Source organism: Camellia sinensis, chromosome 6 (assembly GCF_055761805.1).
Source record: "Camellia sinensis isolate YWXY chromosome 6, ASM5576180v1, whole genome shotgun sequence".
NCBI lineage: Eukaryota > Viridiplantae > Streptophyta > Magnoliopsida > Ericales > Theaceae > Camellia > Camellia sinensis.
The window spans coordinates 114,150,249-114,222,337 of NC_138966.1; the positions used below are offsets into that span (position 1 = coordinate 114,150,249).

The 72,089-nt window shown below is 35.5% G+C and overlaps 4 protein-coding genes and 1 long non-coding RNA gene across 7 annotated transcripts; 3 read left to right on the forward strand and 2 right to left on the reverse strand.

The window, feature by feature from the left end:
* The first annotated feature begins 7,568 nt into the window (after nt 1–7,568).
* Nucleotides 7,569–12,446, forward strand: MFL1 (Mitochondrial substrate carrier family protein). 3 transcript variants are annotated; one of them, XR_003627647.2, is made up of 3 exons: nt 7,569–8,939; nt 10,916–11,018; nt 12,180–12,446. XR_003627647.2 is itself a non-coding variant. In XM_028197302.2 (2 exons), exon 1 carries the CDS (start codon nt 7,687–7,689, stop codon nt 8,929–8,931), a length of 1,245 nt encoding a protein of 414 aa, XP_028053103.2. In that variant the 5' UTR covers nt 7,569–7,686; the 3' UTR covers nt 8,932–8,939; nt 12,180–12,446. The 3 variants fall into 3 exon arrangements, 2 of the variants coding, with proteins under 2 accessions (XP_028053103.2, XP_082733084.1); XM_028197302.2 differs by lacking the exon at nt 10,916–11,018; XM_082876958.1 differs by lacking the exon at nt 12,180–12,446 and having other exon boundaries at nt 10,916–11,207.
* Nucleotides 12,447–19,090: 6,644 nt separating this feature from the next.
* LOC145794029 (uncharacterized) lies at nt 19,091–20,031 on the reverse strand. The gene is made up of 3 exons (XR_014333984.1): nt 19,915–20,031; nt 19,763–19,837; nt 19,091–19,399 (listed from the first exon to the last, which is right to left on the reverse strand). It is a non-coding gene; the product is annotated as an uncharacterized LOC145794029 (long non-coding RNA).
* A 640-nt stretch (nt 20,032–20,671) lies between these two features.
* On the reverse strand, nt 20,672–22,791 carry LOC145794030 (beta-galactosidase 6-like). The gene is made up of 3 exons (XM_082876960.1): nt 22,520–22,791; nt 21,335–21,422; nt 20,672–21,165 (listed from the first exon to the last, which is right to left on the reverse strand). The coding sequence occupies exons 1-3, from the start codon at nt 22,694–22,696 to the stop codon at nt 20,918–20,920; spliced, it is 513 nt and encodes a 170-aa protein (XP_082733086.1). The 5' UTR covers nt 22,697–22,791; the 3' UTR covers nt 20,672–20,917.
* Nucleotides 22,792–28,860: 6,069 nt separating this feature from the next.
* Nucleotides 28,861–31,502, forward strand: LOC114257540 (Concanavalin A-like lectin protein kinase family protein). Its single transcript, XM_028197304.2, has one exon. The coding sequence runs from the start codon at nt 29,189–29,191 to the stop codon at nt 31,280–31,282; it is 2,094 nt and encodes a 697-aa protein (XP_028053105.2). The 5' UTR covers nt 28,861–29,188; the 3' UTR covers nt 31,283–31,502.
* A 5,825-nt stretch (nt 31,503–37,327) lies between these two features.
* LOC114257535 (PHD finger-containing protein 1) lies at nt 37,328–45,159 on the forward strand. Its single transcript, XM_028197301.2, has 7 exons — nt 37,328–37,750; nt 41,777–41,862; nt 42,283–43,563; nt 43,654–43,875; nt 43,970–44,082; nt 44,163–44,388; nt 44,503–45,159. The coding sequence occupies exons 1-7, from the start codon at nt 37,748–37,750 to the stop codon at nt 44,504–44,506; spliced, it is 1,935 nt and encodes a 644-aa protein (XP_028053102.2). The 5' UTR covers nt 37,328–37,747; the 3' UTR covers nt 44,507–45,159.
* Nucleotides 45,160–72,089: the final 26,930 nt, after the last annotated feature.

A 72,089-nucleotide genomic window follows, 5' to 3' on the forward strand; every position in this document is an offset into this window, starting at 1 on the left:
TGGCAAATAAAACTCGGATCGAGGCCGGGCATGTCATAAGGTGACCATGCGAAGACTTCGATATTGGCCATCAAAAATTCAACCATCTCGGTCCTTTCTTGTGCGGTAAGGCTTGAGCCGAGTAAGAAGAACCTGTCCGGACTCTCTGTATCAATTCGCACTTCGACCAATTCTTCGACGGCTTTGTCCTCGGCCCTAGTGCCCACATCGTTAAGGACTCCTCGGTCTTCCAGTCCCTCTATCATTTGGACGAAGCCTTTGGCAGCTCGGCTCCCGTTGACTACCACGAAGCATTGCTTCGACATGACTTGATCGCCTCAAATCTCCTTAATTGCTCCCGTAGCCGAGGGGAATCTCATCACCTGATAGAAGGTTGACCCTACGGCTTGTATAGCATGAAGCCATCCCCTTCCAAGGATCAGGTTATAAGTAGATGGCACCTGCAACACCCAGAACTCTACTTACTTGACCACGGATCCCGTTTTGACCGGCAGGATAATTTTTCCCAAAGGCCACTCCGATTGCAAGTTGAAACCAACCAGTGGCGAAGTTGACGGAGCCAAGTCTGTATCGCGGAGCTTTCCTGCTCGATCAAGATGTGCTTGACATCGAATTCCTTGACATGGAGAGTGACCACCAAGGCATCATTATGTAGTGTCTGAATGCGCTCTAAGTCCCTTGTAGAGAAACGGATCACGTCCTTCTCTTCGGGCTTCCCCCTCTTGATCGCGGGCTGGACCGACAAAACTTCCCTCATGTGTTCTGCCTTCTTGATCATACCTTGGAGCTCGCATACACGCGCCGGCTCCACTATACCGTGGATGACATTAATCACTCCTTGAGGGGCGCCTCCAAATCACCCGGTGCACGCGGATTAACCGGGACTTGATTTGCCTTCACGCCCCCGTCAATGTAAAGGTCCAGGTGTCCGGCTGCGACTAGCTCTTCCAAGTGTTGCCTCAAAGGCAAACAGTCCTCTGTCCGGTGGCCGTGCTCCCGGTGAAATGTGCAACAGTACCGCGGATTGAAACCCTTCTGTCTGTCGCCCAACTTAGCAGGAAACCGGACATAATCCTCGTCACGAATTTCCCTAAGTATGGGATAAATTGGAATCTTAAAAACTGTGGTAATGTCTGTCCTGCCCTTCAACCTTCTGTTTGCATCAGTGACGTCATCCCGGGGGTAGTCATCTCGGTCATGTCGATGACCCCTACCCCGATTTTTACGATTTGAGCCACGGTCTGATTCCTTTGCGTAATCATTTGAACGGTTTGCCTCATGTCCGACCGTGTGTACCTTGCCAGCCGACCTCTTGTCTGTTGCTACCGGTGTTGCCTTCGTGGTAGATGCTGCCGCATCATCTTCTACTCGGATGTGCTCATTGATGCGCTGCATTAGCTGGCCCATGGATGTCGACTGGTGCATCGTAAGCGAGTCCCACAGTCTATGTTCGACCGGGAGACCACACTTGTACTGCGTGATTGCAAGGTTGACCGGGCAATCCAAGATTTCGTTGAAGGTTTTCCAGTATCTGGAGTTGTATGCCTTGAGCGTGTCGCTCGGCTCCATCTTGACACTGAGAAGGTGGTCAACTTCCTTCGGCATCTTAGTGTTGGTTTTGAAGGCCGTCACAAAGGCTTCCGGCAACTGATGCCACCTTTCTATGCTCCCCTCCGGCAGCCTCTCAAACCATTTCAAGCCCAGCTCGCCCAAGCTTGACGGGAAGATAAGGCACATAAGGGCGTCATTTCGCCTATGTCCGGCCATGACCTATCGGAAGTGGCTTACATGCATATAAGGATCGATTTTTCTGTCGTAGAGCGTGAACTTTGACTGGTGGAACCCTGCCGGAAGCGGTGTTGTTTCTATCTCCAGGGAAAAAGGGGTGGCGCTCAGCCTTGCCAAGTCTGTGTCTAGAAGGAGTGGCGCAATTAGGCGGGGTGGAGGCATTCCGATTTCTTCATTGGCGTGAACCCCATAAGATAACCGCTGGAACGCCGGCACCCTATGAGCCTCTCCCCGACGAGCCCGTTTCTTCAAGACTACCCACAAATCCTCTGAACGAGCGGAATAAGAATACCTCGACGTCGTCGCCGGTCGTGAAGGTTGATAGGTGCTATCTTGGGCGCTGGGCCTTTGTACATGCGCGTCGGAATCTCCAACCTTATAACTTCTGGTGATTGAGATGGACGGAGTATGCCGCTGGCCCTGACTGCATGAACGGCGGGGTTGGGTGCGCTCACTGTGGTCTCCCACTCCAGCTACACCTGTCCCTTTAACATGCTACTTGAGATCCTCCATCTCTGCTACCATTCTCCGGATGATGGTGTCTTGGTCTCTTAGCTTGTGTTCCAGTCGTCTGGCGTGTGATTCCCTCCACCGCCGGTGACCGTCTGGACTCCGAGGATGACCAAAGCTTCTTCCGCGCTTATCTCGCACGTCTCTGGAGTGTCCTCTTAGGGATGTCTCCAGGTCCGCCATTGAAGGAATGACGGGATGTCCTTCTCTCCGTCTGCCTGACTCCGGGGTAACTCCGTCAATGGAAGACAACGGAATCTCGTCGTTGTTCGCCATGGACGGCGATCAGATGAGTCTGGAAGACAAGGTTTTGTCTGTCAAGGTTTCCACAGACGGTGCCAATTATACGGGGAGCAAATATTCCGGCAAGCTCGTACTCCTTTCTTCCAAGCTCCTGCCTGTCTGATCGATCTGCGAGCACAACGGCAGTGAGCTACCCGGCAGTGTGTGGCCGGAATACCCCTCCGACGATCAAGTTAGACACACACAGGGATAGAGAGAGAGAGAGGATTGAGTGTTTAGTGTAAATCTCACCAAATGTTCTTCTGCCTCAGCGTGGGAGGCGCGGACTCGCTTATATACCTTCTGCGCCCCAAATCTACTCTCATTAGTCTCTCGACACGTGGTGCTGCTATCCCATTTGTCAGCACAAATCTAGTTGAACATCACCTAACTGCCAGCCCACACCACTGGGAGCTCGGCAGCCGAGCTGCAGCATCTCGACTGTCAACGGCCGTGCTGCGCAGCTAGCCAGAGCGCTCCGCTCGCCAAGCTCAATGACGACCGAGCTCGGTTGCATTCCAACTTAGCCGGGCTCGGGATAAGTCATGCTGGTTAGCCGTCGGCCTTCTTGTCGAGCTAACGCATGAACCATGGAACCCAGTGAGGCAGCGGACATCTCGACCGAACCTCACTTGACCGCTATGTCACGACCCAAACCCGGCCCTATGGGTTTAGCACCGTAACCGGCCAGTAATCCGAGATTACCGAAGGCCTGCTTAACAGTAATACAGTAAAACAGAGTACAGGGCCTGGCGGAAGCCAATACAGTAATTAAACAATGTCCAATGAGCTGTGACAGTCTGTATGCCAAAAAGATTTCTCATGCACTCATACATACACAAACAGTACAGAACAGTATGTACAATATTTACATCCATTCAAACTAGGGACTCAACCCTACATAACAGCGTGGGCCCTTATTATAACATGTTAGAGCCTTAGTATGCTTGAATCAAACATTTTGCTCAGCTCATTTCTTGCTTTTGCCGACTAGAGGGAGAGAGTTAAGGGAGAGAGTTAGATTTCACCTCTTTTGGTTTGGTTTTGCTTGGAAATTGAAGGAATTGAAGTATAGATTGCATAATTGAGCTTCCTTGCCTATAATTCTAGACTTGGGTAAGAGATTTAACCTTCTAGTAATGTATTTGAACTTGTTCATGCTTAGTTCTTGAGCCTTTAGTGATTTGAGCCTTGAATTGGGGCCTAGTTCATGCATGCATGCCTTTATTTTGAAGTTTTGAAGTTGTCTTTCATAAAATGTTACATGCATGCTCATATTTTTACAAGAGACCATGAACTCATCATGTTTTGAAAGATTTGGCTCCTTAGAGCATCAAATTGAAGCTTTGAACTGACTTGAATTCATGCATGTTCGCATGTTCTTCATATTCTTGAAAATGGGTTTGAATGTGGTTTTAATTGACTCACCTTTGGGGCTTGAATTCATAAATTGAACTTTGAAACTTGCTATACATTGAACTTAGTTATGTTTTCCAGAATTTGGGCCCAAGAGGTCGAGTTTGGAGTGGTAGAATGCTTGGTTTGAGCTTGGGAGGCAGATCTGGAAATTCCAGATTTGGCTTCCTCGCTCGAGCGAAGGATTCCCCGCTCGAGCGAGCACCTTTGTCCAGGGCTCCGCTCGAGCGACCATCGCGCGCAAAATCACAGCATCCAGTATTTTTACCGTTTTGCAGACCGCTCGAGCAAAGGATTCCTCGCTCGAGCGAAGCCTTTGATTTTGGACTTACGCTCGAGCGGAGAAAGTCCCGCTCGAGCGAGGCTCCTAGTTTCAGCAAACTTTGCGAAATATTTTTTAAGTGTATTTTTGCATCCTCATCCCATCCTAGGCATTCTTAGGCCTAGTTTAAGACAGTTAGATGAGGATATCGTTGTAGAACACACCAAGGCAAATTAGGGATTAAGTTATGATATTTCCCAACTGTGTAGCTTAGTGTGTGTTCAACCTGTGAACTGTGTAGGGTTGGCAACTGGGGAGACACGCTCTAGCATACTGTAGCCCAGAACTCTGTGAGTAACAATTGTGTAAAGATATGTTCAACTGATATCTTTTGAATATTGAACTGAACTGTTTACTGAACTGGTATTACTGAATGAATGTATGTCCTTTATTTCTGAACTGTACTGTGGCATCCTTAGTACCTACTGTTTACTGTTACTGTTACTGTTACAGAGATCTCTGTCGGTTCCCTCATGGAACCACTACTGTTTACTGACTGATGGCCATCATTACTGTTCGGTCTTTTAAGACCTACTGTCACTGTTATGCTAATGGATGTACCACATATGACTGTTTACTGTACTGAACAACTGAAATACTGATTGAATTGAACTGTTTTCATTACTGTAAGGACATTCATTCTAATTCAGTCAGTCAGTTCAGTACTTTAATCAGTTCAATTATCAGTCATACTCAATTCAGTTTAACGGTAATCGATGGTTATCGGTAATCACTCAGTCATAAGTCGGTAAACAGTATGAGGGTTGTTACACGCCAGTACGACATCAATTATGCAACTATGCCATTACCGAGCAACTGTGCCATTACCGAGCGAAAATCCTTTCTGGATGGGCCCAAGCTGCCACGGCCCAAATGTGTTCGGCCCTTACCACGGCCCAATCCAAATCATAAATCTCCCCCTCAATGCCCAAACACTTTCTTCGGTTGAAATAACCAACTTGAGAGAAGCTAAACTTACTTTTTTTTAAAAGTTAAGTTTCTCTCATATTTGAATTTCAACATGATAGAATTTGAGGGGGCCTTAGGGCCTAATATGGGTCTCCTTTCGATGATCTAAACTGTTTATTTTGTAAAACTTGCAATGCATATTATTCAATAAAAAATTTAGAGCAATTTGATAATTGTAACCTTTTCATTTTATCGTATTATCTCTAGAAAAATGAATTGCCTATTTCAAATATGTATTTGTCGTTCATTTTTTTGGGGACAAATACAATAAAATAAAAAAGTTATTATTTTTAGATTGAACTAATTTTTTTATTGATATACATTATGGACTTTATAAAATGAACAGTTTAGATTATCAAAATGAGACACATTTTGAGCCCTACAGATCCCTGAAGTTCTGTCATACTGAAATCCTAACATGAGAGAGTGAGATACATATTCTATTATTGGTGGGAAACACTATATGATACACACAGATGTGTACCAAGTGCACTTTATAATTAAAGAAAAAATAACATAATTTCATATTTTATGAGTCATAACTAAAAAACATAACTAAACATAACATGAAATATAATTAAAAATCTCATGAGTTATAACTAAAATAATATCATAATTAATTAATAAAATTGCTCATATTTAAAGGAAAAAATAGCATAACTACACCATTCGAAAGGTGTGTATATTAGAATTTTTAAGGGGTGATCATGTATCCGTCCAACTCGCTCAACCCAATTGATCTTATCCAACCTGATTGATTTTGGACGGATGCATGTCTTTTGGCGGACAGATACAAATGAAATATTTCAAAATCTACTAATACGGTTCGAATAACGGATCAATTATCTCGCACTCGCATGAACTCGGTCCGCCCGTAGATAAAATTCAAAACAAAAATAAAAAAGGAATTGTTCACAAGTAACAATATAAAGTAGAAATAACAAAATATATATTTTTGTGAAAATGAAAAATAATATCTTAAAAATATGCATGCGTGATACCATAATCTATTATAGATAAATAATATGGTGAATTACACTAACGGTTCCTATAATTTGGGACTTGTGTTATTTTGGTCTCTGAGTTTTCAATTGTGACACATTTTACCATGAATTTTGAATCTTGTTTCAAATAAAGACAATTGAAGATACCATTGCTCAATTTCAAGGGCAAAATTGCCAATTTGATAAAATATAAACGAAATTGACAAAAATAAATGTCAAAAAAATATTTTTGAATTTTTAAAAATTATTTCTACCACCTAAAGATAAAATTATGTAAAATTGATAAATCTTTTAGACATTTATTTTTTTTTACCAAATTAATTTTTATTATGTGTTTGAATAATAATCATGTAATAGGTGATTGTTAGATTTTTAATGTGTAATCGATATATTTAATATATGAAATATTTTTAGTTTTAGATTTTTTTATTTATTTAATAGATTGGTTTAATAATGATATCCAAGTTGTCGCCATATTTAACTTTTAGAAAAACAGAAACTAATTTAATGAAAATAAAAACAACCACACATTACGTGATCATCATCTAAATACATAATAAAAAATAATTTGGTAAAATAAATAAATAAATGTGTAAAAGATTTATCAATTTTATATAATTTTATCTTTGATCAATAGAAATAATTTTTAAAAATTAAAAAATATTTTTTTGACATTTATTTTTGTTAAATTAATTTATATTTTATTAAATTGACGACTTTATTCTTGAAATTAATAAATGATATCTTTAATTGTCCTTATTTGAGAACATGATTCAAAATTTAGGGTCAAATGGGTTACAATTGAAAAATTAGAAACCAAAGTGACACAAGTCTCAAACTATAAAAACTGTTAGTGTAATTCGCTCTAAATGATACATATTTTTTTAAATTACTAGTTATTGGAGATTATAAAAATAATGAATTATAATTGAAAAAAAATGTCTGAAGTTTGTGAAGTTTAAACTACCAAATCAATTGCATCCATTCGTTAATTTACAAAATTCATTTAATCTGTATCTGTCAAATTAGTGAACGAATGTAAATTAATTTTTTTTAATCTAACTAATTTCAAATAAATAACGGATGTAATGTCACTCAACCCAATCCGACCAGTCATCACCTCTAGAATTTCCCATTATTGATTGAATTTAGATTTTGTTTGGAACAAATTATTTTAATATTTTTCTAATATTTTATGAAAAATTGTTTTAAAAAAAATAAAGTGAATGACGTAACAACAACTTATAATAAATTTTTTACTAAAATGAAGGCTGCCAAAGGAGGTGTTAATGACTCAAATCGTGTGCCCAGTATCCGAACACGTTTTTCTGTTTCTAGCTCCGGCATGACCTGAAACAAGAGCAGACCCAACACAGAGTGAGGAGAGCATTTGCAATGGACACTCGAATCTGCAGCTCTCTAGGCCTCCTCTCCTCTTCAAACGCCCTTCCCCTTCATCATCATCCTCATCCCATTGACGATTTCAATTCTCTCTTCAATCACCTCAACATCCTCATATCCACCCCAACAAGCCCTAACCAACCCAGTCGCAAAAAAACAGAGCAAATCAACACAACCCACAACAATCCATCCACTAATCTTCGATTCTCCTCCACCTCCGTCTCCCTCGAGACCCAAATCCAAAACCCACAAAAACCCACTTCTCAGAATTGGCTCAAACCCGCCGTCAGAGGTTCCCCCAAAGTCCATGCCCTGTTCAAGACCCTCTCTGTCTTCGAACGAGCCCTCATCGGGGCCGGCGCAGGAGGAATCGCCGGCGCATTCACGTACGTGTGTCTTCACCCACTCGACACCATCAAGACAAAGCTCCAAACCAAAGGGGCTTCTGAGATTTACGACGGTGCTTTCGATGCCATCGTCAAGACCTTCAAGAACAAGGGTGTTCTGGGTTTTTATAGTGGTGTTTCGGCCGTGATTGTTGGATCTACGGCTTCTTCCGCTGTGTATTTTGGGACTTGTGAGTTTGGGAAGTCGATTTTGTCGAAATGGCCTCAGTACCCATCTGTGCTTATCCCTCCTACTGCTGGTGCAATGGGGAATATCGTGTCGTCGGCGATAATGGTGCCGAAGGAATTGATCACTCAGAGAATGCAGGCTGGTGCAAAGGGAAGATCTTGGGAGGTTTTGCTAAGAATTCTTGAGAAAGATGGTGTTTTGGGGTTGTATGCTGGTTACTCTGCTACACTGTTGAGAAATTTGCCTGCTGGTGTATTGAGTTATTCCTCGTTTGAGTACTTGAAAGCCGCGGTATTGAGTAGAACCAAGCAAGCTAATTTGGAACCATTTCAGAGTGTTTGTTGTGGTGCATTGGCGGGTGCGATATCAGCGTCTCTGACTACCCCATTGGATGTGGTTAAAACTAGATTGATGACTCAGGTTCATGGGGATGCTGTAAATAAGGTTGCTGCTACTATGTATAGTGGGGTTAGAGCTACTGTGAAGCAGATTTTGAAGGAAGAAGGGTGGGTGGGATTGACTCACGGAATGGGGCCTCGGATTACTCACAGTGCGTGCTTTTCAGCATTGGGATACTTTGCATTTGAGACGGCGAGGCTTACAATTTTGGATCAGTATCTCAAACACAAGGAGTCTGCTGAGTTGTCTGCGGTTTCAAATTGATTCAATGGGTATACTATTTGTTGTTTTGATATCATTTACTCATTTCAATACTCAAGTCTTTTTGCTTTATTTTTTTCTACCTAGTAGGATTAGTAATCGAGAATAGGATAAGTGATAATGTGTTATGGCTATGAGAAAGTTTTTGTATTAAAACACTTAATTTGAGGCAATTCAATGGTGGTTGTTTCTTGTTACCTTTCTTACCTTCTTGTTTTTTCAGTTTGTTGTTTCATTGAGAATACACAAGTACGTTTTATCAATGCACTAGAAAGCTTATAGCATTGTTATGTTGGACAGTCACTACAGAGGCATAACAGCTCCAATGTGGGGCTAATTTGAGTTTGGTGCATTTCTTGATTTAGCTGATTTTACTGTCTATCCCATGATTTTAGTGCACGGAAAAGATGCATTTGTCTTTAAATAGATCAAATGAAGTGGAATGGCAAGTGAAGGTGCAAATTGTGGTTTGGGAAAATACTTTCTGCATATATGGTTATTTTAGACAATATTATGCATTGATTCTTTTGCTTACTGGTTGTTTATTTAATCTGAAACTACCATCTTAATTTAGTAAGTTTGAAATTGATTCTTTTTGTAAGATTACTGTATGAGAGTTTCTGGGAAATGCATTGCCTGGAAACCCATCATAAGTGGTGAATTTAGATTGACCTTGATTGTAGTTCAAATGTGTTGTTGAGCAGCGTATTAGGAATTGTGATCATCAAAACATTCAGTTGAATAAGCGAACTCAGGAATTCCTTTATCTGCACAATTTATTGTCTTCTTTCACTTATCGATGCTCACAGGTCTAGACATGGCGATTATATGTTTCCATCTTGATAATTTTGCTGTACTAAATTCATCAATTCAAATGTTCGAGGTAAAATCTAATTGTTATACCTGGAGGCATTATGGAGGTACCTGCATGAATAGTCTTACAGTTGTGATTCCAATTGGATTCAACTGCTGGTAGTTTTTTTTCTTTTTCATTTTGTACCCCCACCCTCATTACCCCTTGTGGTTAATCACACTTGATCCTTGTGATTTGGCCGATAAACACAGAATCCCCCAGTGGTTTAAAAAATGTACATTTGACCTCCTGTGGTTTGGACTTAAGTGCAAAATTGATGGAATTTGTTAAAGACAATATCATGTGTAACATGCCTTGATTAGGTGTGTTTTAACTTTGCTGGAATGAATTTTGAGGGACGAAAATTATTTTAATGAACTTTTTCTCGACACCACTACCACAAGGTTATGGTGGTGGTGGTGGTGGTGATGGTAGTTTTAGAACTGTATTACCAGAAAATGTTAATACTCTAGTGAATTACATATTGCTACACGCGTTCCGAAACACGGTACACGTTTGTTCAGAATGGTAAATTTAGTGATCCGAAAAATTTTCTTTCCAATATATTTCCTTAAATATTTCCTTAGGAGGAAAAAAATTAAATATAATGAACTAAAATATAAAGTGAGTTAACTTTTGACAAGATAAAAACTTCAACAATGAAAAATAAAAAAAATTAAAATACATTTTATTGGATAGCTAATACTTAAAAGAAAATTCCTATAGAAGTATCTTAAATTTTTACGTGTAATATATATAAGTTTATCCCTATCGTATCACATTTTACAGCATGTGGCGTACCACGTTCCCGTTTCCGTTCCTGTTCCCATTCCCGTTCCTGTTCCATGTACCAGAACAATCTACGTTCTAGGTAACATAGTTTTGGAAGGTGATGGATGGTAAATAGAGAAAATGAATTAAGAAATTAGAGAAGAGTATTTTGGACATTTTGTAAAAAAATTAACCTACGTTTTACACTCTACGGGTTAGGCCAAACCAGAATGGTGTTAAATGTGCATGCCTGCACAAGTATCTTTTTAAATAATGGTCTAGAGATCTGGTGTTGGGCTTTCACAGACAAACAAACACATTACTAGCTGTTAGCTTGATTTATTATCTACTTCTGATCCATAGGTTGGAGGTGTGGGCAACCATTCCTGGCTGTGAAGTGTGGATTGCACATGTGAGTATGACACCTACCAAGAAAAGTACTCCATACAAACTGAATGGCTGTGAGGTATGATACCCAACAACATTCTAAGTGAGTAAGGGTGCATATATATATATATATAGAATTGTTTAAAGTTCATTGAATTGATTGGACTATGTTATAGAAATGGGTAATGATGTACGAACAAAATTTATATATAAAAAATTTATACAGAATTATGTGTCTCATTTATATCCATTCATTGAGACTTGGAAATCAGAATGCCCATCATTATGGTTCATAATCATTCTCGTCTTAAATTCTGTATGAATATCATTTTTCTAAAGAAATATGTTAGATAATTAATGTCAATCCTCAAATGTTTTGTCAACAAAATCTATCTAAGGTCAAAGTAACTCGTTCCAGATTAATTGGAACTTGAATGAAACAAGTAATAGTAAGCTCATTTTGCAATATCTACTACTTTTTCAAGTAGTCAAGTGCTTCAAGTAGAGTTTCCGTGTACATACTTTTTTAAGTAGTAAATATGTCTGGAAATACTAACTTACAGTAGACATCTTTTTAGGAACGATATACTGATTACATAGGAGAACTTCTTTCAGTTAATTATGATTCTACAGGATGCCTAGATGATACTTTTTCAAGTTCCTGAGGCTAAAATCTTAGCATTTGATGGAATCGAATGTTTTAGTCCTCTCAAGATGAATTTTCGGCTTGTTTTCTTTGTGTTTGGTGATGCCATATGATGAGTTTATACTTGCTGAGTTGAAAGATTAACTGCTTATAGGAGTTATTGATACCTCTTTCTTAACAAGAAATGAATGCCTAATGATATTGTTTATGGGCTGCATGATACTAAACTTAACTAATGCTGTGAATACTTGTGTTTAGACTGTATATGTGTTTTATAAGGGATGTGCAAAAACAATTTACCATCCTATTCTATTTCTTTTCCATTTCTTGTGAACTGAACTGGACTAGTGTTTACTAATGATGCTGATGGACGTGTTCTCTTCTTTGGGAACTTCTGCTCCATGTTCTCAAGACTTTGTTTTCCCCCTATCCTTCTCATGACTTTTGCTTTTAATTGATTCTTCTTCTCTTATGGTTGTTTTTTAGCTGTTGCTCTTCGGTTAAGATAGGTGTAAGTCTTTTAGTTCTTGTTACTCCTTTTGTCATTCTTTTCCTGGCTAGAATGGGTGATTCATGCGCCTTCAATTTATGCAGTAGGATGGCTTTGAAGTACCTGCAACAGATTGGAAGGATGTAATTGGGCTGTGCTTAATTTTCATTCACTTCTCATGGTGTAGACTGGTTCGGCTAACGTTATGTTTGTTTCGACGAAAAATATTTTCTACCAACTTTTGTCCCCCATCAAATACTTTCTATAGAAAACATTTTTCTATGTTTGATTGTATTTTGAAACTTATGTACTAGTGGTTGCATCAGAAAATGTTTTTCAACTTTTAATAATGAAAAGCATTTTTCGTTCAATTAAGGCCTCGTTTGGCAAGTGACTTTTTTAGTCAAAAAGTTATAAAGTTACTTAAAAAATCAAAAAGCCAATAACCTATACCAAAAAGTCAAAGATTATCTTTTCTCTTTATTTTTTGTACATCTTTTTATAAAAAATCAAAAAGTTATCTCAAATATACTAATTTTTTTATATCATATTTTAGCCAAAAAATTAAAAAGTTACTAAAAAAATTTGTTCCCAAACGAGGCCTAAGTTTGTTTTCTGTTAATCACGAAATTCTTTGTTGATTTTCATATTTTTATTATACCAAAGACAAGAAAATACAAAATCCAAATAAACAGAGCGGAAGTACTACCTGCAACTTCTGCAGTGTTTTTGCCTTCGTCTGCTGAGCTATTGGAATCCTGGTTTGATTGCCACAATTAGTTGTTCATGAAAAATTAAGAGAAAATTAATCTAAGATTCCTCTCTTATTTTTAGTAATGGAAGAAATCTATAATATTATTTTTTGATGTCTAAGGCCCCTAAACCCCACATCCATTTATCACAGAGAAATTTGATATATCTCACGCTCTCTACCTCTCTCTCTCTTCCGCTGCTCTTCTCTCACTCTCTTTCGTCTATCTCAAAGACGAGATCACTCTGCTCTTGTCTCACTCTGGAATTGTAAATTCTAAGAATTTGAGTCCCCTAACATTGATTTTTGCTTTCAATTCATATATGTGAAATTTTGTGAAAAACCCCATTGTTTTGGTGATTTCTATATTGAGTATTTGAATCCCAATTCGGGGGATTTCTTGGATTCTATTTGGGTTTCTGAAATTTCGAAGAAGTTTCCTTGTGTTTGATTGATTATGTTGTTTTTGTTTATGATATTGTGATAATCCATGAAACCGATGTTGGAAAGTTGAAAATCCATGAAACCCATGTTATAATCTGATTTTTGTTGCATAGAAGGTCTGTGAAATTGCTTGGAAGCTTCCTTGTGTTTTTTTTAATCTTGCAAAACAATTAGATAATGGGATTCCTTTTTGATCATGCTCATGAAGCAGACTTCAAATCTAGAGGGAAAAACATTCTAAGTGTTGTTCTTCCATTGTTGAAACTCCTCTGTCTCACTATCATAGGCCTAGTGCTTGCCCACCCAAAAACCCAAATCATTTCTAAAGCCACTTCTCTCATCTCGTTCTTTGAAATTTGAATTTTCTCTCAATTTTCTTTGGTTGAGTTTTACCTGATCTAGAGAAATTCAAAATTTCTCTGCTTTGTTCTTACCTGATTCAGAAAAATTCGAAATTTCTCTGCTTTGTTCTTACCTAATCCAAAGAAAATTCAAAACAATTTAGAGAAATTCAAAATTTCTTTGTTTTGTTCTTACCTGATCCAGAAAAAATTCAAACCACTACAGAGAAATTTAATCTCTCTCACTGCTTTTCTCTCACTCTCTCTCACTCCTCCTGTTGCTTTTATGGCTTTCATGGTTCTGCTACAGTTGCTTATTTGATATAGAAAGAAGATGATGATGATGATGATGATGATGATGATGATGATGAAAGAATTTCTCTGGAGTGGTTTAAATTTTCTCTAGATCAGGTAAGAACAAAGTAGAAAATTTTTGAATTTCTCTGGAGTGGTTTGAATTTTCTCTAAATCAAGTAAAAACAAAGTAAAGAAATTTTGAATTTCTTTGGAGTACTTTGAATTTTCTCTGGATTAGATAAGAACAAAGTAGAGAATTTTTGAATTTTTCTGGAGTGCTTTGAATTTTCTCTGGATCAAGTAAGACTCAACCAAAGAAAATTGATCAAACTAGAGAAAATTGCAGTTCTCTTTTCTTTTCCAACTTCATTCCTCATTTTTAATGTGCTAGTAGCATAACTAACATTTTATCAGCTTACCAAAGAGCAGCAGCACACTGTAACAACAAACTAGACTTACAAATTCACGATGCTTTACAAGACCTAACATTATATTTTCACTCATTTTCATAACGTTACCCAACCAAAAAAATTTAAAAAGCTTTTTCCTTCCCCTGTTTCTTTTCTTTGACAAATCCAAAATCCAATCGTATGGATGGAATTAGGAATTGAAATTTCAAACATTCCTATTCTTTCTTTCTTTTGTGCCAGTAAAAGGACAAGGAAGAGAGAGTCCAAACTGTACAATTTTTGGTCTAACTGATCAGTTCAACAAGCCCATCCACCCAATCATTATGTATTAGATGACCGAATAAGACTATGTTATCCCGAGTTTGCACACTTTTGGCATGTTTGATTGGAAGGATTAGAGCATGGGATTGGGATTATTAATCCGCGGGCCCAATTATCCTATGTTTGTTTTGACATTTTGTTTTAGGATTATCAATCCAATGGATAATTAATCCAACAAATTTGTAGGATTATTAGTAATGGGGTAGGGGTGGGATTGTGAATACCACACTAATTTGATTGGATTATTAATACTTCACTATTAATCTTGTGGAATCAAACATGACCTTGGAGTGCTCCTGCCTATGATCAATTCTGTCTCAGTTATCTACAAAAAAGAAAAGAAAAAGATGATCCACTGAGATTATGTTATGTGCTAACTTCTTAGTGCAAAAAACAAAAGAAGCTTCTTGACTTTCAAGTGGCTGGTTGGAGAAACATGGCAAGGTCTATTGGTTGCCTTGCATCTTCAGCATATGATTGCTGTCAGTTCTTCACAGAAGTTGACTGCATGATCTGTCCAACCTGATAGAATTTCTCAGATATCAAAATTTCTCCGGAGAGAAACATAAAATTTCTCTGGGTTGCAAAGAATTTTTTTGAATAGAATTTCTCTGGAAAGTCTAGAGAAATTCTCTAGATCAATTTGAGGGACCTTAGACATTATGAAAATATTAGATGTCCTTTATGCTATAAAATCTTAATACCAGGGACCCTTAAAAAAAAACCTAAAAATTAACAGTTCTAATTAAAGCACAATAAGAGTATGTTACAGATAACTCTTTAAATTTTAATTTTTTTTAATTTATTTAAATTTTCAACTTTTGTTTCTTGTAAATATTTTGGTTCTTCAGTCTCTGGATGATGACACATGAGTGAACTCTCGATTTTAAGAATTGGCAGCTGAATTGTGTTGATATTCATGTTATGATACAGGAATAAGAACAATAAACGAAAAATAGTTGCACACACATGATACAAATAATTTACGTGGTTCATTCGAAAATTAAGACTATGTGCTGTTGCGATAATTGTCTCCCAATCGAATGGTTAGTATGTTATTGCAATAGTCGTCTGTCAGTCAAACGGTCAGTGATCAATATTTATCATGATCTACCCTACTCAATAGTCCTTTGCTGCTACTTTCATCTTACATCTCAGTCATTTTCTGTAAAGCGCTATTTATTTTGCTTTTGAGCTTTGTACATTAGGGTTCAAATGTGATGGAGTCTAGAATTTGCATGGAGAATAAGAGTAACACCATATCAAAAGTAATGGTATGATGATCATGTATCTATATTATATTAGTTTTATTATTTTATTTGTTATAAAGGTGTCGATGGAATAGGTTTGATCACTTATATTTGTTATCACTATAGTGATGACACATCACATAATAAATTAAATATGATATAATTCATTGTAATATTACTCTTATACCAATGAGAAAGTATTTTATGTAACTGATACATCACATAATCACTTATGATTGAATGTGTAATAAATAAAAAATTAATACATAATAGCCACATGGGTCAAATTGAGAGAATTTTTTCAAAGGTTTCAAAAAAAATATATATATTTTAATTGGATTTAATGATAGAATGTTAGGGTAAAACTTTCTTTTCATTGTGGATTAAAAATTAATTTATTAGCTAAAAATTTTATTAAAAAATTCACTTTAACCACCCCATTAAAAAGGTTTAAAAAAAATAGAAATGTACCAACAAATTAATTTTTTATAAACTTAACTTTAGACAATAAGCTTTCTTTTTTTAATTAATTCTCAAAAAAGGCCAAAGTTAAATTAAAATAAAATAAAATAATTCATGCAATTTTATAAGTTCAAATTCAATAATAATAATAATTAGAGATACGACCACTTCAACAACACACAACTTCATGAGATGATGTTATCTTGTTAACACAAAATATGGTAAAAAATAAATAATATAAAACTAATAAATAGTAAATATACCAAAGTGCCACTTTTAAGATTTTTTGGTTTTATTTATTTTTTATGAATAATATCATAAGCCTAATTTAGAATTCACGATCCACATATTATACAAGTAAAATGGAATTTTTAGCGAGAAAACCTTTAAATCATTCATATGTCTAATCTCAATTTTTTATTTTTTCAATTTAAAAAAATAATAAACTATTCATACGTCTCACATAATTTTTGAATTAAAAAATAAAAATCTTTAAACCCATCTCCTAAGATCATTACCTAAAAGATGATCATTTCTCAAAATCAAATATAGAAATACGGTTTGTTGACCTTCCAATTTATTTGTCTATCTTCTAAAATCTCTACATAATATCCTTCATTCCTTAAAATAAATTAAACAAAAATCAACTCAAATCTATTTAAATTGTTTTGGTTGATTGATTTTGTTTCCTTATAATTAATTTGAAAAATTGATTTAGTTGTTCCTATATAATTAAATCGTTTCCCTATAAATAAATTAAATAAACTAATTTGGCTGTTTCCCACACTAAATTTATAAATTTTTAAGTTTAAAAAATAATTTAAAAATTAAAAAAAAATCATGATTTATGATTTAGAAAAGGAAAGATGAAGAAGATCCTTTTTGTACACTCTTTTTCTAACCAATTCTTTATGCTACCTCAAAACCCTTAACCGTCATACATTATAATTTTTTCAAGTCATTCACATCCTCCTCATCTTATAAATATTACATTCATGCAATAATGCAGCTTATTATTTTTCTCTATCTTTATGAGACAATTGAAAGTTAGTTAATATTTAATTTCTTGCATTCTTTAAACTGACTTTTTATTTTATTTTATTTTTACTTCCACTACAAGAATTAACACTTTTGGCAACAAAAAAATTGGTCGCTAAAAGTCAATTTTTGGTCGGCAAAAGTTATCCACGACCAATTTTTTTGGTCGCCACTTTGGTCGCCAATTGAGGGTCGGCAAAAGTAATTCGCGACCAAAATTTTGGTTGGTCGGTAAAAGTTGGATTTGCCGACTAAACTTCTGGTCGCTAAATATATCATTATCGCGACTAATTCATTTAGTCGCTAAAACACTTTGGTCGCGAAAAGTGATATTTTTCCGACCAAATATGTTTGTCGCCAAAAGCAAAAAATCGGCGACCAACTGTTTTCGTCGCCAAAAGTTGAGGAATCGCCAACTAATAATTTAGTCACCAAAAGGTAAGAAATTGCCGACCAATGATTTTAGTCGCAAAAGTGTAGAATTTGGCGACCAATTATTTAGTCGCCAAAAGACATTAAACAATCAACAACTAATTAATTAGTCGCCAAATCTCTTTTTTTTTTTCTTTTTTTTTTTTGACAATCAATTTTTGTTTATAAACATTCAATCTAATATTGAACAAAATTCATTCAACCCAACCCAAATATAACATTAAAATTCATCATATTTTCCTGCTCAATCCCAAACTTTACAATCATTCCATTCAAAATATTAATTGAGACAAGTTTTAAACATCCATCCATTGAAAACCAATAAGTAATTGAACAAAAATTAAAAGGAAAATCAATGAAGGAATCCAAAAAAAAATCTAAAACATTTTGGAATATATATGGTTTGCCATGATCAAGTTCTCCTCGGACATAATAACTTCGAAGTGTACAGTGGTGTCATCGTTGTGCTCTCTGTAATCCTGCAACCATTAAAATCTATCGTGAGACTACAAACACCTCACATACTACAACTTAATAATATACTAAGAAATCAGTTCAAGAAATCAAACTTAATTATACCTTGATAAATGGGTCCTTGATTTTATCATTCAACGAGTCATAATTGATTCAAGAAATTCTTTATAATCTTGAGTCCATCGTCGTATAGGCAGCTCTGTAATCCTGAGTGTAGTTTCGTTGATTTCCTCCATAATTCCACACAGTGTAGCTAACCTCAGCTTCTTTGGTTGCTGTCTTCTCAATGGTTCCTCTGAACCCTTTGTACCATGGATCCATCGGCACCATTTGCTTACCATTCAACAAACGCCTCACGTTAGCAACAATATCCCTTGGATTATAATTTGGAATGTAGGAGCTCCATCATGTCCCAATTCCTTCACTTCCATTGACAAGAACCAATGGTATGACAGGCATGTACCTAAACGAAAAACAAAAAAAATTAGACATCTGCAAAACCTTCATCGTAATATGTTTATTTTCCACTGATAAAAAAACTTACCAGACAGGTTCAATGTTTTAAACCTGATCAGTCATGATCATCAAATGACCATATCAGGTTCTTGTAAAGGCTGTAAAGCTGGAAACCTAATGCAGGATAAGCTAACTTCCTAGAAACGAGTATAGAAGCTTGTTTTTTTTTTTTTTACTAAGCTTAAAATGGAAAAGTTTTTCTTTTTCTCTACCTACATCTCATTAAATGTACAAGGCATTGAAGTTCAATAGGATAGGTCCACCAATGAGTTCCTGGAAACTAGTATAGAAGCATTTTTTTTAAACTAATCTTAAAATAAAAAAGTTTTTCTTTTTGTCTGCCTACAGCTCATTAAATGTACAAGGTGTTGAAGTTCAATGGGATAGGTCCACCAATGAGTCCATATCCAGGAAAATCCATTGCCAACACTGTATACTCAATTCAAAAAATTTAAGGGGTATTCACAGCTAGCATCTTATTATGATTTTAATTGGGTATGTGATAGAGATACTCACAATATCTCCAAAGTCTGCAGTAGTCCTAGCGTTGAAGGAATCTTGCCACTGAGTTCATTGTTATTAAAAACTCTGCTCAAATTAATTCACAAGATGACATTGAAATTAGGGCTCAGATTGAGAGAAATGGGACTGCCCAAAAATTCAGTCCAACATTCCTCATCATATTATAAAATTAAAAAAGAAGAGAACACCCATTCTGTCAACAGTTAAAAGGCAAAATTGAGTGGGACTTGTCATTATATATGAATTCATTGAAACACATATTTAAAATATTATTCTCGTAACAAATGTTGTTCTCTTTGTCACCATGAAAGCTTGTTGCTTATACTTGCCATACGGGTAAGCAAACTGCATAAATGCATAACCTGTTGTTCTGTCATTCAAGTGCATACCAGAGACTCGTGAATAAATATCTGGTTCAAAGGAACTCACACATGTATCAGAGACATATTTGAATTGAAAAGCTGAGATGGGATTTCGCCAGAGAGCTGATTGCTTCCACATTGACTGTGAATAGTATACAGAATTTTAGTTAGCTTAAATACACACAGAGAGAGAGAGAGAGAGAGAGAGATTAGACATACAAGTGCTTTGCTTTAACCAGCTTATCCAGACCAGGTGTGCTCCCATTAGAGACAGGGATGGTTCCAGAAAGGTTATTGCTAGTCAGATCCAACCAATAAAGATTAAAGAGATTATCCATTGAAGGTGGAATTGGTCCACTGAATCTGTTGAAAGACAGAGACCTGTAGAATACGGAATGAAATAATTGAAATATAGGCCAAAGCATGCAAATGCACAATAAAAGGTAAGCCATACTAGAAGATTCATTACATGCACAGTTCAGCAGAAATTTTCTGGAATGGAAACATGATGATATGAATTAAAAGATTGAAGTTTCTGATGCAAGATTTAAAGGACCAAAAAATGGTTCCACGCTCAATTTTTTCTCATCTTTTGAAAGCATGAAGAGGGAGTAAGTACGTTCACCCGGAGAAATCAGAGGGTGTGGGAGCATTTGTGCTTGAAAGGTGCAAATATTAGGATTTTATAGGAAGCCCAAATAATACATATGGCCTAAATAATTTGAGGAAAGAAATATAACATTTTGCAGTACTATCAAATTATCAGAACATGCCTATCAAATTATCAGAACATTTTGCAGTAACTTCTAACTCTCCATAACAGAACATGAGAAGCTTATAGCAACCTGATGAAGTCAAAAAGATTGTGATATTCATTCCTTTGAATGTTCCGGAAAAGGTGTTCTTGCTCAGTCTAGACTATGGGAATTAAATTAGTCATTTGCAGTATACAACAAACACTAACAAGCGTGCTTGCTTTTAAATTACCCATACTAATGATAAGTTCAGATACTTATCATTTCATCTCAAGAGCTTTATACTTTTACACTACCAACAAACTGCATTGAAACAGTGTCACCTCAATGCCACGAGCATGGAAACACTTTCTTTTCAGATATCATTAGGTGAGAAACACAGTCAACAATGAAAATTCCAATCCTAGAACTTCAAAAATTGGGTCTTGCTTGATGCTGAACTCTACAGTATGCTAGTAGGAAAAACATCAGAGGCTACAACTTGACATCATAGAAATTGCAATATATCTTTTGATACTTCTAGCTAACGAAAATAACGAAGCTAAGATAACTTTGCCATTAATAGTTAAGTAGATCATGCAGTTAAAACAAACCTCCTGCTTTGGTCCCAATTTCATATACTGAGGTGAATCAACAGCAACAAGAGCAGGTTCACAAAGCTTTATAGCATCATGCATATCCTTTAAGTGCCCCAATTTTGGCTGTCTTAGTAATCCTGTATGAAAAATAAAGTGATAAAAAGTGAGATTGGTGAACAACCATTTCAATGAGAATGCTATTAGTGATATGAATAAGCAACTAAACCATATATTTGTATCCAAGTTATACATCAGTTGTTAACCCAAAAAAAAAAAATTATCTTATTTAAGTAAAGTTTAACTTACCATATTCATCAATTGGAGCATCATAATCGCAACTAGTAATATAGTTTGGGCCCCCTCCAGTACGGCCAAAATTTGTCCCACCGAAAAACTGCAAGCACAAATCAGGGAAACCATGCATTTGGTGGTCAATATGCAGCATATGCGTCATCACCCCTTCAAAAGATAGGTCTTTTTGGAGGTTGTGCTTGAATTGTGCCTTAGTGTCCTTAACTCTACTATTTCGACTTTCTGCCTTTCCATCATATTAATACTTAGTGGGAAAAACAGTGGCCATGTCCCACATTGTCGCTGATACAAGACTGCCATGAGTATATAAGATGCCATCATCCATTCAAAAGTTGTGCTCTTTCAAAGGTGGTGCTTGGATTTTTCCATAGTGCTCTTGGCTGCACTGTGTCCACTATCCTCATTCCCCCATGTATTAAAGCTTAGCAGGGGTGACGAGAAATACATATATACATAAAAATATGTATATCATACATTGGTAACCCATGATTACCAAAATAAAATATGGTGCTCTCATAAATTTAGAAGGTTCACTCGCCCTTTAGGGTGTTTTGTATCTTCTGAGCAAACCATGGAAATCATGCAAGTTTTGATGGTAACTAATATAAAATATTCTAGCAAAGGAAATTTGTTTTAACCCTAACGAATGTTGAATATCACTTAGCCAAAAGATTTTTTTTTTTTTTGAAAAAAAATTCACAGGTCAATGATCTGATTCTATTTTTAATTGTATTGCATCTTAGAATGCACGCTATTGAAGCACTTGTCTGTCTAGTTAATTTACCATATAATAATTCTGAAAGCTCCCTCCACGTACAATGGTATTTCATCAAGAAGAGACTCGGCATTCAATAGACCCTCATGTAATATAAACAACTAGCACTGAAAAAGAGCATTGATTGCCAATAACATCCTTTTGGTTGTGACATTCTTTGGTCAAGTATATACTTTACCACCATGGTCAGTGAGTATATTACTAATATCCTAATCCAACTACAAATAAACATAAAATTATAAAAATGAATAAAACCACCATGCCAAACTTTGAGCTCACACGTCCCGCATCAAGACAATTTAGTAGTGGTATAAATCTTGGAGCAAGGCTAGAGAAATGACCTTGTAGTGATTCTAGCAGCAACATGGTGCTTGGAAGAGAATAAAAAAATTGCAGCAAAATACCTTTGGATTTGCAGGATTGTCAAATTGTTGAAGCATGTAGGCATTTGGCGTGCTATTCAAAATTTCTTCAGCTTTCTGAACTGCTCCGTTCATCCCCTTAGCAGAATCAGTCAAAACAAGCTCAGCTCCAAAAGCTTTAAAAAGAACCCTTCTTTCTAGACTCATTGAGGCTGGCATTGTCAATATGAGCTTATATCCTTTTGAAGCAGCTATAAATGCAAGTCCAATGCCAGTGTTTCCATTAGTTGGCTCCACCAGAATGCTCTAGATAGAGGGGGGCGGAGGAGATGGGGAAAAAAGAAGAAAATTGTTGCATCAGAATGGTAACACAGGATATATTTTAATTTATTTATTTATTTATTTATTTTTTGATAGACGGGATAAATGTTAATCTAAACTAAAGTGAAAGTTATATATACTTTTGCAAAAATATTCATGTAGTTCAATCATATTCTCTCTTTTTTAGATTAACACACATTCATAGTGCAACGAAAATTTTGTTTTAGAGGGATGCAACGAAAAGTTAATCTAGATAGAGGGATGGAGAGTGAATTTGCAAAAATTTGACACAGAAGATATATACTTTTGTTTAAAAAGAAACATGCATGAAAAATATTCATGTAGTTCAATCATATTCTCTCTTTTTTGCTATAATAATGGTTACCTCATCCTCACATAAACACATGTGAAAGTTAAAGGGAACCTTGGAAGCTTGAAGAGTTGTTAAACAGATGGAGAAACCATAATTATTCATAAGAGTTCAAATCCAATGAAGGAAACACAAGGTAAAACCACCTAAAGTTTCATTAAAAAAGCAAATTGAATTATCTTCTATGTACTTCTCTTCCTAACATGTTTTGAGGTTGGTTGGAATCCTCCTCTTTCTAGTTCTTTGCTAACTTGTTCTTTTCAAGGCCCAATACATACACATATACAACTATAATTATAGAACTGGTTCAATTAGCAATTTAGATAAACTAAATACAAACAAATAATCTTCTTTATATGGACCAGTCAGCTGGAGTTGAGCTTGAACACAACTGGACAAACTTCAGAGTTCCAAAACAGGACCTAGAATAGGAATATCAATGTAAAATGTAAAGTTAACACACATTCATAGTGCAACGAACAATCACTAATTCATGTGAAAGGTTAACAATCACTAATTCATGTAAAGTTAACATACAATGAAAGGTTCGATCAATTCAATATGAAAACTAGAATGATTGAAGCAGAAATTGCATTCCTGATGCAAAATCCAAAAAATCAAAAGTAAAAAGACCAACATGTGGGAAACAGAGTATAAAAGCAAAGAAAGAATCGAGAATTGTAACCAATTTCCCCAAGAAATAAAATTGACAAGACCAAGCATCTTCTAGTTGATATGAAGTATACGGATCATTATACAGGCCGACAAGTTGAACATCTTAATAACAATACCATAGGGGTGTGACATAATCATATTAAACATCAAGAAAAATTCGTGTAATTCACCCTTTATTTTATCAGTCATAGTCTTGGTTCCTTAAAGATGAAATTTTAATATTCAAAGGTCATGTTTTCTAAGTTGTCCTCAATACCTATTCAAGACAATCAAAATATTTTCAATTTTGAAACCAGACCCTTTTCATCCCCTCTTCCAACCACACGACCAAATAAAATAAAACTTGTAATCCAGCCTCCAAGTAATGTGATGTAATAAGATTTAGTTGTCTATTAGAATGGCCAGCTGTGCATGAGCTAACCATAAGTGCTTAGTTGGGTATTTAGTCTACAAGTAGGCGGTTTAGGCTCATTATAATCAGTTTGTGACATTTTGAGATTGTATCTATTGAGCTAAGTGCTCTTTATCCCTAATTTCAGCATTTTGTCTCTTATGGAATCCAATTCCTAAATTGGTTTCATCATTATGTCTCTACCTATAAGGGGTCTGTTTAGTATAGCTAATCATCATAACGAAGAAACTTAAAGCATCATTCTCTCAACTTTTCAATAATCAACTTTTTCAGCTTATTTAATGTATTTTTTCCTTGTAAAATGTAAGTAGCTACACCGAATACTTTGGCACAAATTCTCATAATAAATAAAAATTATAAGTAGCCCCAATAAATGGCCTCAACTTTATATCCGTTCTTATAAAAAAAATTAAAAAGCCATTTATATTCTTTTCATCACATTACACCTCATTTCATTTACATCTGTTTCGCTTTTCTAATAGCTGCTCCCTCAAGTCTACATGTTCAAAGAAGTTACATGCAACTATGTGCTAATTGAGAAAATTAATTGTGGTAATTTTTTTTGAAATACCTCAAGACACAGTGATGCAGGTAATACTAACACATGAGTTGCCACACATATTTTTACTAAGCACACCACTCTTATCATAATTGCAACAAAAGTGTACCCAAACGACCTAATCTGCTGATGAATTTCGAGGAGTAGGTAAAGAAACCCAATTTCCAATCCAACCAATAAAATTCAGTCAAACCCCAAATCAACACTAGTCAAGGTAAAAAATAAAACGATAAATAAAAAGATAATTTTAATTAGATGCATAATTCCCTCTAAGTTCACCAGCTCAATTTAGTCTATTAATCGATATGCAAAATAGAAACCCAAGTCAACACTGATGATGTTCAAAATTCAACACTAGCTGTGAGTTCATTAACTCAATTTGGGTACCTAAAAAACTACATTACTGAAGAAACCCATGTAGCAAAATACAAACCCACATAAATATGTATGTAAAATAAGCATAATGAGGGATTAATTACCTCGGGACAATCGGAAGTGGAAGGAAGGAGGCTGAGAGATCGGGCAGAGCGAACTGAGCTGAGAAGCTTCTCTCCGACCTTGGAGAAATCCATGCCGCCCCCTTGGAAGAAGAGCAACGAAGCGAAGAACAAAACCCTAGTTCCCTCGAAACCCCCGTCGCTCAAAGCGAAGAACCTCCTTTGCTAATAGATTTTAGATGTGGCCTTGGTGGCAAATGAGGTAGTATATATATAGAGAGAGGGATGAGGGAGAAACAGGGGTAAAAGGGAAAAGAGGGCTGATGGTGGTTGTTCACGGTGGAGAAGGAATATACTCACGAAATGACTTCTGAGGAGTCCATTAGCAAAGGAGGTGAGAACAATAATTAATTCCATTAGCAAAGGAGGTTAGAATTGAAAACAAGATTGAAAGAAATCTAAATCGAAATCTAAATCTAATTTGAAATTAGCTACACATATTTGTATGTATAGAGATATAGAGATAGAGAGAGAGAGAGAGAGAGAGAGAGAGAGGTTACCATTGTTGCACTTTGATTTGTAATGATGCGCGACAGTGGAAGATCGAGGGTGAACGACGGTGGAAGACCGACGGTGACTGTGAACGGCGAATCAACGATGGTGAGTCAGAGAGAGACAGAGAGAGAGAGACAGAGAGAGCAAGAGACTGAACTTGTTTGGGTCTATCTACATATTGATAGAAAATAAATTGGGCGGTAATGTAAAAGTATATTCCCACCAAAAAATGAATCTGTGTTTTTGAAATTGTTTAATTTTATTGCCGACAAAATGTTTTTTGGTCACTAAAAATAAGTATTTTGCAGACCACATTTTTGGTCGGCAAAGATCAAAAGTAAAAAAAATTCATTAATATTTGGCGACGAAAATATTAGTCGCAGAAAAGGTATCTTCGACGACAAATCTTTTTAGTCACCAAATCTCAATCAACGGTGACTAAAATATTAGTCGCTAAATGTATTAATTTGGCGACTGAATTTTTTGGTTGCTGAAAATAAGTTTTTAGCAACCAAATTTTTGGTTGCCAAAGAAAAAAATAATTTTTTGCGACCAAAAGATCATATTAGTCGCAAAAAAAGTACCTTCGCCGACAAATATTTTTAGTCGCCAAATCTCAATCAACAGCGACCAAAATATTAGTCGCTAAAAGTACTAATTTGGTGACTAATTTTTTTTGATTGCTGAAAATAAGTTTTTGGCGACCAAATTTTTGGTCGCCAAAAAAAATGTGACCTTCCGTGACCAAATTTGTAGTTGGTCGGCAAAAGCATACCACTTTCTGCGACCAACTCATTTTTTGGTCGCCAAAATATAACTTTCAGCGACCAATAATATTTGGTCGCCAAAAATAAAGATCAATCGCGACTAATTAATATTTGGTCGCCAAATGTCATTTTTTTGCGACCAAAATTTTTTTGGTCGGCAAAAGTAGTTGCAAAATGTGTAAATTCTTGTAGTGATTCTGACCATCTTTTGTTTTTGCATTTTATATTTTATGTGTCATTTGTTCATCTATTATCTACTGACCATTATTTGTTTAACCATGTTTTTTGTTGAAAAATATTATTTCAATAGAATTTGTATGCAAAATTTTATTCTAAAATGATGTGATAGTGTCATTTGTATAATAAAAAGTATGTCAATGGACTCTTTTATTATAAAGTGATAGATCAAAATTCAACCAAATCATTATTAATAAATTTTTTTATATTGATTTTATGTTTGTATATCACTACTCTTTTTATTTATTTTTATTTTTTACTTTTAATATTTTGTAACATCATAATATGTGTTAAATGACAATTGGTGTAGAGCATTACTACAAAATTACCTAATAAATTTTTCTTTCATATTTTTATAACTTCATTTTAATATTTTTATCTACAGTTGATTTTATTTAAAAATATCAATTCAAAAAATATTTACATAAACAAATTGGTCAAGCGACTCTTCAATTTGTGTTGATTGACATAAATTTAATATGACTTAAAAATAAAGTTAAATTTTAAAAATACATTTACATTTTACGATCAACTTAAATTTATCATACTCTATTAATTGACAAACTAAATTTTACGAATACGAGAATATTTTTCCTAATGTACTTATTGAAATAAATATAAAAATTTAAATATTTCATTTCAATTTTTTTATGACATCGCCTTAAAAATAAAGAGAGATAGAAGATGAGAAGAAGAGAGATAGAGAGAGAGAGAAAAAAAAAAGAAGAAGATAAGTTCGTTATATCACTTGACAAAACTATGGAACGATAAATTATAATTACGAATTTTGTTGATAATGTAATTATACTTGACTGAAAGTATAATTTTTTTAATTTTAGAAAATCCATTTGTTTTAATTTTATCAATTGAATTATTATATATTTATTTGATATAATACTTAGGACAAAACATTAATAGCAACAAAATAAAATAAAATAAAACAAAAATTATGTAACTCATGCCATGTGTGGGATATTATCTTTTTGATTAAGAAGTCAACAACTAAAAAGTTTTAAAATGTATTTGGTATGTACCAACAAAAAAAAAAAGTTTGAAAAGATTAAACAATTATTGTGAGTGTGTGTAGGTATTTACACCTTTGAAGGGTAAAACCGAAAATTTAAGTAACAAACAAAAATATTTGCATCCCATACAATTAAAAAACTCATTCTTAAATACATTAACTATTTTTTTTATCTCTTAAAAATTTCATAAAATCACTTAAAAAGCTAATTTCAAACACCCTATTTGTTAAAAAAAAAATAAAAACTTACTTACTATTACTTATTTTTTATTTTTTTAAAATCGATTTTAATTAATTTAAAAATAAATTTATCAATTATTGTTTAATCTCGTGCATAACACGAGTGATATACTAGTAATAATATAATTGAATATGTAATAAATTAAAAGTTAACATAACTTGTCAAAGGGGAATTAGTGGATTTTTTTTTTTTGTTTTTGAAAAAGGATTCCCTCCGGTCCAAATCTAGGCTAGAGGGTGTTGTTTGGATTTGTGAAGCCCATTATAATTCTCATTTCGATAATTTAAATCGTTTATTTTGTCGACTTTTTTTTATATTTTATCTATACAAAAAATTAGGCCGACGTAACTTACTCAATTTATCACTTTTTAACCAAAAAATATATAGTTTATTTTTAAGAACACAATTTTTTTTTATTAAAAATATGATAAATTAAATAATTTATATTTATCAGATTAATTTAATTTTTTATGTAAATAAAATACACAAAGTCCTTGATAAATGAATGATTCAAATTATTAAAATGAAGAGCAATGCTGGGACCCCCAGTGGGGCGACCCCAGCACCCCAGTGATAGTTGGCACACTGTCACTGGCCCAAAAAAAAAAAAAAAAAAAAAAAAAAAAAAAAAACAATTTTTGAGCCAATCAGAGATGACCCCAGCACCCCCACTGGGCGTCCAACTCATTTTCCTAAAATGAAATTTATGATGGTTCCATGAGCTTAAACAGAGCCCTCTGTCGGAGAGGATCCTCCTTTTGTTCTTTTTTTTCAATCACACAACAGTGATGAACTGTCAAAATGTTAGTGGCGCGCGAACAGAAAATTTTAGTTCGGTTTACAGGTGATTCCTTCATCCCCTAAAGTGCCAATTGTGAGCCCAACGGCACTTCGCGCGCTAAGGCACTACCGTCCCCCTCTCTCTCTCTCTCCCTCTTTCTCTGCAGAAATTACTCTGTACATTCAAGGTTTCCACAAACAAGATCAAACCAAAACAATCTTTCACGCATTAGATCAAACACTTAAAACGCACCAAGAAACTCTCACTTTCTACAACTATGTCATCACTCTAAACCGCCAAATACATCCATTTTGAACCCACCCACAATCACCATGCTCTCATCTTCCATTTTCTCTTTCTGGGTTCTCTTCATCTTCTTCAATTCCCTCTCCCCATCTCTCTCTCTCCCTTTCTCTCCTTCAACCACCACCAACAACAACAATCTCACCCTCTTCGGCGATGCTCACTTCATCAACAACTCAATCAGCCTCACCCAAGAACTCAACTGTCTCTCTCCTCCATCTCCACCTTCTTCTTCTTCTTCTTCTTCTTCTTCTGGGGTTGGCAGAGCTTTCTATGTCTTCCCAATTCGCTTTCTTGATTCTTCAACCAACTCCACACTTTCTTTCTCTTCCCGCTTCTCTTTCCGCCTCGCCCCTTCTTCCTCTCTCTGCCCCTTCGGCGATGGTTTCGCTTTCCTAATCACTTCCAAATCATACTATGTCAGTCTCTCTGATGGGTATATGGGTCTCCCAAACCAATCTTTTCATGGCCAAGACTCGTTTGTTGCTGTTGAATTCGATACCAGTTTCGATTCTTCTCTTGGTGACATCAATGACAACCATGTTGGCATTGATGTCAACTCTGTTGTCTCTCTTGCTTCCATTGATGCTTTTTCCAAAGGGATTGATTTGAAGAGTGGGAGACAAATGACTGCTTGGGTTGAGTACAGAGATATGGAGAAGACGATCAGAGTGTTTGTTGGGTACTCACAGAACAAGCCTCTCATCCCTCTTCTTGTCGCCCAAATTGATCTTTCAATGCAATTCAAGGAGTTTATGCACGTTGGTTTCTCTGCTTCTAATCTTAGAGGCTCCGCAACGCATCTTGTCGACAGTTGGCGATTCAAAACTTATGGATCACCCTCTTCAATGACACCAATGGACATTGTTGAAGAAGGGGACTGTTTCTTGTGCTCCTTGGGCAATTCAGGGGATGAAAATGGTCATATGAACAAAAGGGTTGGTGAATTGGTTCTTGTCTTGGGGGGTTTAGTTGCATTTGTCATCTCTGTATCTACAGTTGTTGTCATAGTCATTGTGTGTTTGATTAGGAGGAGAAGAAGAGTTAATAGGAGAGGTTGCAATGAAGGTCGAATTTGTAGATTTCAAGGGAACAGAATACCCAAAAGACTCTCACTCTCCGCAATAAAATCAGCTACAAAGGGTTTTAACCAAAAGAGAATCATTGGTGAAGGAGGGTCTGCGATTGTCTATGAAGGGTATCTTCCCTCTTGTGGATTAGTAGCGGTCAAACGGTTCAGTCAGGTCAATCAAATTGGTTCTTTTCACAGTCACTTCACCACTGAGTTTGAGACAATGGTGGGTTGTTTACAACACGAACACTTGGTTCAGCTCCAAGGATGGTGCTGTGAAGGGAACGAGTTAGTACTAGTCTATGAGTACATGGCCAATGGAAGCCTTGACAAAATTCTCCACAAAAGCAACAATGCCCTAACGGCTTTCCTCACCTGGGATCGAAGACTCAACATAGTTCTAGGTGTTGCCTCGGCCCTCATATATCTACACGAAGAATGCGAGAGGCAGATAATTCATAGGGATGTGAAGACTTGCAATATAATGCTCAACGACGAATTCAATGCGAAATTGGGAGATTTTGGTTTGGCTGAAGTCTATGAACATAGTTCCATCACCCGAGAAGCTACCATACCAGCTGGAACAATGGGGTATCTAGCACCCGAGTATGTTTATTTGGGTGTTCCAACTGTGAAAACTGATGTTTACAGCTTTGGAGTTGTGGTTTTGGAAGTGGCGTCGGGGAAAAAACCCGTTGATGATTATGGGACTGTGCTCGTGTATTGGGTGTGGGATTTGTGGGAAAAGGGGATTTTAATTAAGGCTGCGGATTCGAAATTGAGAGGGAGGTTTAATAGGTTGGAGATGGAGAGGATGCTAATGGTTGGGCTTTCTTGTGTGCACCCGAACTATGAGAAGAGGCCTACGATGAAGGAAGCAGCAAGGATGATCAGAGGGGAAGCTCTGCTACCCATTTTGCCGGCGAGGAAGCCAATGGTGAGGATTCGACCAATACAGGCCGAGGGGTCTGAAGAAATCATGAATTTTGGTGGAGATGATAATGCTAATTTGGATGACACACCATGGTTGACCCCTAAGACACATTTTTAGATTGAATTTCATGAGAAAGATGGCCTGCTTGAAATGTGAGTGTGCACACTAACTGTGATTGATGTTCTGCATGCTTTGACATGGTTTTTAGACTCAGAAATCCTACAATTTATGCTTTTCAAATATTATTCTTGTGAAATAACTCTTGAGAATTGTCCTCTTTATGTTATGTTCGGTAGAAATGATATAATACCACTGTGTTTTTTGACCGCATGTGAAATTTATCTACTTTGGTTTGTTGTAAATATAACACAACAGTATGCTTGAACCCTAGCTTGGCTGCACTTTTATAGCTGATTATGGAAACTAGATGGACTGTTTGGTTGCATTTTTGTTTTCGTAGAAAATTTGTTTGGTGACCTATCAAATTCTTTTTCAATATAGTATGAGAAAATACTTGACAGAACTAGTCATCTAAACCTAGCAAGTAATGTGTAAGCAGTCTTTATGCTTGATGGTGGAAAAAAGGTTCTCTTAAGAAAGTTGAGTTGAGGAAATCATCATAGAAGTTGAACTGTTGGCTAAATCTTGTAGAGAGTCTATAATTTAAGGTTTGGGTGACCTTAAATTAAACCTTAAATTATGGAGACCACTCTTAATCCAAATGGTACTCTTTTGATTAAAGCATTTGCAATGCTCCCAATAAATTTTCCAGTGTGTAAATTGATCATCATCAAGGGGAGGAAAAAAAAAACATAGGAGAAAGAAATGGACTAATTGGCAGTCGGTCTCATTTGAGAATATACTATTTTAGTAACTTTTTAATTTTTTTTTGAAAATATGTGCAAAAAAATAGAGAGAGTAATGTGACAATTTGCAGTGACTTTTTAACGTTTTAGCTAAAATGTTTAGTACCCAAATGAACCAAATTTTCTTTTTTACTTTCCTCTCTATTTCTGCAAAATTCAGCAATCAAACTATCCTTAAAGGTTCATGATTTCATCGTAAAATTGAGCTCTATGGACATGCCATTAGATTGATTGTTCCCAATAAACATAACCTAATTAAGTCAAATTAATAAAATTTAATGTATTATTTAAATTTCAAGAGATATCGTATTTATAATTTACTCCTTTTAAAATGACGATTTTGCATATTGCCTTTACTCTCTCACTATGGCTTATTTTGAGAAGGTTGCATTTTAGTTAAAGAGTAATGATTCATCCCCCTTTTTCCCCCACCCCCTTTGACCCCCTCTCTTTCTCATTGGTTACCTTTTCTTTTTCTTTTTCTTTTTTTTTCCTGCTTCACCAATCACCCCCTGCCACGTGGCAAAGGGGGTGAGGGGGTGACCCCAAAAGGGGGTCTCAAGCATTATTCTTAGTTAAAAAGTTACTACAAAAAAGTCATTTTAAAAAAAAAAAACTTTTTTCATATCTTTTCTTAAAAAACTAAAAAATCACTAAAAAAAAAATCAATTATCAAAATAACCCTATATTTCATCCCTTTTTTCCCTTCACTCTCTGTTGGCTGGTAAATTCTTGAGGAAATTACAATTCAGCTTATTTAATTTAAAATACTTACAAATCATGGGGTACAATTTTTTTCTGTGAGAAAAAGCACACCAAGAGTTCCACTTTAAAAGATTCTCATCTTTTGGTACATGTTCCCCCAACCTTCCACGTAACAGTAATTTTTCTTAAATTCTTTACGGATTGTCCCCAATTCAAGAAAAATTATTTGGTAGTGTAGAGGCAAATTCACCTTATATCTCAATTACATTTTTATTGATTAGAACAATGAGACTTAATAATTATTATTTGATTTTTGAGAAACATTTGTCACGTGTTAAATAGTGTGGAACAAGTAACCACTTCCAATTCAAATGCAACTCTATCAGAAGTGAAGGAGTAATTTTACATAGGATAATGTTAAAGATGCTAAATTTTTTAGTAAATAAATAATTAAATATCTCATATTATGTGAGATATTTGATTATTTATTTGGTAGAAAATTTAGAATCTATACCATTTTTTATTCTACATATAAAGCTTGTTTTTGCTAGAAAAGCAAGTTTTTTTGTTTTTGTTTTTGTAAAAAAATAATTGTTCTCATATATTTCACCAAAAAACCACACAAAGCTTTTAACATAACCAAAAAAATTACTTTTTTTTTTTTTTACAATTAATAAACACAACAATTTTTTTCTTAAATTTTTAAAAATTATAATTTCACTGTTATCTCGTACACTGTAACCATTTTTTCTATTTCTTTCTTAAAGTATTAATTTTATCTATTTAATTCCTAATTTTTTTTTAAATTTATGTTCATTTACTTCAATTGGAGACGATTATACAAATTAATAATGATTAAACCTAATTTGTTGAAAAAAAATATTTCAAAATTTGAACAACTTATATAACAAGATACTCATTTTTCCTTACTATTTAAACAAATTACACCTCAAAACCAATTTAACAGGTGTTTGGCAACATGATTTAAGTTGTTTAAATTATAAAATTATATTTTCATGCATCAAACTAGGTTGCAATGGCTACTGATTTGTATATTCATTTCCAATTGAACCTGGTGAATAAAAATTAGAAACTTAGGTATGTTTGATTGGAAGGATTAGAGCATGGGATTGGGATTATTAATCCGTGGGCCCAATTATCCCATGTTTGTTTTGACAATTTGTTTTAGGATTATTAATCCAATGGATAATTAATCCAACAAATTTGTAGGATTATTAATAATGGGGTAGGGGTGGGATTGTGAATACCACACTAATTTGATAGGATTATTTATACCTCACTATTAGTCTTGTGGAATCAAACAAGCCCTTTAAGGATTAGTGAGTGTTTGGGATTGAACTTTTTTAGTAGTGTTTTTGTTGATTTTTTTTTTTCTCTAGTAAATTTTTTTCAAAAAAAGTTTAAACATTTAAATTCAAAAATAGAAAAGTAAATTTTTTTGTGGCTATTTTAGCTTTTTTTTTTTTTTTTTTTTTGTCTTTAATAAATTTTGTATAGATTTATTTATTTATTTTTATTATTTTTTTAAGATTACCGAATGAGTGAAAACGATTATAAATTTTAAAATATATATATATATATATATATATTTTGTCTGGATACCAAACAATATGTAAATAGACGGAATAAATAATGGAAGGATTTAATAAAAAATAAGAAAATAATATATATATGTATATATGTCTATTTTTTAGATTTATTGATGTGTAAATGATATAATTGGTTGATGATTGAGAAAAATATGAGAAAAGACATTGCTTTATATATCTTAATTGATTGCCACATTATTGGATTTGAAAAGTGAGTTTAATTTTTGAATTTAAATAATAATGCTCTAGAACATATATAGTAAAAAATTAGGAAAAATTGCAAATACATAGAATAGTCACAAAATAATTACAGTACAAATGATAATTTTTGTGGTGCAAGTTTGGCATCTTCCAAAAAATCCAAAAAGTCAAAAAGTCATTATCCTATTTAAGTCACATCATCTCATTTAAGTCACATTACCTCTCTAACACATCACTTCAAACCCAACCCAAATCCAACCCATATTTCATAAAAAGTCAAAAAGTACACTTATTTAGTCTTCCCAAACTTGCACCAAGAATAGGTATGAATTTGCACTATGTACACAAGAGAATTGTACCATCATGAAATATTTTTTTTGCCATTGCTCTACTGAAATGCAATTTTCTTAAAAAAAATAACTTTTATTTTTTTCTTAGGCTATGACTTCTCTAAACCATTCACATTTTAAGATTTGTCGAGTATATCATCCCTGTAAAAAATCAACTCGATCGTATAATGAAAATAATGTGTTTAGATTTGTTTTGTATGAAAAAAGTGAATGATGAGAAAATAAACCATCCATAAAAAATTGATCTGAACACGTGATTTTCATTATCCAATTGACTTAATTTTCTACAAAAATGATATTCTCGACGAATTTTAAAATATGAATGGTTCAAATTATCAATATAAGACTAAAAAATGAGCCTACTGAGCCGGATTGAATGATCCAATCTGATTACGGATAGCAGACAATATCTAATCCCTATTTCTTAATACACCTCTTGAAGTATGAGTTTAATACTTATCATTTCTTGACGTTTGAAAAATTACATTAACTCTTTGTTAATGTAATTATTTAGACATAATAAATACATTGAACTCATACACTCATTATTTTCTTACTTTATTTTACTTTCTTTGTTTTTTTTTTCCTTTCTTTTACTTTATTTTTTTTAAATGTAAATTTTTTTTTTTACCAGAAGTTTTTTTTTTTATAAATAAAAAGTTTGTGAAATAAAATTATTAATTACAGGTTGAAAATGTAATTTTCAAAACATCAACAACTAAAATGTAATTAGGAATGGCAACGGGCCGGGGCGGGGCTGGGGACCACACCCCTCGTCCCCGATCCCGATGGTAGAAATTTTCACATTTTAAGATTTGTCGAGTATATCATCCCTGTAAAAAATCAACTCGATCGTATAATGAAAATAATGTGTTTAGATTTGTTTTGTATGAAAAAAGTGAATGATGAGAAAATAAACCATCCATAAAAAATTGATCTGAACACGTGATTTTCATTATCCAATTGACTTAATTTTCTACAAAAATGATATTCTCGACGAATTTTAAAATATGAATGGTTCAAATTATCAATATAAGACTAAAAAATGAGCCTACTGAGCCGGATTGAATGATCCAATCTGATTACGGATAGCAGACAATATCTATTCCCTATTTCTTAATACATCTCTTGAAGTATGAGCTTAATACATATTATTTCTTGACGTTTGAAAAATTACATTAACTCTTTGTTAATGTAATTATTTAGACATAATAAATACATTGAACTCATACACTCATTGTTTTCTTACTTTCTTTGTTTTTTTTTCCTTTCTTTTACTTTATTTTTTTAAAATGTAATTTCTTTTTTTTTACAAGAAGTTGTTTTTTTTTTTATAAATAAAAAGTTTGTGAAATAAAATTATTAATTACAGGTTGAAAATGTAATTTTCAAAACATCAACAACTAAAATGTAATTAGGAATGGCAACGGGCCGGGACGGGGCTGGGAACCACACCCCTCGTCCCCGATCCCGATGGTAGAAATTTCCCCACTCCCATCCCCGATCCCCGACGGAGAGCCTATCATCGCCCCCATCCCCGGCCCCTAACAGGGATCGGGTTTCCCCAACCCCGAGAATTTCCCAACCAAAATATAAAAAAAATACACAGATCTGAGCTCAAATGTACATATATTCATCATTAATAACAACAATATGTATTCATCAACAACAATCATTTGTTCATCATCATCATCAACAACAATACACCCATTCATCAACAACAACAATAATTTGTTCATCATCATCAAAGATCTGAGTTCAAAATGTAAAAAATAAAAAATAAAAAGTCTAACACATTCAAAGAGGAAGACGATGACGGAGGGACAGAAATCTGACGATGATGAGAGGAGGGACAACAGTGATGGAGCAGTTGCGCAGATCGCCGTGATCGAGGGATGTCGGCGCTGGGGATGAGGGACAGCGGCGATGGAGGGACGACGGCGATCGACGGTGATGGGAGGAGGGAGATCGACGATGATGGGAGGTAGGAGATTGTGCTGTGCAGAGAGAGAGAGAGAGAGAGAGAGAGGGGCAGAGGCAGACTTGAGAGAAATAAATGTGAGTGTGTGAGTGTGAGAGAGGCAGACTGACTCAACTTAAACATATATTATATGAAGAATATTCAGGGAGTATTCGGGGACGGGGACAGGGATGGGGACGGGGTTGGGGGAATCAATCCCTGTCCCCGCCCTGAAAATTATCGGAGATTAATTTTTAATACCATCCCCGACCCTATGGAGATAATTTTAAAAAAAAATCCGTTCTAATCGGGGTCAGGAGATCGGGTTCCTGTTGGGTCAGGTTTAAATTGCCATCCTTAAATGTAATCAAAGTGCCGATGAACCATCCCCGACCCTATAAAAATAATTTTTGAAAAAAATATGTTCCAATCGAGATCGAGAGATCGAGTCTCCGTAAGGTCAAGTTTAAATTGCCATGCCTAAATGTAATCGAAGTGCTGATAAAATTTACCAAAAAAAAAAAAAAAAAAAAAAAAGAATAAAGTGAAACGTGAGATTACGGTGGGTTCGCGTGGCAGATTCTTACTGGGCACCTTTCAACTCAATCAAACAGAGCGTGCGCATTGCAACCTGGTCTAGGGTTTCTGAAAACGACATAGAGAGAGAGAGAGAGAGAGAGAGAGAGATCATCTGTGCTTTGCTATGGCAAATCTAACTTCGCTTCTTATCTCAATCGGTTCACATTAGCAGAATATTGCAATCATTCGTCGTATCATATGCTGAATCACCTCCAAAACCCTAGCAATATTTTCTTCGTCACCATCAAAATCTGTGTTTCTCACTCCTCTGATCGGTTTCTTTGAGGGCTTTTCAATTCCTCATAAAAAAAATGGTAATTTTTTTTCCCACTCCTCTACCTTCAGTTGGTTTCTTTGTGGAAATTTTGTGTATTATTGTGATTTTGATTTTGATTGTGATTTTGATTTTGGTGAATGTAGATGGATTGCATGATGGGTATGTGTTTATTTAAATTGTTTCTTTCTTGGGTATGTGTTTTTTTAGTTAGAATAGGAGCCAACAGTGTGTCAGATAGATGATCAAGGAATGCCAAAATAACCAAACAATGTTGTAATGGAAACTTATTATTTTGCTTTGTTGTATTAGTTTTATTTCTTAGGAGTTTCTAGAATGGTTGTTGGTTCAAGAGCTCTGCATCTAGTTGTTGGGACTGACTTGTGGGCACATGCATTTTGGTTTCCATTTTAAGGGATATGTAGTGATCTAGGGGACCAATCTAGAAAGGGAGATCCGAAGAGGTTGCCACATAAGAACTTTAAATGTATGTACCTACACTAGTCTTGTGTAGAAAGCAAAATGATCAGGACACTTAGCATAGGAGCCTCATCATTCGCGACCAATGGACCTTAGTAGTTAAATGCGTTCTATTTGCAAACAGGTCACTCTTATTCCTAGGAGAGTAAGTGTTGTCGCAAGTGTGAATAATTGGAGGGGACACTAAAAGAGGTAGACTGAGACCAGAATACGGGATCATCAGGAAAGAATTAAGACAGAATAAAATCAAATTTGGGAGACAACATTTAAGAGATGAAAAAATTGACGAAATGTGTTCAAGAAAGACAGGTCAAGAAATATACAGTCGTTTTGCAACAAGGTCATCACATCAATATTCCTTTTGACCCTTACCATAATCAAGAAATACACAGAGAGAGTAGATAACTTAGTGTGCTTAGTTTTAGGAAGAAGAAGAAGAATGCAGGTAAAATGAAAAACATGTAGTTCGAAATAATTCGGAGATGTAATACAAAGAGTAATCTTAGAAGGTAGCTTGTTAATAAGATAAACAACACTAAGAATAGCTTCACCCCAAAAAAGAACTAGGAATAGATGCAGAGAGCAACAAGGAATGAGCAGTCTCCACGATGTGTCTATTCTTGTGCTAACCCAATCCATTTTGTTTAGGAGGTGAAAACAAGAAAATTGTTGAATAGTTCCATCAGATTTTAATAATTGAAGAAAATCAGTATCCTTGTATTCGCAATCCATGTCAGAACGAAAGCATTTAACAATTGAACAATATTGGGTATGAATCATGGCATGAAATACAATAAACATCCATAATAATTCAGATTGCTGTTTCATAATATAAATTCAACAATATTGAGTATAATTATCAGCAACTGAAACATGGTACCATGATCCCACTTTATTAGGAATAGGAGAAGAAACAATGGAACTTTTATTAAAAAGCAAATTCATAAAATTGCCAGTTTGCATCCACTACAATATTATATATCGTAACAACTCAAATTTCCTAAAACACCAATAGAAACCAAATGCTACAAACGAGAACTAGAAATATGACCAAGACAAGAATGCCAAACCACTTTGGACTCAAACGAAAGGAATAGAAATCAACAGAAGAAGCAACCACAATAGGAACATGCACCTTTTCGACACATACAACCCACCCAACCTGTGGCTTATCCCAGTCATTGGCTTGGAGTGAAGATCCTGCACAATGCAATCAATAAAAGAGAAATGATCACGATAACCAGTAGAATAGAGTTGATTGACCAAAAATAAATTCAATGATAATTGAGGAAACAATAAACAAACATCATAAAGAGATAGAAACGCAGTCATAATGGAACTAACACTTGCCAAGAGCATAGAAGTGCCGTTAGTTGTCAAGAACAGTTGTAAAAGGAGGAGAAAAAGCAGAAAAGAGTATAGAGGAATCATTAGTCATGTTTTGTGTAGCACCATAGTCTACCCAAATAGAGCAGGATATGTTGGGAGTATAAACCGTTAGGCTGATTGGTAGAAAGAAGTTTTTGCAATTGCAAAACAATAATATTTAAGGTGGGAATTGGTTGGGATTGATCCTCCGTGGATGACACAATAGATGTAGTGTCTGTCCTAACACTTTTTCGAAGTCTGCTGCTGTCTAGTGTGTTTATCCCCACTCTTCTTCGAAGACTGGTTGTCCAGAGTTCTAACGATTCAAAAGTTGAGGACATCTGGCCTTGAAGTGACTTTGCTGACGACAAAAAATGCTTTCATCCATAGATGTGCAAGTAGGCTGTTTACTTTGTGTACTGAGTGTTTTGTTAGCAGGTGATGCCAAAATTGTCTTACTAGGTATTATAATTAACTCTTTTCTTGGTGAAGTTCTAAGATGAATTTGCTCTGCCAATAGCTCAAGCACAGCAGAGTTAACTGAAGGAAGTGGACTCGGTGAAGAATAGTGGCTCAAAGTCCTTCAAGATTATCTCTAAGTGCCATTAATAACCAAAAACTCTTGTATGATTTTGATTATTTTACATATTTTTTGAGTAGCTTGAATCTCATGCTCCCATCGGTATCGTTTGGAAAAATTCAATTTAGTACACAATTTGGAGAGAATTTCAAATTCTCTTCGCCGTGATAAACTTAACCAAGTGAATGCCATTATATTGATCGTCAAAACTATTTATCCAAGTGATAAATTTAACATTATTAACTTCCCATTGGCAAAATAACTCATCAAAAATTTCGGGCTTTATATCTGTGGGCATCTTAGCAACCCCATAAACATAATCCATCATCATGTTTTTTCCCAAAAGAAATTTTTTACATAACATATGACCAATAACCAACAAGTATAGTTGTCACTCACCAATTTCACACTAATTGCTTGAAAAGAATAAATTTTTTTACTAGCCATGGTCCCAAAACTGGTAACTAGTTCGCAAATCATTATCTCAATAACAATATTCAGATCAAGTCTTGTGTTCTAAAACCATTACATGATATTTGTAGGAAAACCAAATTAAAAGAAGAATCTAATAAGTAAGCAAAATCCTGATACAAGTATAATTCCTATATTATACAAAAAATTAATATATTCTTAAATTTAGGCTTGGTTTGGGGTACACTAAATAATACAAAAAGTCAAAAAGTCACTATCCTATTTAAGTCACATCATCTTATTTAAATCACATCACCTCTCTAACACATCACATTAAACCCAACCCAAACCCAACCCATATAAGCCAATAAGTCAAAATGTGCACTTTTTTAGAACATCCCAAACCAACCCTTAATATCATCCAATGCCTTCCTGATCACCATCACATCCCTTAATAATTTGAAGTTGGGTTGAATTCAGATGTATATAGGTGTTTTAATGTTTGATCAGACCTGAATATTTCCTATTTTAAAATTATTTATTTGTCTTTTTATATTATGTATTCAGATATATTTGCTTGTAAGGATTATTATAATGTGAACTGTCTTTACGTCTTGAAGAGGAGGAAAGAGGGAAAAAGCAATCAAGGTGCTTTGTGATGTAATCCCTACTATGTAGTTATTTATGGAAGATTCCCCACGATATATATGTTGTTATGGCTGCTTCAAAGATTTGTTTTTTTATCTGCTGCAAGAGGTTGAGCTACCTTCCTTCAATTTGCACATTATCATATCTTTACAAATTATATTTGAATCTTATATTCTGTATAGACATACAGTAGAAGCAAAAAATATTATTTTCATTTTTATGTTTATTTTTAAAATTGAAAATCCGAAGCATACTTATGTTCATTTGTTAAACTTACTCTTTAATATTTTAACTGGTTGTGATAGCAGCAGCATAATCATGTTGAAACTACACCTTCCATGGTTTACATTTTTATTCCTTTTTATGAGTGAACCTATGATATCTATTTTGGTCAAATTCAAGTGTATGTTTTTGAAGGTGAAGAAATGTGAATCTAATGCTAATTTACAAATCATTGCCACTAAGCAACCTAAAAATGATGTCTCTTACGTGGTGTATATGGAAAATATAACGGATCATGCAACAAGTACTGAATTGCATCTTGTTAAAAGAAAAGTACTGAGTTGCATATTGTAACAGGAGACAATATGTCAGCAATGCGGTGACAAAGGAGTTGAGGATGCTCTTGTTTACTGTGTCAAGTGTCTGAATTTTGCAGTGCACCGGTAAGTTGCATGAATAGTATTTCATTTCTAGCTCTACTGCCCCTACGCTATTTATTTATTTAATTTTTAATTCTAGAATTGAAAAATGAAAGGTGTAATATTTTCGTATCTGGTTTGTCATTCTGATGGAACTGAAAAAATGAAAGATGGAATATACTCTTTAGTAAAGATGCGAAGCTTATCAAAGTGTGATTAAATGAAATGGAAATAATGTTTCTTGATGTTCTAAATTTTATTCTGTGAGTGTTTATAAACAATGAGCTCAACTCACCATGAAACCAAATTTAATATTCCAAATGGATTGAGAATATGCATCGACTCTTCTTTCTTTCTTTCTTTCTTTTTTTTTTTTTTTAATTTAAAAAAATAAAATAAAAATCTTATAAGCTGTCTTCCCTTTTTCTTCCTATATATTTTCAGCTACTGTTTGCCTACACTGCCAGAAACGTTTGATGAGTTTGTCCATTGGTTTTGTGAGGATTGTGAACCAAAGTCTGTAAAACAATCTCCTCTTGAGAAACCTTGCTCTACCCCATTTGTTGAAAGGAATCATGTAATGTCCGAAGGTGTTCAAGTGACCTACTCTAGAAAGAATTTAAAGCAAAATGATGTTGCTTGCCGTGTGGCCGAGACAGAAGAGCATCTACATCCAAGTAGCCCCTCACAACAGCCTTGTGATGCAAAAACAAAGCTTGATTTGATTGAGCACACTCAGTTGGCTCATGATTCTTCTTCACTGAAAACAAAATTGAAGGTCACGACAGAAAAGGAAAGTACTTGCCCAGTCACTTTAACAGAGGAGAATAGACATCAAAATAGCCCCTCCCAGCAACCTCCCGAGCTGAATAGCAAGCTTGCCTTGACTGACAGTGCTCAGTTGGTCAGTGATTATTCTCTTCCAAAAAAAAAATTGAGGAGGATTAAAAAAGGTTTTACTCGCACGGTGGCTGAGGCAGAGGACCAAAGACAACAAAGTAGCTCCACCCAGCAGCATTCTGGGACACAGACAAAGCCTGACCTGACTAACCATGCTCAGTTGGCCCAAAAATTGAGGAGGATTAAAAAAGGTTTTACTCGCACGGTGGCTGAGGCAGAGGACCAAAGACAACAAAGTAGCCCCTCCCAGAAGCGTTCTGGGACACAGACTAATCTTGACTCGACTGAGCATGCTCAGTTGGCAGGTGATTGTTCTGCCCTAAAAATTAAATTGAGGAGGAAAAAAAAGGATGTTACGACTTCAGTAGCTGAGCCAGAGGAACAAAACTGTCAAAATAGCCCCTCTCAGGAACCTTTTGAGGCACATTTAGAGCATGCTTTGTGTGTGGGCAGCCCTCCCCTGAATGAGAGTAGGACTATTAGCTCATCTAGTGAGAAACTTGGAAATGATCTGAAACTTGGAAAACGAAGAAGATTGATTTTAGAGGGCAGTGAACTCGGTGAAGAGGCTGAGTCAGTTAGAATTGCTGATTCTCAATTAGTTGTTGCTGATTCTCAACTAGGCGTTGCTGATTCTCAATTAGTCGTTGCGGATTCTCAACTAGGCGTTGCTGATTCTCAATTAGTCGTTGCGGATTCTCAACTAGGCGTTGCTGATTCTCAGTTAGGTGTTGCTGATTCTCAACTAGTCGTTGCTGATTTGTCAAATGATTTAGAACTCAGTGACTATCTCCTTGCACAACCGATCATTGATCCTATTTGGAGGTGAGAAATTGTACTTTTCTTTGTCTCATATAAATTGTTGAATCTTGACAATTTGTTTGTACACCTTACGTGTGGTATCAACTTGTACAGGGGAAGTTTTAGTATTTACAACAAAGATTATGGTTTATTGGATGGAGTTGTAGCCCATTTGTCAAGCAAAGCGTGCCCAAAAGTGTGTGAAGAGGCTAGTCTGTTACCAGCATTGCTTCGTTCAGAGATCCTTCCAAAGACTGATGTGTGGCCAAAGAGTTTCCAGAAATCAGAACCATGTGATGACCATATTGGCCTATATTTCTTCTCTGAAGACAAAAGGTGTTGGTTGCAACACTTTTATGTTGTTGTACTTTCTACTTTTCCCAATTCGGATATATATATACATTTCCTTTTTTGATATATTGTGTTTCAGGTATGAAAGCTTGGTGGATGACATGATGCACCAAGAACTTGCCTTGAGAGCCATTGTCAGAAATGCAGAGCTCTTGGTTTTCCCTTCTACTGAATTGCCACTACTGTACTGGAGTGAGTCCAGATTTCAAATGGTGATAATGAGCATCATTGTATTTGCTGAGTTTTAACTATTTGAAATAATTGATTTGCAGAATTCCTTGGCAAATATTATTTGTGGGGAGTGTTTCGGCCAAAGAAAGCATCCTCGCCTGATGCAGCAAATCACGATCTTGTGGTTGTAAATAGCAACATCGAATGTGCTTCATATTCAAAATCTGCAAATGGTATGGATACTGATGAGGAAAGAAACCTCACAAAGACCAAGAATTGGAATGCACGGAGTCCTCTAAGTCCTTTAAGCAACTGTAGCAGTTCAGGGTCTGGCTCTTGTTGATATATCCTTGTCTGTCTAATAATATGATAATTTTATTGAAATTTCTATTCATTTTCTATGTTGTATAGTGCTTTGGGCTGACAATACTGAGATTTCAGGTGAACTATGAACAAGATGTGGAACTGGAATCTGGAGATTGATAATACATCTGAAGTTCTGAGGTCGATGATAAAATAGGATGTGCTATTAGCTTTTCGGTGTAAACCCTCCTATGGAGCAATGTTAACCTGGATACTGATGATATTGCACTTGGAACAGAATCATGGGTAAGTTGGCCCATTTCTTTCTTTCTTTAAAAAAATAAAAAAAAAAGGATTGCAGCTTAATGCCAGCCTGATCGAATCTTGGATGCGTGTTATCCACCTCTCTGTTTTTTGGTGTAGGAGAAGGGGGGTGGAGGATGAGGGCTGGATGGTGGGGTTGATTTGTAAATTATGTACTTCAGAAGGCGTTGTTAACTAGTTATGATGTAGATATTTGTTCATGTCATGTTGGTGTTGTGATGGTGGGGTTCATTTAGTTATGTTCTTTGATTGGACTATCTTCTCTGTTGTTAGGTGTAGTATCTCTAAGCTAGCTTTGTTATTTGTTGTCCAGAAAAGTTGCTAACCTAGCAAAAGCCTCGTTCGTATAGTTGTGAAAAAGTGATTGTACATTATAAATTAACAGATTATGACTTATAACTGTGAATATAAGTTGTTAATCTGTTTGGTGTAGTTGTGAGATTATAGATTTAAGCAGTAGTGTTTGGTTAATAAGCTGTAAAATAATTTTTTATTATATAATTGTCCTTTTTGTCTTTATATAATATAAAAATGATTATCTTGTCATTTTTTTCAGTTTTAATTTTAAAAAAATATATTTTATTAATAAAAGTTAATATAAGTAGTATTAATTAGTGTCAATTAATATAAAAATTGATACATTTGCTAAAAATGTAATGAAAGTATTATTGTTACTAGGAGTGGATAACGGTTTATCCAAACCGCTCAAACCGCTCAACCGGCATATAAATGGGCCGTTTTACAAACATAATACGGGCGGATACGGTTTGAAATATGACAAATTTGCGGGTTGCGGGCTGGTTGCGGTTTAAATTCGCAATTCGCAAATCGCAAAAATCACCGCACTTTAATTATTATTATTATTATTATTATTTTTTATATATCAACTTTTTAACTTTTACAGGAATACTATTATATTCTCTATGACACTAAGATTCTTATTTTTAAGTATTTCTCAATTTTCTTAATGTCGTAGAATTATCAAGTCCTAAACTTGGATTCTTTTATGATTTTCATTGGTGATTCATTCACTTTTTCTTAATAAAATTTTTCTTCTGGTGGTCAATGAAACTTCTAGTTTGATTATTGATTACTGAATTGATAATTCTAATTGAGTACAACTTTTAATGCATTGATATATATTTTTTTCATGACAAAAATGCTAGTGTAGGGTCTCTTTGTTTTGGATACTTTCATTTAATGCATTGATATTCAATTTTTATTTGTAAACTCATCAGAAAATTGTTATCACAAATATATAAAATGAATTTGATGCCTAAATTCGACGGGAAAAAAAAACTCAAAAATTAATATTTAAAGAAAAAATTGTAAAGTGTAAATCGCAAACCGCTGGTAACCGTCTGCACATTTGAAAATCTTATCCGTACAAACTGCAAACTGCACTGTGGGTAGTTACGGGTTGACTTTATCCTAAACCACATAAATGCGGGCGGGTCAAAATCGAACCGCAAACTGCACAAAACCGATTTGCGAATACTCCTTGTTGTCACTATTATTTTTCATTATAAATTAATTAGTATCAATTAATATTAAAATTATTAATTAGTATCAACTAATGGCTTAATTAGTCTCAATTAATATTAAAATTATTAATTAGTATAAATTAATATTAATATTTAATTTTTATTAGTATCAATTAATATTAATAATCAACAATTGTTATTAATTAGTATCAATTAATAATTAATTCATCACAAAAGTATACAATATTAATTTATTAATAATTAATACCAATTAATATTATTTTTTTAATTAATATTGATTTTTTTCTTTTTCGTCAGAAATATACAATTTTTTATTTTTTAATTAATATAAAAATATACAATATGAATTTATTAATAATTAATACCAATTAATATTTATTTTTCAATTAATATTGATTTTTTTCTTTTTCTTCAGAAGTATACAATTTTTAATTTTTTAATTAATATTAATATTAATATTAATATTTGGGTATTGCCACACCAATTGCGCGCTTAAGTAAAAAATTTAAGTACCCCCTGACCAGTTTTTGAGATAAACTGAGAAATAGTTTGATTTAAACTATAAGCTGGTTAACTTAAGTTGCACCAAATACAATAGTTTAGCTTAAATTAAGCTAAAAGTTTAAATAAGCAGTTTATAAGCTCTACCAAACAGGCCTAAAGCTAGACATAAACTTTTCCAGAAAAGTGGTGTGATCCAGATTTAAGGCCTTGTTTGGGAACAAGTTATTTTAGTAATTTTTTGATATTTTATAAAAAAATATACAAAAAAATAAAGAGAGTGATGTGTTACTTTATAGTGATTTTTTTGATTAAAATATGTAATTGCCGAACGTGGCCTAAATAAGCCTACATACTTACCTAGAATAGTACATCTATGACCAAAACCGATCTTAGTGGCTAACATCTCACTATTTTAAAATAGGGCAAATTATATTAACAATCCTTATAATTTAAGACTTGCATCACTTTGGTATTTAATTTTTTAGTTGTGATATATTTGATCTTGAATTTTAAATATCTTTTTAAATAAGGACAATTAAAGATATTGTTGTTCCATTTGAAGGGTAAAGTCGTCATAAAATTTATTTTGTATTAGTTAATTTATATATTTGATTTTTTTTTTTTTGTTTTTGGATAACTGAGTATCTGGATTAACATCCCTTCGGAGTGTCACACCTCAACTAATTTCAAGGCCTAAGTCGATCGACCAGGTAAAGACACAATAGCCTGCCAGAGTAATCAGCTGGGGGTGGGATTCAAACTTGAGATTTAGAGAGGAGTATATTCCTAAGTCCTTGATTCCTTGCTCTCAACCAACTAGGTTACCCCTGTAATGGTGATTTTTTTTTATTGAGTAGTGTTAAAAAAAAAAAAATTGTTATAAAGTTTTGTTTTGTTTGGTTTGGTTTGGTTTTTAAAATTTATTTTCAGAATTTTTTTTCTAAAAAACTAAAAATTAAATTGCTGAAAAAAATTAAAATATATCATTTTTATTTAATTTTATCTTTTGAGAGGGTATATATAATTTTTTTTATATTTATTTTCGGTAAATTAGTTTTTATTTTTTTAAAAGTCAAATATAATGATAATTTTTATATCATTATAAAACTGATCTATTAAATCAAAAGATCCAAAACTAAAAACATTTAGTATATTAAATGTTACATAGGAAGGCAACTTAAGATGGAGGTAAATTGGGTAATTAAAAAAATTTGAACAGAAAATAAGTTTCAAATAACTAAGTGAGTAAATACAGTAGGTAATTAATACATAGAAAATAAAGGAAAGGGAAATGAGAGCTCAACCACAAAGATTTATAGTGGTTCAGCTCACTGGCCTTCACTATGAATAAATGCATCACCAAACTTCACTTAGCTTGTGGATTTTTACAAAAGACTTATTTCAACTTGTTGAGGATCTCTCAACTAAAATGCCTCACTTTACAAATGTTTCACTCAAAAAATAGGAATAAGAGTAAGAGGTACAATTGTCATCTTTTACAGATTTTCTCTATCAAAAGATGGATATGAAAATATAAGTACAGAAGTAATTTAAGATTCACTCAAATATGAACATAGAAATATAATGAAGTATAATAAAAGCTCTTGAATGCTCTAGGCTTCTTATATTGAAAAAGTGTATCTATTGAACATGGAGAGCTTCTTCTTTATAGCATTAATGGCTTTTAGGTGTTGGAGAGAAGTAGATTTGAATCTTCTGGCCATTGGAGCAAATCATGGAGGATATCTTCCAACTGTGTTTGATTAGTGTATGGTGTATATAGACTGTAGACAGGTTTTGGGAAGAGAATGATCATTAAATGTACAAGCTTTTCATTAAATGCTCACCTTTATAAGTCAACTTCTTAGAAGAAGATATGACATCAGAAGATCTGCTTAGGGATCAGAAATGATGTCATATTATGCGCATAGATCAGAAAAAGTGGTTGAGAAAAGAGCTGTGTCAGTCCAAATCTGATTTGGCAATTGAATTTTTGAAACTCAGATTTTACGGGTGTCGACCCCTATAGATTGGGTGTCAACCCTTTGCTCTCTTTTCTTCTTTGAGTTGATTTCCAGATGTTTCTAGTGTCGACTTTTATTATTCTTAGTGTTGTTGACCTTTGCTGCTGGATTGTGTTCTGAAATTTAGTGTCAACCCTTGTTGTTCTTGGTGTCGACTCTTGCTGCTAGATTGCATTCTGAAATTTAGTGTCGACCTTTGCTGTTGGATTGTATTATGAAATTTAGTGTCGACCCTTACTGTCTTGGCAACTGGATTTTCAGAACAGATCTGACCTTTGAGCTGTGTCAGTCCAGATTTGATTTGGCAACTGGATTTTTGAAACCCAAATTTTACGGGTGTCGACCCTTTGCTCTCTTTTCTTCTTTGAGTTGATTTCCAGATGTTTCTAGTGTCGACTTTTATTATTCTTAGTGTTGTTGACCTTTGTTGCTTGATTGTGTTCTGAAATTTAGTGTTGACCCTTGTTGTTCTTGGTGTCGACTCTTGCTGCTAGATTGCATTTTGAAATTTAGTGTCGACCCTTGCAGCTGGAACACTTAGGCAATTTGAGTTTCACTCTAGTGTCGACCTTTGGTATTTTGGTGTCGACCTTTGGACTTGTTTTAAGCATAAATAGTGTTTTGCATGCATGTGCTAATTTCATGTTTTTGAGGGGCCAAAAACCATTGAAAAACAACATTATAGAAGCGTATATCTTTTAGAACCATTGAAGCACAATTTGTATAATATTATTTTGAAAACTTTGAATAATAAAATGAGTTCAAAGTATTTGTCAATAATCAAAATTAATAAGAATTTAAATTTGAATAACTTTGGGGCTAACAATCTCCCCATTTTTTATGATGACAAATATTTAAAATTTTCAAAATATGAGTTTCAAAGTGAAGATATTAAGAAGTGTTTTTCAAGGAGTTTGTAAATAAAGAGTTTGGAAATCGAGATTGAAAACTCCCCATATAAAAAGGGCTTTATGGCCAAGACAATGGTAATTCAAAATAGAATGAGAAATATATATCAAAGCAATAAAACAACTTGATATAGAACAAGCTCCCCCTGCCAATCTGCACTGAAACATTCATTAGTAAAATCAATTTTTTTATTTTATTTTCATTGAATGAAATCACAGCATCTTTAAAACAAAAATGATTTACATAACTCTCTAAGTGTGTGCGTTGTTGATAATGTGTATAACGACATTCACAATCAATCACAACCAAATATCGACATGTTTCATATCATCCAAAAACAATTCATCAAGATTCATATATAAAGAGATTGTCGCAATGTTTAATGTATCTAAATGTCCAAAACATCAACTTCCCAACTTGTGTTACCAAAAAGTGAATTGTTTGTACCAAAGCATTCATATGCATCTATTCCTTTAGCAGTTAACAGCATCTAAAAGACTATTTAACAGTTAACAACCAAACAACGATAATTAGAATAACTACAGACAACTACAACTTCTCCCCCTTTGGCATTATAAAAAAGAATGGTAGATTCTAGCAGAATGGTAGAGGAGTGCGCGACCAATAAGGGGCAGCTTCTTGCTAGCCTTGTACGAACCACAACATGAATTTCTGAATTTGTTCACCCAGGTCATCATCCCAGCGTTGTTGGAAAATTTGACAAAATTCTTCATTTGAATCCTTGATCCCATAGATCGTAATTACCATGCTCTCTTATGACAACCCTCACCACTGATTTGTGCTAATCTATGATTAAGTATGTTAACTGACTGATTGACTGAAATTCTGAACTAATTGATTTAGTGTATTAGTTCAAATGCATTTCTATCTGTTTGTCATTGATTTATCTATTCATGTCTTAAGTTTCGAACTGCAAATTGAAGGCCTTATCGGCGGTCGAATTCGAAATTGATTAATGTTTTATGCTAATTGAAATTTATGTGATTTTATGGTATATTTAATTGAAATGTGTTTTGGTATGACTAAATTAGATTCAATAGTATTAAATTACAAAAGTTGAACTTATCTACAAATTTGCCATCTAGTGGATTAATCTAGGCCAACTCCTCTTCACTTCATACACTTTTGACACAATATTTCCTCAACCATTTTGAGAGCAATAAACCGACTAGAGAGAGAGAGATAGGAAATAGTTTGATTTCATCAAGAATTGGCTTGGAGGCTTAGGAGATTGAGGGATTCCTTGCATATTGAGCTTCTACATTTGAAATTAGAGATCTAAGGTAGGATATTCATCCTTTGGTTTATGAATTTAAGTTGTGACTTGCATGGTCCATGCTAATTTTGAAGTCTAGAGCCAAGATATGGCTTAAATTGTTGAATTGAAGCTTGTATCATGCATGCATGTTCATATTGTTGAGTTTTGAAGTTGTTTCATGAGGATTTCTTCATGTATGTTCATATTTTTGGTCTTGATCCATGAACTCACCATGTTTTGAAGTTAAACATTGCATTTGATCTTGTTTTGTAGCATTGGTGTTCCTAGGAACCCATGCATGTGTTGAATTTGCATTGTTCTTCATGTTCATGAAAACTTCTTTGAATTTGTGTTCAATTGAACTACATTTGGGCTTTGATTTCTCAAATTGATCTTTAAAACATGTCATATTATGAGTTTACAAATGTTTTCCAGAAAATTAGCCCAAAAGGATCGATTTTGATGCTTTAAAGTTGAGTTTTGAGCTTGAGGTTCAAATCTGGAAATTCCAGATTTTGGACTCACGCTCAAGCGGGGAACTCCACGCTCGAGCGTACACACTGAGTTCATGCAGTCCGCTCGAACAGGGAAAGTGACACTCGAGTGGGAAATGCATGTATCCAATACTTTGTATGTGTTTACAGTCTGCTCGAGCGAGGGAATGCACGCTTGAGCGAGGACTTGTGCCTCACGCTCGAGCGGGGATCGAGCGTCCGTCGAGCGTGAATTGCATGCATCCAGTACTTTTGCATGATTTTATAGTCTGCTTGAGCGTGGTTTCCCCCGCTCGAGCGGAGCTCTTTTGTTCTGCATGTCCACTTGAGCGTAGAAAGTCACGTTCGAGCATGGACCCCTGCTTCAGCAAATTTGAAAAGTGTTTTTAAGTGCATCTTTGCGTCCTCATTCCATCCTAGGCACTCCTAGGCCTAGTTTAAGGCATCTTAATGAGGATATTGATGTAGAACCACACCGAGGCAAATTAGGGATTAAGTTATTATTTTCAACTGTGTAGCTTAGTGTGTGTTCATTCTGTAACTGTAGGGTTGACATCCGAGAACGCTCGAGCTGCTTATAGCCCAGTGCTCTGTGAGTAACAATGTTGTAAAGATATGTTCAATTGAGATTATTTTCTGAACAAATGACTGTTCGGCTTTATGAAATGACACTGTTTACTGAATGAATGTTTGTCCTATTTGTGAACTGTATTCGTGGCATCCATAGCAATTTACCGTTACTGAACTGTTACTGTTACTGTTACAGAGATCTCTGTCGATTCCCATGTTTGGAACCACTTCTGTTTACTGATATGATGGCCATCAAGTGACTGTTCGGTCTGTTAAGACCTACTGTACTGTTTTGCTATTGGATGTACCACATATGACTATTATAGTTTCTGAATGATTGTTATGGCATTAAATATGAGCCACAAACTGAATGACTGATATACTGAAAAATGACTATTTTCAATACTGAAAGGACATTCATTCTTAACCTCTTTACGCATATGTTATTTACTGGGTTTTAGCTCACTGCTCATATATATATGTAGGTGTTCAGGCACCGGACTGTTGCTAGAAGCGTCAAGCTAAGCCCTTGTTTTGTCAAGCCAACCTTTGTGCCTCACTTCGAGGTTCCAGATCTGTTCAAGCTAAGGCTGCTTTTGGGGTGTCTCAAATTCACCCTATCTGTCTCTGTTATGTATAGACTGTATAGACTGAATGATATTTGTGTTGTACTGTTATGGTAAGGATTTGATCCCTAACCTCAATGCCTGTAAATGACGTATGTATATACTGTTTTTGTTCTGAATGTGTATGTGTATGAAAAGTCTTTTTGCATACAGACTGTCACAACTCATTGGACATCTTTTAATTACTGTTTTGGCTTTCGCCAACCCCTTTACTCTGTATTACTATTTTACTGTTAAGCAGGCCTTCGGTAATCTCGGATTACTGGCTGGTTACGGTGCTAAACCCATAGGGGCGGGTTTGGGTCGTGACATCTCTACACTGGCTTTGGCAGCTTCAATGACTTGAGATTGTTGAAGCTTCATGCGGTCAATGTCTTTCTGCATTTCTGCTTGCTGAGAGAGGAGTTGTTGGACCATGGAGGCCAACTGATCCGATTTTTATTCCAGGCAGGAGAGGAGGAAGTAGGTGTAGAGTGGGAGGATGAGAGAATGTCACAGGTAGAAATGGATTATGAATTAAGGTTTAGATTGTGAAGCCTCGAATTTAGTGAAGCAATCCTATCCAACAAGGGACCCTGAACCCTGAAATCAAGATGGTTTATTTTGTGAGAGAGAGAGAGAGAGGAGAGATCAGATGGAGGTGGTAGAGTAGAAGGACCAGGAGTGGAGAAGAGAATGAATGAAGGACTGGGAAGGGAAGAACCAGGAGTTGTAGGAGCAGAGGAAGAGAGGGATTTCCTGGACTTGGTCTAGACATTGTTGCTCAAGGAATACCCCATATTTCTCAGTGTTTTAGCCCCATAACAAGAGAGATCTCGAGGAACTTTTTCTTCCCCCTTAAGATCAATTTTGAAATGTTTGAAAATCTTTGTGAAAACCATCCCATAGAGAAATGTTTGATTATTTTGTTTATGAACATTGATGATACAGTGAACCACCAAAAAACCAAAATCAGTGAGAACACCAATGGATGGAACCCAAATGAGATGAGTGTGACCATAAGTGACGGCATCAAAGCGTCCTGAGTGAGGAATAATGTTATGTGTGATGATGAGATGTAAAAGTCTCATTTCAAAGGAAAGATCTTTCCCAAAGACAATGACATGATGATTTAGGTTGGGGTTATTAGTGAGGAATCTGAGACCAATAAGATGAGAGTATGTTGGGGGTTTAATAGCAACCGATGGAGTGACTTTATGACCATCATTAGAGGTTTTCAAAATGGAGTTGATGATAGAGGGTGTCAAAGTGAAAGGAACTTCTTTTACGAAACAATCTAATGTATGAGGAGAAGATTCCTCATTGTAAGACAGATTAGCAAAAAACTCCTTGATGAGAGTGGGATAGATATCACAGTTGAGTTTTAAAATGGAAGACCATTTTATGTTATCAAACCAAGCTTTTACAGGAATTGAGTGTTTTTCAAAAAAAAAAAAAAAAAAACAATATCAATGGTTCTACTAGAAAGTACTGTTCTTAGGCTGAAGTCCTTATTGAAAACAGATCTGCACTCATGTTTCTTGAACCGAAGCACAGGAGGAGAACCAGCGACGGCGGTGGAAGAGGAAGAGGTGCGTGGTCGCTTCTTTGTTAGAACAAGAGGAGGGGCTTGAGGATCTATTGAGAGGAAGAAGAGAGGTTGCGAGAGAGATGAATGAAGATTGGAATGTGAATCGACGGTGGGAGTCGTCGGAATAGGAAGGGGCTAGGGCTAGAATATTAATGGGTGTTACAAGAGAAATTAGAAGGATCACGTGGTATATATATACCCTTGAGAAGGTATCGACCCTTGGTGTAGACACCCAATTTTTGACCGCTCGCAAGACTTGGACGCTTTGTCCTGCGCACTCGATGATGAAAGTTGCGTTGAATGTGGTTCGAATTCTCAACGAAGGATCTAAGTTCAAGCTTCGAAACGAGCCCAAACCTTTCATATTTACATTGTTTGTACCCCAGAATTTCATTTTTGAACCTTCTACTGACATGCACTGAGCCTGAAACAAATGAACATGGGAGCACATTGGGAGCTGGCTGTGGCTATTTGGGGCCGGCCGGGTCTCTTTGGCGAGAAGCACTGTTCTGGGCAAGAATTAGCCAGCTATCCATTTTTGAAGATATTTTTGACCTATTTTACTCAAATTCTATAAATACGAGCTGATCCCATTGTGTTGAGGGTTATAAAATTTTTATAGAAGCTAAATCACCCTTACAAGCTCCTTCTTCTTGTGCAAGCTAGCTTTGAGATATTTTGTCACCCTTACACCATATCTATACACCATATACAACCTTAAAGCAAAGCCTTAGAGCCTTGGTTGAGACTTGTGAATCACAATTCACCCTTGAGAGGGCCTTTGGATTAAGTTTGGTTTACAACAAAAGATTGTTCTCGTCAAGAGGTAGAATCTTACCACCTTTCTCTTTGCGTTCATTTTTGTCTCTTTCTATCTATTTCTAGTATTTTTGTGTTGTTTTGGATCTATTCCAAGTGTTGGAATTTGGGGTTGAATAGCTACCAAAGGTAGAGAGGGCTAACACCCTTTCTTGTGCTTTAACTCATAGCTCATACCTCTTGTTCTTGGTCTCTTTTCTTTGGCTTTCAAACTGATTTTTAGCGTTTAAAAAGGTTGAAAAACATGGTTTAAAAGTTTCAAAAAGTGGAAAGGTTAGCCACCTCTCCTTGGTCTTGTTTACTAGCTTTGTGTCTCTTCATTCTTCCTCTCTTTTTGTGCACTTTTAGCCATTGTTTTTCATGTATTAAAGGCTATTTAGGGCAGTCCTAATTTATTTAATTAGTTTATACTTTGAATATCTAGCGTGTTGTGTTGTAAGTCCTCGTGGCTTCGGTTGTTTAGGCCTTAAGACACCGAGTCATTTGAGTTGATGGCTTTGCTTTACTAAGTTTTCATATCAAGAGTCTCATCCTAATAATCAAGTTCACATGATCATTTCTGCACTCTCCATCCTTTCTTCTTTTCTTTCGTTTGAGAGTTATTTCAAACGATTGATTGTTTTTCAAGGCATGAGAAAGAGACCTACGTTCAATGGCTTAATCTCTACGGAGGTTCATTGTCAAGGCGTAGTCTCCCTTTTATGCTATGAATCATTTCTCGTTTGACATTTCTTCTTATTTAGTGGACTTAAACATCACTTTGGACAAATTGATTAAAGAATGGAAATGATTAATAAAATTGGTTTAAAATGAATGAAACCGACATGAAGAAAATGTTTAGATAGTTGGATTTGGCCGGACGTTATGCCAAGTCCATCACTCCAGGAATTGTTACTTTTCAATCCATGATACGTTGATGAAACTTAGAGCATGCCTACTTCCCTCTTTGAGCCTTCGTGATAGGAGAGAGAGGTGGTTGTATTCATTGTATTTATTAACTTTTTTGTCCAAACGTGCCCGAAATAATCAAGCAATCAACTTGCTATCGTTGATGGTTTCGAACTCGAATTTGTTCTTCTCTTGAGCTTCCCCATGATAGAAAAAAGCAGGAAGGACAAACAAAACTTAAGCTGCTCTGTCTACACTGTTTTCACCTCAGAGTACAAAAACAGGTTTTGCATGAAATTTGGGCACGACCAGCCTTGGTTGGACCCAGCCAGGCCATAATGTTTGGTAAGCAGTGCATTTTTGGCAGAAACAGAGGGTAGTGGCTAAGGGTGGAACATAATAGTCCAGGCAGACAGAGCAGTTTCTGAACACCGTTTTCATTAATGCACATGCAATCTTGGCGAATTATGAATTATTTAAATTATTGTAATTATTATAATTGTTATAATATCATTGTTGTAAATTAAATAGTTAGCTAGCTATTCATTATTCATTCGGGTTTGTAATAGCTAGTTTTAATTCGGACACTTGGACTCTCATGCGGACCCTCCTGCGTGAGGGAAAAATTGTAATAAGTGTGTATGTCTTCTAACCCTCATTTCTTTCTCCCTTTTATTTCTCCGTTTATAATGGTAGCATAGAGCATCATGTTTTAATTAGCATTGTTCATGTCTCCCATCCATTTGTCTTGCATACATAAGGGTTTGGCTCATCATTTTAAACCAACGTCAAGATCAAATTCTTTGCTTGAATACATGTTTATCCCATGTCTTGGATTGAATCAAATGCCATGCTAGTAGCTGAACTTGTTATTTGCATAATTGCGTGTGTTGCATTAGTCATATTGCATTGTTTAGGAGCATGTATATTTCCTAATTACTTTGCTTTGTTTGGCTTGCCTTGGAGTACTAAGTGAGCATTTATTGCTTTAACATGCTGCATTGCGTGTGATTGTTGCCATGACAAATAATACTATGAGGCTAAGTGCTTAATTGAGATAACTCTTGAATGCCTATGGATGAAGACTAATTGCTTGAATTAGAATAACTTGATTAATGTACATATGAGATCACTTTTTCAAGTGGTACATATTCAAAACAAACATCAAATCAAGTGTTTCAATTTTTTCAAATTAGTCTATATTTGTATGCATCACATAGTAAGAATTAGCCTAATAATTAGAACAAGAGCATATACTGTATATACAAATCACATCATGATTAGTAGAGGCCGATCTTTGATCGGGCGAGTGGGGTGCTCAATTTATGACCTTCCCCTCTCGTACCTAAGTTCCTGAGCCGAGATACTTTGGTGATGACGGATAAGTGGCCTTTGGCATGAGTCTCGGGCTTCCTAAATTTTTCAAAAATATTTAGGTAGTGACTCTGTAATCTAGCAAAGCAGTCCATTTTTGGCATTTTGATTCAAAATCAATTTTCCAAAAGAATTGCCGAATTTGGACTCATTTGTGTTTATCTATTTCACATTGCACTTGTGAATTCAGATTCAAAACTACGGGAGTCCGAATTGTAGGGCTAGTCGTATTCGAAAAGAGCACGAAAAGCAAGCTACACTTGGGAAGAGAGGAGTCAACCCTTCGAAGTTGAAAAGACCGCGCAACGAAAACCTTAGCCAAAGGTAGGTGTCGACCTTTAGAGGAAGGGGGGTCGACACTAAAAAACAGTGTCCTCAGACACCTCAGATATCGACACCCTCGAAGAGAGGTATTGACCCTAAAAAACAGTGAACGAAAAATCAACTGGTGTCGACACTAGCAAAGATGGGTGTCGACCTTTATCAATAGAAAGCACAAGGCTGGTTCACAAGGTGTCGATAGAGTAGGGGGTCGACCCCTAAAGGTCCTGGAAGACAAAATCTAGTGATTTTCACAGCAAATTTCACAATGAAGCATAATAACACATAGTTTAACATCACATAGGAATATTTAACATGCTAAGCTCAGTTTGAATGAATAGAATTGTTCCTCATTGAGAGGCTTGGCAAAAATATCAGCCAATTGTTGGCTTGTAGGCATAAATTCGAGTTTGATGTCACCTTTAAGTACATGATCTCGTAGAAAGGATGCCTTATTTTAATGTGTTTAGTGAGTGAGTGCTATATTAGATTTTTTTGAAAGACTAATGGCACTAGTGTTATCGCATTTAATAGAGATGTAATCAACGTGAAATCCAAAATCAAGAAGTTGTTATTTCATCCAAAGCATTTGAGCACAACAACTAGCGGCGACAATATATTCTGCTTCAACTGTCAATAAAGCCACATAATTTTATTTTTTTTACAAAACCATGATGTGAGTGAATTACCAAGAAAATAACAAGTGTCACTAATGCTTTTTCAGTCAAGTCTACATCCCGTAAAGTTGGCATTCGAGTAACCATAAAGGTCAAAAACATTTGTTTTAGGGTACCAAAGACCCAAAAGTGAAGTACCAACAAGATATCTAAAAATGCGTCTTACTATGGTGACGTGTGATTCTTTTGGAGCTGATTGAAAACGTGCATACATACAAACACTAAACATGATGTCAAGTCTACTAGCAGTTAGATAGAGTAAGGAACCAATCATACCTCGATATTTCTTTTCGTCTACCAGTTTACTTTGTTCATCTTTGTCGATTTTAATTGATGCACTCATGGGAGTTACTGCAGGTTTGGATAAGTCCAGTTCAAACCTTTTGATGAGATCATTGATATATTTAGCTTGAGATAGATGAATTCCATATTGGGTTTGTTTTATTTGTAGTCCGAGAAAGTATGTCAACTCTTCCATCATACTCATTTCAAATTTGCCCTGCATATCCTTAGCAGATTCTTCGCACAAAGATTCATTAGTAGCATCGAATATGATATCATAAACATAAATTTGAACAATAAGCATATCATCATTTTTGGTTTTTATAAAAAGAGTGGCATCAATTTTCCTACGAGAAAAACTTTTTTCAATAAGAAAATTGGTTAAGCGTTCATACCAAGCTGTAGGGGCTTGTTTTAAACCAGACAAAGCTTTTGAAAGTTTAAAAACGTGGTCTGGATGTTTGTGATTTTCAAAACTGGGAGGTTATTCAATATATACTTCCTCCAAAGTGTTAAACAAGAAGTTGTTTTGGGCATGAGAGATATGTAATGCCTTGATAATGAACCTTCGAAGAGATTAAACCGTTAAGCATGGAAAGGTCTTTTTCTCAAGCTTAAACAACACTCGGTTGAAACAACTCCCAAACAAATAAAAAGGCAAGAAATGAGAGAGAGTGCATGGGTGATTATAGGTGAACATAAGTATGGAAAGCATAAAATAAATACTATCAACTCAAATAGGTTGGTGCCTAAGCCCCAAACCACCAAACCTATAAGGACAATATACTACAAGCATACTATACAAAACACGATGAAGTAAATACACCAAAACAGTCCTAAAATGAGTGAAAATAGTGCTAGAATTGAGTTGAAAAAACTAAAAAAAAGTAAGCTAAAATACGAGAGAAATTAAGCTAGTACGCAAGCCAAAGGAAGGGTGGCAAACTCTTCAATTTTTGGGACTTCAAAACCACATTTTTAGCCTTTGAAAAACTCTGAAAATTAGTAGGAAAAAGTTGGAAAATAGATGGGAAACACAAGTGTAAAATCTTGGAAAATAAGGTTCAAAGAAGGGTGGTTAACCCCTCTACCTTGGATAGCTTTAAGCCACAAGATTCAGCTCATAAAAACAGTGGAAAGACAGAGGAAGTAGTGCAAAGAAGCTAGAAATTATACCTCTTGAAGATGAATAACACTTTGATTCACAAACCCACAAATCCTCACCCTCAAGTGCTGAAATTCAAGCTCAAGAACTTCAGCAAGAAGCCCTAAAAATTTGGTTTATGAAGTATAGATAGAGAATGTATAGATTGCAAGATAGATATATATATATATATATATATATAAAGAGAGAGAGAGATATTTCAAGAATTTTGGCATTTCAAATTTTCTAACCTAAAAACATAAGGTATGGTCCTCTATATATAGAACAATTGGTTGATATCTCAGAAATATCTGTGTTGAGCCAGCTGGTGCAGTGCATGCACATGGGGGGGACAGTTGTCAACCAATATCTGCTCTATCGGAACAACCGGCTGGCCGGCCACTAGTTGGCTTGCAGGCCTCTGAGTGGTCAAGCTTGAAAAAAAATCTGTCTTGGTCCAAAAGTGATGCAAGGTTTGTAGGCTTCTAAGACTCAAAATCGAGGCTTCCTGTTGAGGAAATCGAGCGTTTGTACAGCGTATAAATTCATCATTGGGTGATCAACCTGAGGCGCCTAAGTCTTAAGGGCGGTAAAAAATGAGGTGTCTACAAGTGCAAATGTTTCATCAAAATCAATGCCTCTTCTTAGTTATAACCTTGAGCTACAAGTCTAGCTTTATTTCGAATAACAACACCTGATTCATCCATTTTGCTTCGAAAAACCCATTTTGTTCCAATAACGGAATGATCCTTAGGACGAGGAGTCAAAAACCAAACTTCATTTCTTTCAAACTGATTTAACTCTTTTTGCATATCAAAAATCTAGTTTTCATTGTGTTCAACCTCAGAAAATTTTTTGGCTCAATTTGATAAACAAAAGCTAAATTTCCACAAACATTATGAATAGAAAAACGAGTTCTTACAGCTTGTGCGGCGTCTCCTATAATGAGATATTTGGAATGTCCATGAGCGTACTTTCATTCTTTGGGCAGATCATTTTCTTTTGCTAGATGAGTATACTCTTTTTGGAGATCTTCCATAGAGACTTCAACATTGGGTTCCGAAAAATGAAGTTCATCATTTTCTGATAAGTAAATGCCTTCTATTTTTAGATTAGATTTTGCAACATCATCACTAACAATCTTCTTGGAAGCAAAGGAGTTAGATTCATAAAAAGCAGCGTGTATAGATTCTTCAATGAGTAAAGTTGTTTTATTAAAGACACAATAAGCTTTACTAGAATTTGCATAGCCAAGAAACACGGCTTCATCACATTTAGCATCAAACTTCCTAAGATTTTCTTTATTGTTATTAAGTACAAAACATTACAACCAAATGCACGTAAATGACCAATGTTAGGTTTTCTTCCTTTCCACAATTCATATGGCATTTTCTTAAGTATGGGTTTAATCATGGCACGATTAATAACAAGACAAGCTGTATTGACGGCTTCCGCCCAAAAATATCTAGACAAATCATTTTCACAAAGCATAGTACGAGCCATTTCCTCAAGAACTCTATTTTTTCTTTCTATCACACCATTTTGTTGAGGAGTTCAAGGAGTTAAAAAATTATGATAAATGCCATGCTCATTACAAAAAAGAATAAACTCATCATTATCAAATTCTCTACCATGATCACTTATAATGCTACAAATAGCAAGACTAATCACATTTTGAATATGTTTACAAATAGCTAAAACTACAAAGAAAGTATCACTTTTGTGTGCCAAGAAAATCACTCAAGTAAATCTAGTATAATTGTCACGACCCAAACCCGCCCCTATGGGTTTAGCACCGTAACCAGCCAGTAATCCGAGATTACCGAAGGCATGCTTAACAGTAATACAGTAATACAGAGTACAGAGGCTGGCGGAAGCCAAAACAGTAATTAAAAAATGTCCAATGAGCTGTGACAGTCTGTATGCAAAAAGACTTTTCATATATATATATACAATCAGTACCAAAACAGTATGTACAATATATACAAACATTCAGGACAGGGATTTAATCCCTATTAGAGCAGTACAGTACAACACTACTCAGTCTATACAGTAATTACAAAACAGATACAAAAATGGGGAAACTAAAACACCCAAAAAGCCCTAGCTTAAAGGACTTGGAATCTTGCAGTGAGGCACAGTGGTTGGCTTTGACAAAAGGGAGTCTAACCCACGCTCCTAGCTCCAGTCTGGTACCTGAACACCTACATATATATATATATATAAACAGTGAGCTAAAGCCCAGTGAATAACATAATGTGTAAAGAGGTTAAGAATGAATGTCCTTACAGTAACGAAAACAGTTCATTGAATCAGTATATCAGTCATTCAGTCATAACAGTCATATGTGATACATCCATTAGCAGAACAGTACAGTAAACAGTAGGTCTTAAAAGACCGAACAGTCAATGATGGCCATCGTAACAGTAAACAGAAGTTCCAAGATAGGAACTGACAGAGATCTCTGTAACAGTAGCAGTAACAGTAACAGTAGTTACTAAGGATGCCACAATACAATTCAGAATAGAGGACAAACATTCATTCAGTTAACAGTAAACAGTTCAGAAAACAGTTCAGTTAATCATTCAGAAAATATTCATTTTCGAACATATCTTTACAACATTATTACTCACAGAGTTCTGGGCTATAGATAAGCTAGTGCGCGTCCTCGGATGCCAACCCTACACAGTTACAAAGTGAACACACACTAAGCTACACAGTTGGGAAAAATAATAACTTAATCCCTATCTTGACTCGATATGGTTCTATATCAATATCCTCATTAAGATGCCTTAAATTAGGCCTAGGAATGCCTAGGATGGAATGAGGATGTAAAGATGCACTTTAAAAACATTTTCAAAAAACAGAGGTCCCGCTCGAGCATGGGTTTACCCGCTCGAGCGTACAGGCAAACAAAATACTCCGCTCGAGCATAAACCTTCCCGCTCGAGCAGTCTGCAAAACGTGACAAAAGTACTGGATGGGTGAAAATCACGCTCGATTGGGCGCTTGCTACCCGCTCGAGCGTGTGACACAAGTCCTCGCTCGAGCGTCCAATACCACGCTCGATCGGACTGTAAAATAGTGTAAAGTGATGGATGCACGAATTTCACGCTCGAGTGCCAGTAACTCCACTCGAGCATGAGTCCAAAATCTGGAATTTCCAGATTTGAACCTCAAGCTCAAAAACAAGTTTCAATGTACCAAATTCGATCCTTTTGGGCTAATTTTCTAGAAAACACTTTAAAACTCATAGTATAACATGTTTTGAAGATTAATTTGAGAAATCAAAGCCCAAAGATAGTTCAATTAAACCCAATTTCAAACCAAACTTCAGGAACATACTTTAAATGTAACATGCATGGATTGAAACAACTCCAAGGCTTCAAATACTTGCTCCAAAGAGCCAATTCCTTCAAAACCAAGATCAATTCATGGTCCATTGCAAAAATATGAACATGCAAGAGGAATTTCATGAACATTAACTTCAAAACTCAAGAATGGCAACATGCATGCATGGATTAAGCTCTTAATTCAACATATTAAGCAAATTTTGACTCCAATTTCCAATATAGCAAGAATCAAGCAAGAACTAACTTAAAGACAAGTTTAAGAAGGTGGATTCTCTACCTTAGACCTTGAATATCAAGTGTAGGAAGCTCAACTATGAAATCAACCTTCAATTTCTTTAATTCACCAAGCAATTCACAAGATGGAATTCAATTTCTCTCACTCTCTCTCTCTCTTAGTCGGTTGAGGGCTCAAGAATGGCTGAACAAATGTTTTGTTTGAATATAATAAGGCTTCAATATGTGTTGCCTAAGTGGTCCACTAACATGGCATTATGGTAAATACTTGGACTTTTGTACTTCAATGCTATTTAATATAATTTAATCATACTGAATCACATTTCAAGTAAATATACCATAAAATCACATAAATCTCAATTAGCATAAAACACTAATCAATTTCCGGTTCGGCCGCTGATAAGGCCTTCGATTTGCGGTTTAAAACATATAACATGAACGAATAATTTGACAGTCGAACAGATAGAAATGCACTTAAACAGATACATACAATCAATCAGTTTAGTAACTCAGTCAGTCAGTCAGTTAACATGCCTAATCATAGATTAGCACTAATTCGTGTTATTATCAGTAAACAAGAGTGAGGGTTGTCACAATAATCATCCACACAAACAAGACAATAAGATTTACCACCAACACTTAAAGTTCTAGATGGTCTAGGCAAGTCAATATGCAACAATTGAAGAGGTCTAGAAGTGGAAATAATATTTTTGGATTTGAAAGAAACTCTTGTTTGTTTTCGTTGTTGACAAGCATCACAAAGCCTATCTTTTTCAAAATCAATTTTTGGTAAACCAAAAACCAAGTCAAATTTTGAAAAATTTGAAAGCAAGTCCATATGAGCATGTCCTAACCTTCTATGCCATAACTAGCCAGATTCATTTATAACAGATAAACACTTAACATCATGATTAGGAGATAAACTATGTAAATCAAATACATACACATTTTCATGCCTATGACCAATAAAAAACACTTTGTTATTAGTAGAATTTTTAATGGTATAGTGGGATTTTTCAAAAGTGACATGATTACCTTTATCACACATTTGACTAATACTAAGCAAGTTAAGTTTCAATCCTTCGACAAGCAACACCCTTTCGACAATGGGTGAAGAAGTTTTACCAATACTACTTTCGCCAATGGTTTTTCCCTTACTATTGTCTCCGAAGGTTACGTGACCTTTTCTTTTGGATTTAAGGGTTGAGAAGATTGCTCTATTGTCGGTTATATGCCTTGAGTATGCACTGTCGAGGTACCACCGACCTAAAGCACACTTGCAAAAATCAAATTTTTGTTAGCCTTTTGGTACCCATTCTTTCTTGGGTCCATAAGAGTTAGGATTTGAAGTATTTTTGGGAACTCACTTCTTTTTCATTCTAACAAATGAGTTTCTCTTAACAGGACATGAAGGAGAAATGTGACATTTTCTTCCATAATAATGACATGTGAGATGAGAATGGTTAGATAATGCATGGACAAAGGTCTTTTTGGAATTTTTTATTTTTGAAAAAGGTTTATATCCAATCCCCATTCTTCCAAAGGTTTGATTTTGACTTTTGAGAATTTTATCTAAAGTATCTCTACTTTAAATAAATTTTGAAAGAACATTTTTTAAATCTTCTATGTTTTCATTTAAAACAATTTTCTTCTTTTTTAAAATTTCATTTTCTTTTTGTAACTCATATACTTTCTTTTCAAAAATGGAAAATTCTTTTTCAGTTGAAATTTCTTTCTCATTTTCTATTGTCAAGACTTCATTTTCTAAAGTATTGATCTTAGAAGTCAAGGATTCCTTTTCTTGTGATAAACTCAAAATCATTTTCTTTTGATAACTACTTTTCGAACTTAGTTTTTTAAATTCAGTATGCAATTCATCAAAGGCAGTTTGTAATTCATCAAAAGTGAATGATTCATCATTTACTTCATTTTCATCTTCATCTTCAAATGCCATCAAGCTTAGATTTGTGACTTCATTTTTACAAATGTCAATCTCTGAGTCACTATTATCACTGTCTTCTTCCCATACTACGATCATGGCTTTCTTCTTGTTCTTCATAAATTGTTTCTTGAGCTCCGAACATTCCGATTTGTAGTGTCCCGGTTTGTTGCATTCATAGCAAGTAGCTTCAGATTTTGTATGACTTTCAACTTTTTGAAAATCTTTGTTGAAGTCTTTTCTGAAAAACTTCCTTACACCTTGTTTCTTCTTCACAAACTTTTTGAACCTCTTGGTAATGAATGTCATTTCTTCACCTTCCTCTAAAGCATCTTCTTCTTTTTGAAATTTTGAGGTAGACTTGAAAGCTATCCATTTCTTCTTGTTCTTGTCTTCTTCTTCTTTTTTTTCTTACATAATGAGCTCATGGGTTACGAGAGATCCCATTAATTCATCAAGGCTTAATATTGATAAGTCCCTTGCTTCTATCACTGCAATGACTTTGTTCTCCTTGCTTTTTGGCAATGATCTGAAGACTTTTCTGACAATTTCTGCATTAGTATAAGTCTTTCCAAGAGATTTTAGACTATTTATAATATCTGTAAAGCGGTGAACATTTGAGATTTGTTCTCATCAGGTTTTATTTTGAAGAGCTCATAGTAGTGAGCAAGCAAACTAACTTTAGACTCTTTGACTTGAGTTATTCTCTCATGAGTTACAATAAGTTTATCCCAAATTTCTTTCGCCGTTGTACAAGTGCATATTCTGTTGAACTCAGTAGCATCAAGTGCATAATACAACATGTTAACAGCTTTGGCATTAGCTTAAATATCTTTATAATCATCACTAGTCCATTCACTCTTAAGTTTGGGAACTATTAGACCATCTATGGTTTTGGTAAGGACTTTGGGACCATCACAGATGATTTTCCAAACCTCATAGTCGATAGATTGGATATGTATAGTCATACGGGTTTTCCAATAGTTAAAATTTATGCTATTGAAGAATGGTGGTCTATTTGATGCTTGACCTTCAGGAAGAGAGGAGCTAGGGGTTGCCATAGATCACTCAAGGACGATTAAGTCATAATACAAGAGACGAGGCTCTTATACCAATTATTACACATGAAGGCAACCCAAGAAGTGGGTGAGTTGGGTAATTAAAAAAATTTGAACAGAAAATAAGTTTCAAATAACTAAGTGAGTAAAAGCAGTAGGCAATTAATACACAGAAAATATAGGAGAGAGAAAGAAGAGCTTAAACACAAAGATTTAAGTGGTTCGGTTCACCGGCCTACGTCCACTCCTCAAGATACCTTCTTGAGAATTTCTTCACTATGAATCAATGCACTACCAAGCTTCACCTAGCTTGTGAATTTTTACAAATGACTTACTTCAATCAGTTGAGGACCTCTCAACTAAAATGCCTTACTTTATAAGTGTTTCACTCAGAAAATAGGAATAGAAATAAGAGGTACAACTGTAATCTTTTACAGATTTTCTCTCTCAAAAGATAGATATGAAAATATAAGCACAGAGGTAATTTAAAACTCACTTAGATATGAAATGAAAGTATAATGAAGTATAATAAAAGCTCTTGAATGCTCTAGGTTTCTTGTATTGAACAAGTGTATCTATTGAACATTGAGAGCTTCTTCTTTATAGCATTAATGGCTTCTAGCTATTGGAAAGAAGCAGATTTGAATCTTTTAGCCGTTGGAGCAAATCATGAAGGATATCTTCCAGTTGTGTTTGATTAGTGTATGATGCATACAGACTGTAGACAGGCCTTGGGAAGAGAAGGATCATTAAATGTACAAGCTTTTCATTAAATGCTCACCTTCACGAGTCAACTTCTTGGAGAGGATATGATATTAGAAGATCTACTCAGGGATCAGAAATGATGACATATTCTGCACATAGATCAGAAAAAGTGGCTGAGAAAAGAGCCATGTCAATCCAGATCTGATTTGGCAGCTAGATTTTGAAACCCAGATTTTACAGGTGTCGAACCTTACAAACTGGGTGTCGACCCTTTACTCTCTTTTCTTCTCTAAATTGATTTCTAGATGTTACTAGTGTCGACCCTTATTATTTTTAGTGTTGAACCTTGTTGTTGGATTGTGTTTTAAAATTTAGTGTCGACCCTTGTTATTCTTGGTGTCGACCCTTGCTGTTGGATTGCATTTTGAAATTTAGTGTCGACGTTTACTGTTCTTGGTATCGACTCTTGCTGTTAGATTGTATTCTGAAATTTAGTATCGACCCTTACTGTCTTGGTGTCAACCCTTGCAGCTGGAACACTTAGGCATTTTGAGTTTCACTCTGGTATCGACCGTTGGACCTGTTTTAAGCATAAATAGTGTTTTGCATGCATGTGTTAATGTCATGTTTTTGAGGGGCCAAAAATCATTGAAAAAACAACACTATAGAAGCGTATATCTTTTAGAACCATTGAAGCACAATTTGTATAATATTATTTTGAAAACTTGGAATAATAAAATGAGTTCAAAGTATTTGTCAATAATCAAAATCAATAAGAATTTAAATTTGAATAACCTTGGGACTAACATTAAACATATCGATCATACATTAAAATCTAATAACCATTCATTACATAACAAAAACATTTTGTATATTAAAATAACGATTATATATTAAAATCTAAGATAACCATCCAAAAATATTTGTTAACAAGAAATGCAAGTATCTATTACATGATAATCATTTAAAAATATTAACAAAAATAATCACACATTACATGATTATCATTCAAACACATATTAAAAATTAATTTGGTAAATAAATAAAAATGTAAAAGATTTATAATTTTTATATAATTTTATCATTGGTGAATAGAAATATTTTTTAAAAATTAAAAAATAATTTTTTGATATTTATTTGGGAGATTTACCAATAAATCCCAAAATGTAAACTTATGAACCAATTGGTCCCATTTTTATTCTAGTAAACCGTTTAGTCTTGGAAAATTCTGAGAGACGTAATTACCCTCATTTAGACACCACTCATCTCTCTTAGCATTCTCTCTCTCACACATGGAGACCCAGCCACACATATATCTTCTCTCTCTAGCAGACACAAGACACCATGCACACAAAACACCATTAACACACACCCAGCAGCCACACTCATACACACCATACACACAACACACACACACACACACACACACACACACACACACACACACACACAGAGCACACACCAAACCCAGCTCTCTCTTCTCCCTCTAAGACACACCCAGCGCATAACACACACACACTGATACACGCACACACACACACTGATGGCTTCAACACACATACACTCACACACACACACACACACACTGATACACACACACAGCACACACAACGCGCTGTAAGGGGTTTTTTGTTTTGGGCTGGGTTGGTGTGTTTGGGGGTTCACACAGGCAGACACACACACATTCATCAAAGACCAAACCACCATTGACACAGTGAAGATCTTTGATGCCAACCCCGACATCCTCCGCGCCTTCGCCAACTCCGACATCTACGTCACCGTCACCGTCACTGTCACTAACTCCGGCATCCCCGCCGTCTCCAAACTCTCCGCCGCCGTGTCCTGTGTGGCTAACAACATCCTCCTTTCTACCTCACCGCCAAAATCCACCGCATCGCCGTCGGGAACGAAGTCATTGCCACCGCCAACAAAACCGTCATCGCCCATCTCCTCCCCGCCATGAAATCTCTCCACGCCGCCGTCAATCTTGCCGAAATATCCAGCATTCAGGTCTCCACACCTAATTCACTAGGTATATTATCAATCTCGGAGCCACCCAGTTCGGGTCAATTCAGGCGGGTTTTCGACCGGGTCATATTTGCCCCAATCCTTGAATTCCATCGCCAAACAAACACGCCCTTCATGGTCTGCCCATACCCGTTTTTCGGGTTCACATCGAATACTCTGGACTACGCCATGTTTGATGCACAGTTGGATGCGATTTACTCGGTGATGAAAAGGCTGGGGTACGATGATACACAAACACACACAACAGCACAATGATACACACACACACACAACACACACACACACACACACAATGATACACATACACACACAAAGATACACACACACAGCAGCCACAGTTACACGCACACACACAGTGATAGAATGAGCAATGCTTCCAAAAAAGGAACTGATCCAGCAAACACAATCGCACATTAAACCAAGGGCACTCTCGTCCACACAGTTTAAAAAAACGGAAAAAAAAAAAACAAAAAGGACCAAATCAACCCACTAGCAGGACTATTTGGTATAATAGAATAAAAGTGGGACTATTTGGTATGACAGTTTGTAAAGTAGGATTTATTGGTAAATAATCCTATTTATTTTTGTCAAATTAATTTATATTTTATCAAATTAACGACTTTAACCTTGAAATAGAGTAACAATATCTTTAATTATTTTTATTTGAAACGAGATTCAAAATTTAGGATCAAATATATTACAATTAAAAAGTTAGAAATCAAAGTAACACAAATTTCAAATTATAAAAATTATTAGTATAATTCACCCTCTAAAATATATGCCATCCATTTCATTGGATATACTTTCACAGCAAGATTTGTTCGTGATTGAGGTATGTGATTTATGTACGAGAACTAACTAGCGGGTTGGGTCTATTATTTAAGCGGGCTGAAGATTTTAAATAGTACAGCGCCGTTTGGTAGCATTTACGTTTTTAATTTTTTATTTATATTTATAAAAATTTAAAAAATTTAAATAAAAACTTGTTTGGTAAATTTTTGATTTATAAATCAGTGGCCTTAGTTTATAAATTTGACCAAAAAATGTAAACTCAAAAAATGTGTTTCCGTTTTGAGTTTTGAGTTTTTTTTTTTTTTGTACCACCCAACACTAGTCACCACCCGCCACTATTTTCCACTACCGTCTTCCGCCACCACCACCCGCCACCCACCTGCCACTACCATCCACCTGCCACTTATTCGCCACCACCACCTACCCCTTGCCACCACCACCTACCATCCACCCGCCACCACCTATCACCCGCCACTACCATCCACCGCCCGCCACCACCACCCGTTACCACCACCCGCCACCTACCTGCCACCACCACTCACCACCACCATCCACCACTCGCCACCCACTACCACTAGCCACCAGCCACTTGCCACCCAGCCGCCACCACCACCCACCACCACTACCACCACCACCACCACCCACCCACCCGCCACCCACCTGCTACCACCACACACCACCACCGCCTACTCGCAACCACCCACCACTCGCCACCGTCACCCACCCACCCACCCACCACCAACACCCACTCGCTACCACCCGCCACAGTCACCCACCCACTATCACCACCCGCCACTTACCCGCTACCACCACCCACCCGTTACCACCCACCTGCCACTAGGGGTGTGCGTGGTGCGGTTCGGGCGGTTTGAGAGTAAAATTACAAACCAAATGGTGGGTTAGCGGATTGGCAGATTGACAAATTGTAGTTTGGACGGTTTTTGACGAATTGGCGGATTGAAGAATATTCTAACCAATTATCATACATTGCATAATATATAACACTAATTTGTATAATATATTTTAGATATATAACACAAAGTAATTTTACATAATATATTTCATATATATAACACAAAGTAATTTTACATAATATATTTCATATATATAACTACTAATTTGTAATAAATTTATATCTTAAATCTCTCTCATACTCATTTTTACATTGAAATTTCATTGGAGGTTAAAAAATATATATGTATTAACTATAGCGGAGCGGAACGGTTCGGTTGGCGGATTATAAATTTTAAAGTTTAAACCGCGGTTAGCGGTTGGAGCGGTGCGGATTGATGCGGATCAGTGCGGTTTTAGCGAATTAGGCAGTATTTTGCACAGCCCTACCTGCCACCACCGCCCGCCGTCACCACCACCTCCCACTCGCTACCACCCACCACTTGCCACCGTTACCCACCCACCCACCATGACCACCCGCCACCCACCACCACCTGCCACCCACTTGCCACCACCACCCACCATTCGCTGCCGCCGCCGCCGCCGCCACCACCACTGTAACAACCCTCACCTTACTCTTGCCATATTTGTGTACATTCTTGCATGGTCTTGCTTGTTATGATAATTTGAAGGTTTTACCTTGCCTTGGTTCGCTATAGTTGGTTGCATGATTTTGTTCCTTGCTTAGTGTGTGTGCGTAGCCGAGATCATCTTGAGCTTAGTCCGCCTTTGACCCTTTGTACTTAGAACTATCTTGAGGTCTTGTTTAACCCCATCTTCACCTCGGGCATTCCTTGCCGAGATGTTTCGCACTCGAACCTTGTCCGCAGGCAGGTATGGCCTAGGCCGAGATGTGGCGCACCCCGGCCAAGGTGTGGCACAGCTTAGTCAAGTGTCGTCCTCCCTAGCCGATGTTTTTCTATCCCGTTGCTGGATCCTTGTTTTGAGCCGATGTCATCTCTTTGCCGATGTGTCTTACCCGAGCTTGCTGCATAAGCTTTGTCAGAGACTTGTCTTGTCCATCAATCACCTTTTTGGAGCAGAACCAATCCGATAATGCCACGTGTCCGAGCTGTTTGTTAAGGCATCCGACAGACCTTGGAACAAATCATTTCTTGTCTCAAATCTTTATTTTAGAGAGAGAAGCTCTAGAAAGGAGGAAGAAGAGTTCTTGAGTGAGAGTTGTCTTCCAAGCTTGATCTTTGTGGCTTGAGCCGTTAGATCCGAGTTTTGAGGTTAGAATCTTGATCCCCTTTGATTGTTTTTGCTGAATATCTAGCTGCATTGCATGATCGGATTTGTTTTGCATGTCTTGCATCGTTTTGAAGTTGGTTTTAAAAAGAGAAAATGGTTTT

Excerpts from the sequence above, each read along its gene's own strand:
- LOC145794030 (XM_082876960.1), bottom strand. The coding sequence starts at position 22,696 with ATGCCAGCCTCAATGAGTCTAGAAAGAAGGGTTCTTTTTAAAGCTTTT. Across the intron at positions 21,423-22,519 it reads ACAATCCTGCAAATCCAAAG|TTTTTCGGTGGGACAAATTT; the intron begins GTATTTTGCTGC and ends TTGTGCTTGCAG. Across the intron at positions 21,166-21,334 it reads TGCTCCAATTGATGAATATG|GATTACTAAGACAGCCAAAA; the intron begins GTAAGTTAAACT and ends TTTTTCATACAG.
- MFL1 (XM_028197302.2), top strand. The coding sequence starts at position 7,687 with ATGGACACTCGAATCTGCAGCTCTCTAGGCCTCCTCTCCTCTTCAAAC.
- LOC114257540 (XM_028197304.2), top strand. The coding sequence starts at position 29,189 with ATGCTCTCATCTTCCATTTTCTCTTTCTGGGTTCTCTTCATCTTCTTC.
- LOC114257535 (XM_028197301.2), top strand. Across the intron at positions 41,863-42,282 it reads CTGAATTTTGCAGTGCACCG|CTACTGTTTGCCTACACTGC; the intron begins GTAAGTTGCATG and ends ATATATTTTCAG. Across the intron at positions 43,876-43,969 it reads TTCTTCTCTGAAGACAAAAG|GTATGAAAGCTTGGTGGATG; the intron begins GTGTTGGTTGCA and ends ATTGTGTTTCAG.